The 70,880-nt window shown below is 45.5% G+C and overlaps 4 protein-coding genes across 6 annotated transcripts; 2 read left to right on the forward strand and 2 right to left on the reverse strand.

Moving 5' to 3' along the window:
* Nucleotides 1-5,066: 5,066 nt before the first annotated feature.
* LOC135395022 (cystinosin homolog) lies at nucleotides 5,067-51,495 on the reverse strand. Of its 2 annotated transcripts, none has more exons than XM_064626193.1 (10): nucleotides 51,373-51,495; nucleotides 12,368-12,511; nucleotides 10,504-10,582; nucleotides 10,278-10,445; nucleotides 10,064-10,195; nucleotides 9,458-9,557; nucleotides 8,224-8,343; nucleotides 6,545-6,724; nucleotides 6,372-6,489; nucleotides 5,067-6,125 (listed from the first exon to the last, which is right to left on the reverse strand). In XM_064626193.1, the coding sequence occupies exons 2-10, from the start codon at nucleotides 12,408-12,410 to the stop codon at nucleotides 5,950-5,952; spliced, it is 1,116 nt and encodes a 371-aa protein (XP_064482263.1). In that variant the 5' UTR covers nucleotides 12,411-12,511; nucleotides 51,373-51,495; the 3' UTR covers nucleotides 5,067-5,949. The 2 variants fall into 2 exon arrangements, with proteins under 2 accessions (XP_064482263.1, XP_064482264.1); XM_064626194.1 differs by lacking the exon at nucleotides 51,373-51,495 and adding an exon at nucleotides 27,147-27,327.
* Nucleotides 15,474-45,880, forward strand: LOC135395023 (uncharacterized). Of its 2 annotated transcripts, none has more exons than XM_064626195.1 (3): nucleotides 15,474-15,515; nucleotides 37,989-38,097; nucleotides 45,096-45,879. In XM_064626195.1, the coding sequence occupies exon 3, from the start codon at nucleotides 45,113-45,115 to the stop codon at nucleotides 45,482-45,484; it is 372 nt and encodes a 123-aa protein (XP_064482265.1). In that variant the 5' UTR covers nucleotides 15,474-15,515; nucleotides 37,989-38,097; nucleotides 45,096-45,112; the 3' UTR covers nucleotides 45,485-45,879. The 2 variants fall into 2 exon arrangements, with proteins under 2 accessions (XP_064482265.1, XP_064482266.1); XM_064626196.1 differs by lacking the exon at nucleotides 15,474-15,515 and adding an exon at nucleotides 33,922-33,946 and having other exon boundaries at nucleotides 45,096-45,880.
* Nucleotides 51,496-54,579: 3,084 nt separating the features above from the next.
* On the reverse strand, nucleotides 54,580-61,745 carry LOC135395025 (cystinosin homolog). The gene is made up of 9 exons (XM_064626197.1): nucleotides 61,638-61,745; nucleotides 60,169-60,247; nucleotides 58,582-58,752; nucleotides 57,665-57,796; nucleotides 56,826-56,925; nucleotides 56,657-56,776; nucleotides 55,489-55,668; nucleotides 55,314-55,431; nucleotides 54,580-54,957 (listed from the first exon to the last, which is right to left on the reverse strand). The coding sequence occupies exons 1-9, from the start codon at nucleotides 61,675-61,677 to the stop codon at nucleotides 54,794-54,796; spliced, it is 1,104 nt and encodes a 367-aa protein (XP_064482267.1). The 5' UTR covers nucleotides 61,678-61,745; the 3' UTR covers nucleotides 54,580-54,793.
* Nucleotides 61,746-66,596: 4,851 nt separating this feature from the next.
* On the forward strand, nucleotides 66,597-70,531 carry LOC135396260 (hemicentin-2-like). The gene is made up of 5 exons (XM_064627282.1): nucleotides 66,597-66,708; nucleotides 66,797-67,000; nucleotides 67,060-67,197; nucleotides 67,502-68,347; nucleotides 70,061-70,531. Exons 2-5 carry the CDS (start codon nucleotides 66,797-66,799, stop codon nucleotides 70,397-70,399), a joined length of 1,527 nt encoding a protein of 508 aa, XP_064483352.1. The 5' UTR covers nucleotides 66,597-66,708; the 3' UTR covers nucleotides 70,400-70,531.
* Nucleotides 70,532-70,880: the final 349 nt, after the last annotated feature.

Here is a 70,880-nt window from a genome sequence, read left to right on the forward strand (position 1 = left end):
GGGGTTAGGCTTACCTTTTTTTTAAGCCAAAAAATAAAAGTGCTCAGATCGAGCTAAAAATGCGCACAGATACTCAGCAGGAATCGCCCTTTAATTTTAGCCCAAAATTTGTGCAGAAATAGGACTTTCGATTTTTGACCTGAAAAAACCCCAAGGGGTTAGGCTTACCTTTTTTTTAAGCCAAAAAATAAAAGTGCTCAGATCGAGCTAAAAATGCGCACAGATACTCAGCAGGAATCGCCCTTTAATTTTAGCCCAAAATTTGTGCAGAAATAGGACTTTCGATTTTTGACCTGAAAAAACCCCAAGGGGTTAGGCTTACCTTTTTTTAAGCCAAAAAATAAAAGTGCTCAGATCGAGCTAAAAATGCGCACAGATACTCAGCAGGAATCGCCCTTTAATTTTAGCCCAAAATTTGTGCAGAAATAGGACTTTCGATTTTTGACCTGAAAAAACCCCAAGGGGTTAGGCTTACCTTTTTTTAAGCCAAAAAATAAAAGTGCTCAGATCGAGCTAAAAATGCGCACAGATACTCAGCAGGAATCGCCCTTTAATTTTAGCCCAAAATTTGTGCAGAAATAGGACTTTCGATTTTTGACCTGAAAAAACCCCAAGGGGTTAGGCTTACCTTTTTTTTAAGCCAAAAAATAAAAGTGCTCAGATCGAGCTAAAAATGCGCACAGATACTCAACAGGAATCGCCCTTTAATTTTAGCCCAAAATTTGTGCAGAAATAGGACTTTCGATTTTTGACCTGAAAAAACCCCAAGGGGTTAGGCTTACCTTTTTTTAAGCCAAAAAATAAAAGTGCTCAGATCGAGCTAAAAATGCGCACAGATACTCAGCAGGAATCGCCCTTTAATTTTAGCCCAAAATTTGTGCAGAAATAGGACTTTCGATTTTTGACCTGAAAAAACCCCAAGGGGTTAGGCTTACCTTTTTTTTAAGCCAAAAAATAAAAGTGCTCAGATCGAGCTAAAAATGCGCGCAGATACTCAGCAGGAATCGCCCTTTAATTTTAGCCCAAAATTTGTGCAGAAATAGGACTTTCGATTTTTGACCTGAAAAAACCCCAAGGGGTTAGGCTTACCTTTTTTTTAAGCCAAAAAATAAAAGTGCTCAGATCGAGCTAAAAATGCGCACAGATACTCAGCAGGAATCGCCCTTTAATTTTAGCCCAAAATTTGTGCAGAAATAGGACTTTCGATTTTTGACCTGAAAAAACCCCAAGGGGTTAGGCTTACCTTTTTTTTAAGCCAAAAAATAAAAGTGCTCAGATCGAGCTAAAAATGCGCGCAGATACTCAGCAGGAATCGCCCTTTAATTTTAGCTTGTGCAGAAATAGGACTTTCGATTTTTGACCTGAAAAAAACCCAAGGGGTTAGGCTTACCTTTTTTTTAAGCCAAAAAATAAAAGTGCTCAGATCGAGCTAAAAATGCGCACAGATACTCAGCAGGAATCCCCCTTTAATTTTAGCCCAAAATTTGTGCAGAAATAGGACTTTCGATTTTTGACCTGAAAAAACCCCAAGGGGTTAGGCTTACCTTTTTTTCCGGCCAAAAAATAAAAGTGCTCAGATCGAGCTAAAAATGCGCACAGATACTCAGCAGGAATCGCCCTTTAATTTTAGCCCAAAATTTGTGCAGAAATAGGACTTTCGATTTTTGACCTGAAAAAACCCCAAGGGGTTAGGCTTACCTTTTTTTTTTAAGCCAAAAAATAAAAGTGCTCAGATCGAGCTAAAAATGCGCACAGATACTCAGCAGGAATCGCCCTTTAATTTTAGCCCAAAATTTGTGCAGAAATAGGACTTTCGATTTTTGACCTGAAAAAACCCCAAGGGGTTAGGCTTACCTTTTTTTTAAGCCAAAAAATAAAAGTGCTCAGATCGAGCTAAAAATGCGCACAGATACTCAGCAGGAATCGCCCTTTAATTTTAGCCCAAAATTTGTGCAGAAATAGGACTTTCGATTTTTGACCTGAAAAAACCCCAAGGGGTTAGGCTTACCTTTTTTTTAAGCCAAAAAATAAAAGTGCTCAGATCGAGCTAAAAATGCGCACAGATACTCAGCAGGAATCGCCCTTTAATTTTAGCCCAAAATTTGTGCAGAAATAGGACTTTCGATTTTTGACCTGAAAAAACCCCAAGGGGTTAGGCTTACCTTTTTTTTAAGCCAAAAAATAAAAGTGCTCAGATCGAGCTAAAAATGCGCGCAGATACTCAGCAGGAATCGCCCTTTAATTTTAGCCCAAAATTTGTGCAGAAATAGGACTTTCGATTTTTGACCTGAAAAAACCCAAGGGGTTAGGCTTACCTTTTTTTTAAGCCAAAAAATAAAAGTGCTCAGATCGAGCTAAAAATGCGCACAGATACTCAGCAGGAATCGCCCTTTAATTTTAGCCCAAAATTTGTGCAGAAATAGGACTTTCGATTTTTGACCGGAAAAACCCCAAGGGGTTAGGCTTACCTTTTTTTTAAGCCAAAAAATAAAAGTGCTCAGATCGAGCTAAAAATGCGCGCAGATACTCAGCAGGAATCGCCCTTTAATTTTAGCCCAAAATTTGTGCAGAAATAGGACTTTCGATTTTTGACCTGAAAAAACCCCAAGGGGTTAGGCTTACCTTTTTTTTAAGCCAAAAAATAAAAGTGCTCAGATCGAGCTAAAAATGCGCACAGATACTCAGCAGGAATCGCCCTTTAATTTTAGCCCAAAATTTGTGCAGAAATAGGACTTTCGATTTTTGACCTGAAAAAACCCCAAGGGGTTAGGCTTACCTTTTTTTTAAGCCAAAAAATAAAAGTGCTCAGATCGAGCTAAAAATGCGCGCAGATACTCAGCAGGAATCGCCCTTTAATTTTAGCTTGTGCAGAAATAGGACTTTCGATTTTTGACCTGAAAAAAACCCAAGGGGTTAGGCTTACCTTTTTTTTAAGCCAAAAAATAAAAGTGCTCAGATCGAGCTAAAAATGCGCACAGATACTCAGCAGGAATCGCCCTTTAATTTTAGCCCAAAATTTGTGCAGAAATAGGACTTTCGATTTTTGACCTGAAAAAACCCCAAGGGCTTACCTTTTTTTCCGGCCAAAAAATAAAAGTGCTCAGATCGAGCTAAAAATGCGCACAGATACTCAGCAGGAATCGCCCTTTAATTTTAGCCCAAAATTTGTGCAGAAATAGGACTTTCGATTTTTGACCTGAAAAAACCCCAACGGGTTAGGCTTACCGTTTTCTTCATTTTTAGCCAAAAAATAAAAGTGCTCAGATCGATGTAAAATTGTGCTCAGCTAGACAACAGAACCTGCGCTTTATTTTTCACCCAAAACTGGGGTCGAAAGAAGACTTTCGATTTTTCACCCTAAAAAACACCAAGAGGTTAGGCTTACCGTTTTCTTCATTTTCAGCCAAAAAATAAAAGTGCTCAGATCGATGTAAAATTGTGCTCAGCTAGACAACAGAACCTGCGCTTTATTTTCCACCCAAAACTGGGGTCGAAAGAAGACTTTCGATTTTTCACCCTAAAAAACACCAAGAGGTTAGGCTTACCGTTTTCTTCATTTTTAGCCAAAAAATAAAAGTGCTCAGATCGATGTAAAATTGTGCTCAGCTAGACAACAGAACCTGCGCTTTATTTTCCACCCAAAACTGGGGTCGAAAGAAGACTTTCGATTTTCCACCCTAAAAAACACCAACAGGTTAGGCTTACCGTTTTCTTCATTTTTAGCCAAAAAATAAAAGTGCTCAGATCGATGTAAAATTGTGCTCAGCTAGACAACAGAACCTGCGCTTTATTTTCCACCCAAAACTGGGGTCGAAAGAAGACTTTCGATTTTTCACCCTAAAAAACACCAAGAGGTTAGGCTTACCGTTTTCTTCATTTTTAGCCAAAAAATAAAAGTGCTGAGATCGATGTAAAATTGTGCGCAGCTACACAACAGAACCTGTGGTTTAGAACCTCCATGTTCTAAATGGTCTAGCCCTTACGTAGGCCAAAGCTACAGGGCCACTGGGCAGACCTGAGGGGAAGTCTGTCGGCATCCGGTAAACGTTACACTGACAGGTGAGAGAGTCTCCCCCCTTGCTTCTCGGTTCTTCTTCTTATTATGGTGTTCTTGTTCGCCGTGTACCATCTTTCCTGCGTGGTTTCCCTTTTGTCGATCGCACCGGTGGTACGGTTGGAAGCCGCCACCATCTTGTGTTCAGCATGACCACCAAAGATGTTTTGTCCTTCATACACGCACGACAATAATAATCACGATGACATATTTTAAACACTCCTGCCACGCCCCACGTGCACGCTAAACATTTGCAACGTTGAATATCACGAACTATTGAAAAGTATCATCCAGGATGACATCCAAGCAACTTGTACACCATGCTGCTCGAGTAACTGCTCCACGCAATTATGGTGCCTAAATTGCTCATTCTGTTCCAAGTTTTCTCAGCACTCCCGCCAAAGGGCCTTACGACACTAGGCTGTGCAAGAATTTCTGGTGCAAATACGCGCGACGGATACCTGTTGGTAGGGGTACGTGTGACTCCCTTGAAGAAGAAATTCCTTCCTATCGTTGCTCGCCAGCCGCATATTCGTGACACGAAAGTGAGAAATAAGAAGAAAGAGGGGGAACGTGGTAGACAGAAGTTTTTCGAGCGAATGTCCTCCTCATCGATCGACCAAGTTCCCGGAGAAATGTGGCCGTACCATAAATTGGACGCTCGCTAACTTGCAAACAGTCTAGGATACATCCAAGAGTTTGCTATCGCTACATTTTTTTCGTCTTTCCTTCGGGCTGACGAAAGTTTTATGGACCCGGATGCAGCAGTTCTTCGATGATATAAATGGGAAGTCCTAGATATATAGAACGCCAACTTGGAGATTCGGTAGGTGGGTAAGACTCAAAGTGCAGGCTAACTGGTGAAACATGACGAAAAGTCACCGCGAGACAGCCTCTGTGTTTTTCCTCTGTCTCGGGGTTACTTTTCGGCAGGTTCGTTTCTTAAATCCGCGTTAGCACCGCGAAGCATCTGGAGCTATATGAGCGGTTTACAGCCGACAGACAGTTTGCGTCCGAGGCAGCTATGACAGGCTGCTTCTTTGTTTCTGTTTCTCTTCCGAAACTTTGTACTAAACAATTTTTAGCTTATGAGACAATTTAGCATCCGGCGATATTTCAACCGAAACCCCACCTATTGGACAACATCCAGTTGGACACAGCCGACGGTAATGCTGAGATGCAGGAACAAGAATAGGCACGAAGTTGGTCACTGTACGATGTGCATAACACATCTTTTCTGTCCCATCCTACCAACCGTCAAATGTGAGAACACACAGAAAAAAAAGAAAAAAAAAACAGATACGTAAACAGTTCTTACTCTGGAGGCAGTAGACACAATTGCAACACGGAAGAGTGAATCTGCACCGCACAGACAGTGATCGAACCTCCACCTTCCTAATTTGATTACAGTGCGTCGACCATTACGACTAATACAGCCATAAAATAGTAGACGAAAACTGGAAGCAGTGTGGGTTTGATCCTTGCACAACCACATTGTTCCTTGACTGGCTTCTGTTACAGTTTCCTCGATCAAGTGCAGGCCGTAAAAAAAAAATGACAATAGAAAAGTCGTCCATCCGATGCACGGCACTGTACACGTAGTACTTCGTTGCTCTCTCCACTCTATGTAGGTCGAATGATTTTAACACTACGGAAACTGTCGCGGTTTCCCAAAACAGCGGTTTCCGTCACGTCATAGTTCGAGGATAGCTCTTGAGCTGAATGAAGTGATTTGATGGAAGGATTGCCCCGAAGTACGAGCTTGTCACAGAGAGTAGCAAGCTTCGTCGGCTTCCAACTTCTCTTTGGTTGGGACGAAAACGACGCCGGTATACCGTGTGGTCGTCGGGAATTCGATTAGACGCAGTATGTAGCATCTGTAGAATAACAGGTCCTCAAGCGACTGCTTCGGAGCCTTGGGTGTCCTCGGAGTCTTGGACGTCTTCAAGAAGAGGACTTGGCTTGTGGCGAAAGAAGACATAGTGCTGAAGCACAAATATGATATCGAATACGATACTAACGGCGCCGAGCCCGAACTTGGTCACATTGCCGAAGAACGACGTCCAGTCGTCTGGAAGAGAGAGCGAACAAGAAAAAAGTTATCCCATACCATACCACACACACACAAAGAGAGAATACGAGGGAGAGAGGGAGAGAAAAAAAATAGAATAATAAAATAATGCAACGTTCAAGCCCTTACAACTCGCAAATATACTATTGCCTGCAAGCTAAAGCATATCAAACAAAATATATATTTTGAGAAAATGCGTCCATTCTACGTTGAGGATTGCCCAGGGCTGCATTCGATTCACCATACCGAAGTTGTAGGCGACGACAAACATCTGGAGCATGCTAAAAGTGCCGCCCGTAAAATCCAGGAATATGCCTTCGATGCTCCAGCCAACGGTGGACTTCCTCCGGAAGTTGAAGTATGCCTTGAAGAATGGCTCATGTGAGACGACACGCCAGTTGTCACTGTTATAAAAATACCTGCGGAATGTACTTGACGAAGGTGATTGCGAGTTTGATGCTGGACACGAAGTCGAGGAAGGTGAGCCACGGGTTGACGGAATTCAAGCCGGCCACGGTGACCAGTAGGAAGACCACGATGGTGAGCCAAAGGGCGCCAAGAATTAAGCGCACAGCCAACGACACCGTCTGGTCCCGACGCTGTAAGACCATACTTTACGAGGGTGTCCATCCTCCCAAGTATAACTATAGTGTTTCTCATTTTCGACATTTATTTGCCTGAAAATCCGGTGTGTGTTTACCGGCATCTATATCATTTCAATTCAATATTATCTTTTTCTTTCCTTTTCCTTATTTAATTTGGTTTCGAAAAAAGCGGAATTATTCGGCAGTAATCTTTTGAACTATAAAATAAATGCCCGAATTCCGGTATTTATACTGTGCTATCGAAAAAAAAAGCTTGAAACGGCCTTAATAGGATAGTGGCAGGACGCTAACACACACACAAAAAAGTCATATTACCTGTTGACACCGCAAGGATCACCACAAGAACCCTCGACAGCCCTCTATACAGTTCGGAGAGAGCAATGCTGCAGTCCCAACTGACCCGTATAAACAATAATCTTGGGTCCTTGTTCTAACCCTGTGCAGCACCGTCAATGTCTGCACTCATTCTATCTGTTCTTGACGTCTACTAGCCTGCTTGAACTCCTCTGACCTCAGAGCTTTTGCCATGAATGCGGAGATGTGATCTTCACAGCACTACATCTCCGGTGGCCGAGCGGATGATACACTCCCAATCAGTTACGACGCGTGTGTGATATCTCATTTGCGTGTGTCATGTGTGTGTGTATGTCTCATCTTTTTCATCGTTATCCCAATCATATATTAACCCACATGCGCTAAGGTATGGTACTGCAATTGGTGCGGCGAATTCCATGGTCATTCATGTAGTAGTTGTTGTTGTCACCATAAGGATAAACGCTTAGAACCTGTAATGCACACACGTGTACATCGTCATGCTTTCGTCTGTCATGGCGACACGCTCCTTCCTGTTAGCAACATGGGAGGCTCGAGAATGTGAGCTCAACATTTGCGCTGAAAATTGGCACACATAAGGACACCTAAGGCACACATCTGGAATGGAACATAAAACGGTCACTGATTGCGCTCCGTGTCCAACCCTTATGCAGAGGGCTAACCAGCCAACGTTCTTTTAAAGGCGTGAATTCATCCTTTCCTGAAAACTAAAAAAATATGAAACAGGTTCTTCATCCAAAGACGGCACCAAAGATGACCGCACCTGACACGTTTACAGAATGGGAGGTGACCATTGAAATTTTTAATTTTTTCGCCCTCAGGGGAGATAAAGATCGCTACCACTTTTCAGCAATACCGATAGACACCCTATAGAACGCGCAACGTAGTGCCATTTTCGAATTTTTGCGGTGTATGCCGATAAAAAAAAAAAAAAAAAAAGGAGACATTTTTCGGCAAATGCCGAAAGCGAGAAACCCTAAATATGACACGACGCCCTCTAAACTAAAAAAGGCCTCCTCATTGTCACGTATGGTGTCGTTTGCTTCGAACGCAGAAAGCCAACGTCTAAAAGCATGGTCTTGATTAGAGGGGTTGCTAGCGTAATGAACGAACAGGCCTTGTTCAGTGTAGATGACGATGATATCAAGAGAACGGCGTACTTCGTAGATGATGCACTGAATGGCCGTGAAAGAGGCAGCCAAGAAAGCGTGAACACTGAAGACGATGTCGTTCACCTCGACGGGGATCCCTCCGGCCTTATGCACCGACAGGTACTCCTCCTGAAACAGGCTCATCGTAAAACGGAGAAGTCAAAGTAACTTTCGCGCTAACAAACGGACGGAAGACGACACAACACAAGGACAGAAAAGCGCAGCGTCTCTGCGCTTTTCTATCCTGGTGTTCTGTCTTCTTCCCTCCATTTTTTCCCCTAAGTTAGCGCGAAAATAACTTCAACAACATGCAATACTAACTAGCCCAGAAAAAAAAAAAAAAAGCTCCGTTAGTAGAATGGAGGATCTCTTCCGAGCAACGTGCACGCAGATAACACACGTTTCGTCTCTCCATCGTGGCAACGCGGGAGCGGCCCTCGTCGCAGCGAGAGAAAACTTAATTTTGAAAGATTGGTCCATTAAGGATACTTTGTATGCAGAAAAAAATTGTGATTAATTAAATTTATTAATTAAAAAGGGCGTTATAGGATCAGACGCGGTGCAGAATCACAGCTTCCGCTCGAAGTGTTCGGTTGATTAGAGAATGGCGATCCTTTCTCTTTATGACTAGCAGCGAATGTTCCTGTAGAAAGCTACCTTGTGCGGCGGAACACGCTGCCTGGTTGTTCTCCGTGCACCAAAGTTGGGGCCTCAGTTCAGATGGGGTTAAAGTTAGACGCCTCTGTACTGACGTAGGCATTTGCACGATATATTTGCCACCAAATAGTAACAAAATATTTCGTCTACAAGCAGGTACAAGGTGTACTTGCTGGTTCTACAGCAGATAGGTGAACAACGACATCAAGTATTCAGAAGGAGCTAGCGTGCAATCTCACTGACAGTAATTGTATCGTACAACACAAGCTCGGCGGTATTTTCCACGTCCTATTTTATGCGCGTTTCCGCAGACCTAGATAAGCTCGTGAAACCTATAAGACTTTCTTGGGCGCTGCGAAAGAACCTTTATATTCATGAGAGCAGAAAACGATAACCAGACGCCCTATTTCTCTTCCGAGGAGGAGGAGGGGGCGGGGGGGGGGGCTATAAAGGTAATGCGATTCAAACCAGGCACGCATGGGCTGGATCCATATCTGATAGGTGTACTTATTCATACTCTGCATACTATGTACTTGATGAACGTTCAGTAGTACGAGTACTCTATATTGATTGTGATAAACAGTACCTGAACAGCACTGCTGAAGAACAGTCCAAGATTGAAAGCGGAGTAGGCCGCGAATCCCGTCACGTTCAAGGAGACGAAGTCCAGGTTCAGTCCCACCACACTGAATGCAATCCAATAAAGCTATTCACTGACACTGCAGGCTTCGACTGGGACTTGAAAACGAAAACTCACACAATGAAACGTATTTTAATAGAGCATCGTGTTTTACGTGTAAAACACGATAAAATTTATTTTTAAGCTCCGACCTGCATCCCCACCAGTTCTGGTAAAACCCGGAAAAACCCTAACACGGGTGCCACCCGTGTCTGTCACTTTTTTTTTTTTTTTTCATATTTCAACCCCGTTTTACATCTTCTAATATAAAACTCGATTCTTACGGGACATTACAATAACATTCCTTTTTATAAGTTAAATGGCCTCGTAAGGCTGTCGAAGAAACATACAAGGCCATTTAACTACTCGCAAAAAAATATTGGGTGTTCGCTGAGTACGCTTCACTGTAGTGCTTGCGTGCCTTGCAGACAAAGCACGCTCTACAGGACTGCCACGCTCCACGACCTCGATTCAAATTTGGGTCGGAATCTCGGTTAAACGGGCACGTGTTACCTCTTCCGTTTCCAGTTGATGTACATCTGAGGGTAAAACGAAACGGACCAGGCGATAAAGTAGATCCAGCCGAAGACCACATTGATGATGTTCAACCAGCGAATCTTGGACACATTCACGTCCACGAAGCGCCTGCACAAAAAAAAAAAAAAACGGTATTCCAAAGAGGCGTGGGTGAAGCGCCAATGGGCACGTGTGTTTATGTGCTGCTTACTCTATACGCATACAGGTGACAGCAACGGCTGCGTGTCCGACCCTATTGGCCGAGACATTGATCCACCGTGTCTCGTTTCCTGTCAGCCAGAAGGTGACGTTCTCGGGTGATGCCAGGATGTCGCCGCAGGGGTAGACGTGAACTGGGACGGTCCGTCCCGTCCCATCGCTGAAAATAAACAAAGAATAGCTTACCGTTCACCACTCACTGGGGTTCGTTAGTATACCTGAGGGAAACATTGAAGCCACCTTGTTCGCCGAGCAATATGTCCACTTTATGGGTAGACAGACGAACCTGCGCATCGCCTGCAAAATAGCCTATGGATGTATCTTCCGATATCGCTTCAGACGCTAGAGTTCGTGCGTTGCAAGTAAATGTGATTGATTGATTGATCGTTTGATTGAAAAAAGAAAAATATGGAGGGTATACAGGGTGCAAATGAAAGATGAAATTCACTGAAAAGGTTAGCCAGCTGTAGGACTCGAACCCACATCTTCTGGATTGCCGATCCAGGGCTCTACCAATTGAGCTAAGCTAACATGCCTTCTCAGCGACTTCCAGGGTGCGTCATCGGAAGGGACAAACCAGCCACTCTCTCTCACTCATCCTCCTTTCACTCCTACATTTTTGCTCACTCATACACACATTCATACGACGTAATCGACGCAGGCGGCCTTTTCAGTGACTTTCATCTTTCATCGTTAATTTCTTAGGCAAATTGAGGCGTTGTATGTATTTGTCCCTTCTATGTTGTTCCAGCCTCAGAACACCAGTTCTTTCATGTTATACAGGGTGGTTTTGTTTTCTTTTTGTTTTGTTTTTATAAAATTATTATTCGCAACAGGTTTTAAGGGGGAGAAAGCTATGAAAGCAGCATGGTTGCAGCTTTTGCAGTTGAGCCAGTTGGCAGCAATGTTCATGGACATCCTCTCGAAGGGATTAAGTAACTAATAGACGACTAAAATGCATTGCGCGCTGTTTCGGCTTCGGCTCATTTGCATGGCAAAATTAGGTCATGAATATTTCAACGTTAAGTGCTCCTTGCGGGATTAACAGAAAATAATGGCTCTCAACGAGGATTCTGCTATCTCACTTTTGCACGAAATCCTCCAATTAAAGAGTTCATTAATGAATTTATGCTGCTCTTTTAGTTTTAAAAAAATGCGAATAAAAAAAAACACCCTCCATATGATTTTTGTTGAACGTGACCATACTATAAAGAATTTGAAATTTTGAACTTTATTCCTAGTGTTTTTATGATAGTGGTACACTGTTGGTCAACCAAGGTACCGCATTTGCGACGTTATCAAAATGTGTGTGCGGGAATTCTCAAAATGTGAGCGATGCTACGAACGATTTTGACGACACAATGCGATCACGTGACCTCTCGTACGACAATAGGCGCGTTGCAAGAGCGCTCTCGAGATCTGCTTCGCGCTAAACTGCGGATCGCTATCTATTAGAACTTCCGAAATTTTAGCGCGTTCGACACAATTATGCAACGACGTTTAACGCATGCGCAGTGACGATCCCTTATTTCTCTGCTACACATGCCCAGAACCCAATCCGTGCTTTTGGGAAGCGGTGGTATTTTTCGAAAATAGCGTGCGTACCCAAATTCGCTCGAAAGTGAACTTGCGGCGGGAGACGTTGCCCAAAAAAAGACAGCGAGAGAGAGGAGGGGGAGGAGGAAGAGAAGTAGAACTAGCGCGCACCATTTAGTGTAACAAATTCTAAGATTATTTCTGGGGTCAAAACTATCGCGTTTTCAAATTACCAAACGGATACAGTGGCTACCGCTCGATGGTGCTCACGTTTTTTTTTTTTTTTTTTTTTTTTTGTGGGGAAACCCGTAATTCTCTGGCACTGCCTTCGTTTGCGTCTGCAATACGTCCCGGTCATTGGGCACGCCAAAATAGCCCCTATTCTCCCAATGAGAATTCGGTCATGCCTCTTGCAGGACCTCGTTGCAGATAAGGCCTTTTACCGCTCAAAGCAGAAAACCAGACGTTGTGCCAAATATGGCTATTGAAAGGCAAATAAACACTGCGAGCATTGGCGAAGAAACAAGAACGTTGAGTTAAACAGACCCGCACTGAGAGCGGCAAACAGAAGCAGCAACGTCAGCAACATCCCAAAGGGGTCGGTCCAAGGTCTCACTTCACAAGCTGGTTAATGAAGTCGCGCGATGCTCTTGTCCGCTGATTTTTCTCTCCTGACGATTGGACGTGGATCTGCACAGAAGTACACACATTCGAGAGCTCGGTACAGTAATTGAAACTTATTATAGAGAACAGAGAAGCAGGCGGGATTTTGACAAACAACGACACGAATCTTCAACTCTCACATAGCGATTGTTATCGTTATGTTTAAGGTTCGCGCTCTCCAAAGCCGCTTCGATAGCCTCGCGCGAGAGCTCGTGGGACGGAGGCAGTACCCTATATCACACTGCTTGTGGTAATGTTGACAGACAGAGTTGACATGTAGAAATTTTCTTTCTCGCGGAAAATAATTTCGCGTTCTGGATCAAAATTGGCTCAAAAGGGTGGGAAGTTATTCCTTTCATATGGATAAACGCAACAGTCTTGCCGTTCTTGTGACAACGTAAAAGACACATCTGAGAAACCTAACAAACGGCACATTGACATCTCTGGACTATCTATTACAAGGTGCACAATGTTATGAGAAGAAATCCTCATGCGTATAGGCTGCAAAGTAAAGCCGGCTTAGCCCTATTCACTTTCGTATCCGATTTTACCCGAAATGCAAATGATTCAGATAAAGAGATGCGTAGGCAGATCCGGAGATACGATCATATTTTACATTAATAATAATAATAATTGGGCGCAGATTATTTTACGTTTTTATCCTCGTACTGTTAGAAACCTGGATTATTACCTACGCATGCAAAACGGAATGTCGCAGTCATTTTCTTTCTCGCCATTCATTGTTTGCAGCTGAGGAAGAGAAAACATGCAGGCAGATTTGCAGATGAAGTAGAAGATAAGAGATAAGATAACTAACATCCGCGCGTATATAGTACGAACATAATCGGGGCTGGTTTAATACTTTTGTGCGGCCGCATCCGCACCGCCTTACAGATCTGTCTGCTATGTCGACATCCGCAACCAGACCGCGTCCACTCTAGCGTTATCCGCGCGGATTACGTACATAAAGTGATTATACAGTTTTTCTTCGTAAACTGCGCTGTAGTACCTATTTGCGGTACGGCCTGCTTGGGCCTAATATTGTTTTAACAGCCAGCCTTAATGAGCTTTCTTAAGTAACTCGGTTAATTAATAAAAGATGGGTCGGCGGTTTGAATTAGTAAGTTGTAGAGTATAGAGCCCCGTGGTTTCTAAACCGCAAAAATGAACACTGCAACCAGCTCACTGTGACAGATGGAAAAATGCAAAATCTCCTTGCGTCCTGCCAAGTTTGGTTTTAGGCGCAACTGCTTTATGTCCCTCTGTCCGCTGTGTTCAATCTAGCTGCCGTTCCGCGATGCGTGATGTACCCTCGCTCTGTAACGAAATGAATCAACTTGTCGTTCCCAGAACTTCCAGGCAACAAAGCAGAGCGAAATAATGAAGAAATAGAACGAAGCGCGATAGCGATACGTAATTTTTGTTATAGCACAGAAGAATGATGGGAAAAGTGTCGACTTCCGTGTCTACGCTAGCAGAAGAAGTACGCTATGAGTGCTGGTGGTGGATGTGCTTGGCTCTAGAAACATCTTGGGAAAGCGGTAAAGCGCGACTGCCAGAACTTGACTAATAGAGTGTGTTTTTCTGTGTGTGTATACATAAACTAATTTACTGACGGTAAGCACGCACGTAATGTAACATTGAGCAACTTCAATCGTGCGTCCCGTGTGTAAGTACCGATTTTCTGCTGCAGCTGAAAAAAATAATAATAAAAATAAAAAACGTGTTGAAATCAAAACGTCAAAAATTCGTTTTTGATGTTGTGGGTTTCATATTCTTCCATACATCCGTTCATATGTAGGAGAAGTACGCAGCATTACCGTCGCTGGCATTGTAGTCCTGAAGGGAATAGTCAGCCCTTCTAAACAGACTCCAATACTGCTTCAGAAGCGACTGGGAAAACCAATTTTAAACACCCAGCGATCACAAAGCACCTTGCCTATCGGAACCTGCAAGGCCCTTGACACGGAAGCGAGGACACTGACGTCATTTCTGCACCGGCGACCTATTGTGCCCTTTCCATAATGCAGCACAAAAGCTAGCTCCGGTTTCTGTTTTTTTGCGGATTTCGGACTTCATGACTCGACTCGACTTTTTAAACCACCGAATCATTTTCGTTATTTATGAAAACTGGCACTTAGTCGTCAAACAGTATTTCGCACACCGCGCAATATTAAGTCACATCGCAGGTAGGCGTATACACAACGCGAATTTCCGGGGCAAAATTAACCCGAATTTACGACAATCTCCGGCACGCTTCTCGCGAAGCACCGCGCATATAAATGTTACTCGTTAATGTTTTAGCTCATTCATAATATGGATTCTACTCATTACTTAAGGTAGATTATTGTGACAGAGGGTACGGGTCTATATCTTCTAGTCTATGTATCAAGTTTACCCCAGCTTCGTACAAACTACGGAGTCTTCTCGTTTAAATACTCTGCAGGGAAAAACTGGAATTACGCTTCCATTCGAAATACGCCGAACTCCATCCTTCTGTATCCTTAAAAGTATGATCTCTCAAATGTTATTCGCGGATTGTTAGTTTTTCTTTGTTCCTTATGCGTGTGTGTGTATATATATTTAGTGTTACTTTAGTTGCGCAGGAAAGCGTGGCTCTTGCTGCCGTAAATATGTCTATCAGATGGCCTTTACTGCAAATTGTAGGTCAGTACGCAGACAGAATACATTATTTACGCCAATTGACGAGTTCTCGTTACGCGTCGAAATAAACGCGATAAAAAAAATCCAACTCGACGGGCCCGTTCTCATTCCCAAAGAGAGAAAGAGTCGCTCAAAGGAAAGGATGACAATAGATTGAAAGCTCAATGAGGCTGCGAAGAGTTGGGGCTATGTGGTTACTACCGCGTCCCGCGCAACTGGAAATATTATCGGCTTCTCTTCCGATCAATTTTTGCTTCCCCAAGCGGACGCCGCCCTAGCGGTGAAAATTGAGCGCCCACAGCGCCACATATGCAGCCACGGCGCGGGCAGCGCCAGAAGCTGTGGGACTCGCTCGCTTCCACATCAGGTGAGAGACTTTCTTCCTTCTCTCCGTGATGCTCCGATGCTCTGACGGTGAAAAAAAGAAAAGAAAATAACGCGATTTAACGCTTTTCCAGCTGAGTGTAAACAAGAAAGCAAAAAAAAAAAGGTCTTTTTTTTTAGGATGAGAAACACTTTGTAGGGGGTATCTCTTGAGATTTCGGACACCGGTAAAGCACCTTACTGAACAGTGTCTCAAATGATGGGTGCTGTACGGTTGAACAAACATGCGGACAACAGAGATTACCCGCGAAAAGTAATTTTAGGTCCCATTTGTTAAATGTACGAAACCAAATTTTAGTGTCGAAACGCGGGTGAGTAGTAAACAAACTGTTGCCGAATTTACTTTTTTTTTAAGTTTGCGAGGAACAAGGCCCTTATGTTCCTTGGCGCGACGAATTTTTCGCGGATCTTCAAATCGGCCGTTTATAAAGATACCCGCGAGGACGTAGCCATAGGAAAGTTGTTTTCTTTTTCGGAATGAACGTCTGTGAAAACTTGGCTCATCCTCTAAGAGTTGTGCCTGTCAATTTCAGACGTCGCGATCCCGAATACTGAGTCTTCTAACCTCTGAGAATAGTGACACATTTACGTTGTTCCAAGTAACCAGATACATAGAAGACAAGAGGTCACAACAATTATCAGGGTGATGGGTTGGAGCAAACATAAATATGTTACTGGATGCGGTGTAACAACCGACAGGGAAGTACGTATTTTCGGCAGGATAACTGTCACTTGTACGCGAGTAGAATTTTTCGCGACTATTTCGCTGAAATTCGTAAATGTTAGTACGCACACTGTAAGACATTGCCGGAACATTCGCTGTTTATTGGCGACAAACGTGAGATTTGTAGATCTAACGATTTTACTTCATCCTATAAAAACATGGAATTTGGAGGAACGTGCGGTTCAATCACAGTCTGTATGTCGTTACGTTAAACCAGCAATGATGTCTCATTGAAGCATGGGTCGCGGACGTGGCTGGTTTGAACGATTCCACATGCCGACCCTGAACATTGACCGCGGTCCTTTTATCAATCATCTTACACGATAGTTCATTGACGTTACGTGAACTGACCATCAAGTGAACAAGATAACAGTAGTCGGACAATTTGGACCCTATATGAACAAACAACTACAACTTTATTTTTAAGGAACGGGGAGGACACTCTGCCCCATCGCTGGTGGTGACGTGAGGAATGGACAAAGTCTTTATCAGTTAAGGTATTTCAAATATTGACAAAGAAGGTGGAACATTCGCGTGGTTCTGTACTCAACGGTTGTTTTACATAGTCGTCTAGCGTAACAGAGGAAGCCATGAACGTGTCTTCTTCTATCGCTGCTAAGGGATGTGAAATGGCAAAAAGCATGAACACTTTGCATTCGAGGTGTGCTATGTTCGCTATAAATATGTGATTCGTGACGAGAAAAGCCCGAGGTTTTGGCGCGGATGTTAGACGGAAAGACACAAGCTCCCGAGTTCAGCTTGCCTAGGGTTTCTTCTTCTTCTTCTTTTTATCTTTTTTTTTATTTTATCAGTACGCGAACACAGCAGGAATCTCTTTTCCCTTCTTTGTGCTCTCCCGATCACGCGTAAAATGCTTCCATTCAGAACGAAATCCCGTAAGCAAATAGATTTCTAACGAACACAAACAGTCAATTTTTGTACAATGAAGGCATACGCATTTCCGTAAGGGGTAGCACAAAGGTACCTCGGTAGCGGTACCACAAAGTCCGGATACACGTTTCGCTGGGTTTTACTACCTCTAACAGGGAGAAAAGACGAGAGTCCTCTTCCTCTAGGAGTTCATTGTTCTTCCTCTTCTTCAAGCTGATTTCCAGGCGCCAAATGAGGGAATGCTGAGAGAAAACCGTTACATTTTTTTTTTCTTGTCCTTCTGTATAGAACAAAGTCTCGTTATCGGATAAGGCAACTGGTACGAGTTCAACACATTTCCACGGGAAAATTACCAGATACACTTTCGTGACTCGAGTTACAACCCAGGTTCTTTATGCCGGTTTCTGCTGCCAAGAAACATACGGAGAACTCAGAATTTAGAACTTGTTCTGTAGTTGCCATATCACATTCCTCCAAAGCAGAAAATAGTTTGAGTTTGATTTGCGATTTTCTGGCGCAAAGATATCTGGGATCATGCTGCGCCGTACTAATTATGTTGGTTTATTGAAGGCTAGCTGGTTTGATTCATTGCCCATAACGTTGTATCACTCGGTGTGTGTGTTCACCTCACGTATGTAGTGAGCAGTGTACGGTCAATTTTCAGTGGTTATTTTACCATAGGTAATGATGTCACTTTTACTGAGGTGCGGAACTTTGGGTACCTCCAGGCGAGGGAGTCACCAAATATTCCTGTGTTTCACATTGCGAAACTTCGGAGGTACAAAAGCAGAAAATAGGTACCAAGTTCGACCGTCAAATGGTAGCGAGACATTACAGAGGGCAAAGAAACACGGGGCTTATCGGTGGACAGTCTGTACTGCTTTTATGTATAACGATATGAATATGTAAATGTCTAACATCAATGACAATGATATTTTCGTGTGTGCCGGAACCAAACTTCAAATGATACGATAGCGAGATGATATGCGATAGCGTTTCAATTAGAATAACGGCAGTTAAAATTAAAGAAAGATTCCAGGGGTAGCATTCGCTCCCTTTTCATCCACTGCTATTGATCAAAGTATATGTCCATCTTCACTGTCTCCGCCCGTTTTTCGGGGCACCTGTCACGATTCAGGTGAGATGCAAAATCTCACGCGCCACATTAAAGAGTAAGAGGCCCAATTTTCTCAACAGGGATCAGATGCACCTGCGCTATTTCTCTACCACGTCTCTCAACCGAAAAGACGAGGCTGCCATTCAAAACACTACGCGGGTATTTTCGTTCAAATATTGCGGGCCATTTACATAAGTCTCTCCCTCTCGCTTTTTATTTATTTATTTATTTATTGTCCTTTCTCTCTTTTTTGAAATGTTCCGCCCTCGAAAGGTGAGCGAGACAGTATGGCATGTGGGAGCACGAAACAGGTTACGACACTTTCGAGGAAAATCCGAATCGATTTTCGATCCGAGTCGGGCTATACGAATGATTTTTTTTTTCCACCGCAAATACGTTTTTCGCTTGCCAACTCTAGCGCAAACAAAAAGAAATGCGTGTTAATCACTTTCGCCCAGTAAGTTGTAGCACTATAGTTGAGAGTTGTGAAACAGTTGAAGAATCGGTAGAAGGTTGCTCCGCAGATTATCTGTACTCGTCAAAACGTCTCCTAAAATCCCTCAGGCAGACTTGTACGTATTTAGAGTATCGTATTTAAGATACTGTATTTTAAATACTATTTGTGGTATCTTGGTACCTTACTCAATACTTTTTCGGGGGAGTATTTGTACTCTATTTCAAATACATTTTGTGGTATCTTCTACTCAATACTGTAACTACTTTTTGCACCGCCTCTAAGTTTTGTTTTGTTTTTTGGCATGCTTTCTGCCCGGGAATCTTCATTCCCGCGTTTGTCGAATATGTCTCGGGAACCGATAATAATATTTCAGTCAAATACAAGCTTTGCTTACCCAAGAAGAAGATGCTGTCGACCGGGCAGACATCAAACTCACGTGTATCAAACTCACGTTCACTTGTTGTTGTTGTTGTTTTTTTTTTTTTACGACGCCTACCGAAGTTCCTTAAGTGTATCTTAAATACTTTATGAAGTATTTGCTACTCTAGCTTAATTACTTTCACGTTGAAGTATCTATCTTAATTACAATTTTGCGGCAGTAGCTATCCTATTTTAAATATACATTTTGAGGTATCTTGTACATGTCTGCCCTCAGATGCCATTTACGTAAACGACCAGAAAGACGTTAAGTGTACGTCAAAAAGCGAGCACAACGCAAAGAGTGCGGTGAACACACCATGCGCACCTTTTCGATCATATATGCACTGGCACTAATTCAGTTCCCAACTGTGTACACGTAAAGCTAAACCTGTATTCGAAACACATAGCGGCTATTCTGGGATACTGATGTTATATCCAGAAAAAAACATTCTTTTATGACACGAGCCTAATTATATATGCGAAAAACAGCACCCGCTTTTCAAGGCCTAAATTTTTGTGCAGGACAAGTTCATCGCATTTTCCGGCCCCACTAACGCGCGTGCAGTGTAGCGAAGAGGCAGTCTGCGTTAATCTACCGTTTGCATACGTTCTTGAAAAAGGATGGTGGCTCCGTCGGTGAGGCCCTGGTAGGTGGAATAAAAAAATACAAATAGTGGACGGCTTTGATTACTTTGAAAATTCAACTGTGGACACAAACGGAGAGAGCGTACAGTCCCTTAGCGACAGAGCCAGAGGAGCAAAAGAAATAAAAAAAGAAGAAGAGAAAAAGCCGTCCGGGATAAATCCCCCAACGTCTTCTGACAAGTTGGAAAAAGCTTGAACAGTAATCGTGTTAACTGGACTCAAACAGAAGACGAGATGACAGCCGAGAAATTAAATTGGCACGAGGAGAAGTATCGAGCGAATTAATTGCACCAACCGAAGTCCAATTTTTGTAAAGGTCAAGCGGGCTAAGCGGTCAAGGCCGACTGCGAATTACGTTAATAGACGTTCATAGAAAGTGACATTGCCTCCAGAGGACACTACGAGATGTCCGCTCAATATTTTAACGTCCCTCGCGTGTGTCCGAGCAATGTGTACCGTGCCACAAAGTTGCTGGTGTCCGACTTGCAACCCTGATCCACCGAGGTAGGTAAAAAATAAAGTAAAAACGAGATAGTGGAACCCCATATCAAATTCCATATTTCTTCATTTTCATTTAGGGGAACTTCGACGTAACTTAATTAAGGGAGCGTCCTTTCCCTCCGCAGACAGCAGCAGCAACGTATCACTATACGGCAGTTGATGTCATCACTCATCAGTAACAACTCCAAACGATCCGGAACCAAACCCGGTAAAAAGAAGCGTTGTGGTTCGGGCTAATTATGCGCCCTCGTAATTAATTTTCTCCACCACGATGAATCGTCAGCCAACGACAGAAATAAATTACTCTCGGGAAGATTTGGTGAATTTGCTAATATAGTGGCTGGGTTTTATACGTTGCGAGACCCAGCACGGTTTCTGGGTTAATTTGCGTTTTTTAAGGTGCAGTTTTTTTTTAGCGTTTTTTACGCTGCATCCAAATCCCAGCAGATTAGCGATGGAGTATCCTGACGCCTAGTTTGTCGCGTCCTCGGCAGGGTTGGAACCTGCAACATGGAGACGAAATAAACCGCCGATCATTCAAGAAGGGAATTCATACATGCGGTTCATTATATAGGATTGTGCTGCATGTACGCCAGCATATTTGAGAGAGAGAGAGAAAAAAAAAGCATTAGTTTTCTACCTGTCGGCCGACGTACCGACCCCCGAGCGAGCTTCTGCGTTCAACTGTGACGTCACAGGTCAGAGCCATTCTTATTGGCTCTCGTAGACACGTGACGTTCCACCGCCTCGCATTTTACTGTCGTTATGTGACAGGTGTTATACGGTGAAGCCACACAGTCGTGCAGCACATAGTGACAGGCAAATTGGTCACCGTTTGACGTGAAACTTTGAATGCGCAGGTTCGCATGATGTCGATTGAAAGAACCGTCCTCTATTTATAGAGCAAACGAGGACGAGCACCTTTTCTAGACTATCTGGATGGAACGTTCTTTAAATAATTGCGAGTTGAGAGTGACATACTTTCGTTGCAAAACATCTGAAATTTTGATGGTGCAGTACCACCTGAAAGATGCCTTTTTACGAATTCATGAGCTACACAGCGCGTTTGTTCTCGACGGCTCTTTGTTCATTTACTGATGCACTCTGGAATGAACCCCCGCCCCGCCTGATGAGGTTTGCGTGTGTTCTCTGCGCAATTCCCGAGCGGACGGAAGCACGTCACACTACCCTTATTATTCGTAAGTCGCCCATGTGAACAAAAATGAGGCCAAAGTTTGGACAAGCTTTGCGGCCGGACATTACTGTGGGCACAAAACAAATCAAATATTGGTGCTCGTATAATTACCCTGGAGTTTTAACGAACCATATATTAGTGATAAAAACGGTAAAAATCTCACAGTGCAGTTCTTAGAAGTGATGAAAAGGGACGACACACGGCACAGTTAAGGACTGCACGTAAGGTTTTTACCGCTTTTATATCGTGAATTACAACCAACAAGGCCGGATTCTCAGGCTTACGAACCATATATCCCTTCAAGAGGCAGCTTGACGGGACACGGCTTGTTCTTCTTAATTTTTTTTAAATTTATAAATATAAAATTTTTATAATTTCTTTTAAATTTTTGCTCCTCTCATACAACAGAGTGCATCGGGTAACAGTGTGAGGCGCTGCCTCCGTCTTTAATCAAGAGAGGTGGGTTTGATTCCCTTTTCAACCTTGTTTCCTCGTTTCTATAGGAGGATCGGATACTTTCCGCCTGTGCAAGAGTTCAATCTAATCAGCCTAAGATAACCAGGAGAGAGTTCCTAATGTAGTGCCTACATAAGAGATGAGCAACCACCAAACCAGTGTTCCCTACTGACTTTCATTTACGCTGACTCATTCCAGGGCTGCATCTACCCATTTCCCTTGGACCCTGGTAGATGCCGTGTCAATGTCTCTCCTGTATGAAATTTGTGCGGCAGTCTGTTTGTCTGAACATGGCATTACATTACGCGTGATACGTATTAGAGCGATGCTAATTTGTAGTATTTGCAAATGTAGTTTCGTTTGTGGTAACTGTTTTTATAGAACGTGCAACGAAGAATCGAACGATATTCAAAGCGACTTGGAGTGGACACTGAATTTGTAGTTCAGTATTGACGTGAGTATGTAATACGTTATTGCAATGAGAACATGCAATACTCTGAATTTGTAACTCAAGCGCCGCGCCCTCTACACAGACAAACACACAACGTATATAGTAGTCCCATTTCATCTAAGTAGTCACGAACAGGGATGGCAACTGCGACTACTTTTCGCCGCAATCGCTGCTTTCTGGTCCACGTGGATTCTATAGACGCAGGGCGTTACCCGATAAGAGCTTATCCGCACCGGCACGTCACGTTCGGCTATTATATCCAATGCAGATAGAACATATAAGAACACGCATAAAGCTCCGAAGGAGATTCGATTCCGCTTAATTTCAAAGCGATTTAACGTCGTAGCGCAAAGTCATAATGCCAAATGCACAAATCACGCATTCGAAACGCGATCGAAATGGCATTGTTGCGAGGAGCAGTTGAAGAACCGTGGTGGTGTCTGTCACAAAATCGGACTTGGAATTAGGATCGATCCAATTGATTATGCCAGTAAAGCGCTTTCTTCGGCGTCCTTCCACTATAGAAAAAAAAAAAAAAGTTTGTTGGTCGAGGTCAAATTGTTTCTTCTGTTGTTAAGGTCAGTAGCCAGTGCGTGGCAAGGAGAGACATGGTCCAGTTGGAATTATTATTCCATCATCCGATTCTCTATTACCGTGAGCGCATTTTGCGTGTTGTTTGTTTCTGGACGTAGGTATCACTGAACGACTGAACTGAACGGACGGACTCAATGACGGTCACCTATAACCAACGGCCGCCGAATAGGTGGTGTTTTTCGTGTTTCCACAGACTCAGGGACTAGCTCGGGGGGACTCAGGGACTCGGAATAGCTGAGGAACTCTGGGACTAGGTCGCCTGCGTCCTATATGTTTCGCCTCTTCTATGATATCTGTCTTATCTCACTTATCTGTCTATCTGTTTGCGGCATGGTGGCTACGATTCGTTGCGTCCGTCAGCGAGTTGGCGATTCTGGAGGTTTAATCGCTAGCGCAGCTAACGGGCTAACGAGGGGCGGGGCACTCGCTAACTTCGACACGTGACAAGTATTCAGGTGACGTGTGAGCAGCTCCTTTCATTAACGGAACACTGGCGTAATCTCTGGCAGTCGTAACGAGCTAGCGAGCAAGCGATTCGTTAATAGAGAGTCTTAGCAGATAGGTGCGTTGATAAGGCGGCTTGCGTCGAACCGGAACCGATCAGTGGATAAGATTCTGAGTGACGCATAACTGCGATTGGTTCCGATAGGCACGATAACCTTACCAACGGTATACTAAAACTCACTAATAGTGAGTCACTCAGAATCTTATCCACTGATTGGTTCCGGTTCATACGGTTCGACGCAAGCCACCTTATCAACGGTCCGCTAAAACTCTTTAATGTCTTCAGTTTAGTCGCGTGCCTAGGCCTAATCGCGAAACACGTTAGCTGCACAAGAGAATCCAATCCTGAAGAATGTGCAATCCAGAAGATGTGGGTTCGATCCCTACAGCTGGCTAACCTTTTCAGTGACTTTCATCTTTCAACGTTAGCTGCGACACGCGACAAACTTCACGTGACTCGTGACGTCCTTGTTTTCGTTAACGTCACAGTGGCGCCTAATCTGCTGCTTGTCTAGCGATCTATCGAGCCTGTCTGCCTAACGAGTCGTCAACCCAGTCGTTAAGTAGGCAACTTCTTATGTTAGACGGACCATTTCCGCACCTAATCAACGAAGAAATGCACGCAATACAGGCAGAATTCACCAGCCAATGCAATGCAGGCAGAAGAAGCATCCCACATGTTCGGCACTTTGATTTGATTTGCGAGAAGCCGAGAAAGAAGAAGTGAAGGAGGAGGAAGGCGGCGGAAGCTGAGGGAGATGGAAGCCCCAACTCCCACAACAAAGAGAAACACCTGGAGGAGCAGAAGGAGCAGCAGTCTCCTCACCAGACCGCCGTTTGCTGACGCCCGTGACGTTATAGCACGTGAAGACATACCCTCCTATACTGTAAAAGTCGTTGATTTCGCGTCGAACATATTTTCGCGTTTTGGTGGAGGCTACTGCTGACGTGGGAACTTACATTCGCAAAAAACGCAACCTCATGTTTCTCGGTGACGTTAGTATATCTTCTCCGCGGGTATACTTAAATTCGCGAATTTATGGCGCTCGCGAAAAACGCGAAAAATCGTTCCGCGCGAAAAAAAAAAACTTTTACAGCATATACTATACGGAAGATGGCTTCTTCGCTTGGAAGATAAACCAATCGGCTGACCGTGCATCTCGAAGCCGAAGGCGTCAGGACCCAGACGAGATAGATTTCGTTGAGTTGTTTGGCCTGTCTAAGAGCGCGCTCCGCGCTGTACGCTTACCCAGTGCAGTGATGTCACGAGACTTAACTATAGCCGTTAATCAGGACTAGCGATTGTGCCCTCAACGTATTGTCGCTTGAGGTCGCCCGTTTCGTTAGCCTACGTAGAGCAACGAAATATTCTTTATCGCAACACTTCCGATAAACCAACGGTCTGCTATCATCGCCACCGTCGTTGAGAATAATTTTGTTTCATGTTAGCCGATCGAACCACTAGCGCCACAACCCGCGAAATATTGTAGCACAATTTACAAGAATTGCGAGGCAATATAAAGGCAGATTTCGTGGATCAAGATGAAAGTAACAGCCGACGAAATTAGGCATCCTTTGACGATTCTGGGAAGCGAACGACGGAGATCCCGAACGAGAGAAAATTGCTTCACCATCTGCACACGCTGCGAAAGCTGGATGAATTTCTTTTCCTGTCGACCAAGTGATCGCTGACAGCAATTCAATATAGCCGCCAGTGTTGTGCGCCCAATTCAAGGCTCGGGGAACGCGCAGCTCGATAATATTATTAGCATCACACAACGGTTCTGTCATCCGCAAAAATTAAAAGGAATCGATGCTTTGCCTCGATCGACGAGTTCCATGATTAAATCCCTTCCTCGAACAAATGGTCGTTGTGTCCATCCCCATGCGAACTCGGGTAACACAGACGTCTCCTTGTTCGCGGGGAACAATTCTTCGCGTATTATCGCGTGCACCTCGAAATAGAGAATTGAAGTTGTCCCGAATATGTCCGTGGATACGTAACCAGGGTTGCCAGATTTTGCCGCTTTCCGCAAAATTGGCTACTTTATGACTATAGGGTTCCGCGTTTTCGCTTCTTATTTTTGGCCGGATTCGGCCTATGTTTTTTTTTATATTTATTGATTTTTCACGAAATCGGTGTTTTTCGGTGTTTTCCTTGGCGTGTACATGGTTTACCCGACAGTTATCGGCGAATAGAAATCACAATGTAATTTCCGCACGACGCTTATTCAACATGGCGTTGTTCGCTGCGTTGGCGTTTTACGGCTAACGGAAAAGTAAACGAACATTTTTCACAACCATCGTATTTCTGTACGGTTGTCAACTACTTCCTGGGCATGTGCAGCAATTTATCCCTGTCATGTCCCTCTGTATTCGATGTTTTGCGATTAAAACCGAATGAGGGAAAATTTACCCGGCGTATTTTTTTCGGCGTTTTTCGATTAAAACCGAAAACGCGGAATGAATGTTGTGGCGCCGAAATTTGGGCAATGGCGACTTGGCTATTTTCTTGCTACTTTCGTGGATACTTCTTCGCACTACATTTGGGAACACCTAAATCGGGATAGTTTTCATTGTGCCAGCACCATAATGCATTTCATTCCCGTTTCCTTCACACTTTCGGTGTCTCTGAATCCCCCGCACTCTCGCTATATATCAAAGTTGCTGGGTACATGGCCAAATCCAGTCCACCAACGCCCTGCCCTAAAAGTACTTGTAAAGTTTTTGAACACAGTCGGACTTGGGCCCTCACTGTGAGGCGACTCAATATTCCATTTCACCGCCAGCAATGGGAAAGGGTATCGCCTCTTGCGATGAAACTCCCCACGGATCATCATTTAAAGGGACCATCGCGTCCGTCCCGGTCGATTCCGAAACTATAGCGCCGTTTCACTGACAATAACGGCGATAATCCGACGCGAATTGGTAGCGTTGTTCCTGTGCAGTTTCATGCAACACGTGGCAAGAGCAGACGACGCATATTGAGAGTATTCCGCGGTCCCCTCTCTGGAGACGTCACCCGCACAAGGCCAATCAGCGAGCGCCATTTGGCGCGGACGAGACCAATCAGAGAGCGACTGAAGCTCGGTAGCCTTTGCGACCGTTTGCGACCTACCGACGGGCGGGCCTGCGGGCGAACGGGAATACTATAGGGGACGTCGTCTGCTCTGTGATCGGCTCGCGGAATGTTGTTTCTGGTTAGCGTCGGACGTGTTTGTACAGCTACAGTAGCGTAATACCGTGCTTGACTCAACGTGGTCAAGTCAGAACTCACACTGGTAAGCGAAAGTCGGCGTATTTACCGAGGACTTTTTCACTTTGTATATCGCGGTGCGAACGCCAAGCATACGACCTCGGAGACAATGGCCTGCGCTGCGCTCCCATTCGTGGGCCTGGCTTACGTCATCATGGTATTAGCTGCGTTTGCTGTTTGTGTGCCGGGAGTTTTAGCACTCGTTAAAAGGTCCCTCATTCCATATGATACGATGCCTGCACACTACTGGCTACAGAATTGGCTACATGCGAGGGAAATTGGCTACTCTTGGCTACTTTCTCATGGTGCACGCGTTGGCGACTTTTCAGTATTTTGACCTGGCAGCCCTTTGAGTTTGAGTTTGAATGTAAAAAAAAAAAAAGGAAGGAATTGAATTCGTCACCTGACAAATTCTGCTACTCCTATAAAGGACTTGTAACGAGGCATGTAACAGGACAGAGAGACAGGTCTGGCTCTTAGAAGATCCACGGTAGGCACTGCTCCGTGCATTTATAGGCGCGGCACTTCGTAAAGGACGATGACCACAGCGATGGTGCTGGTCGCTAAAAACCCCTAAATGGATGAACCCCTCTAGAAGGAAAAGAAAAATGAAAAGATAAAAAGACAAGACAAAAACAGGCAGCACTGTTTGTGACACGCCAGTATAGGTTTAGTGCGTTGCTGGACGTCCATTGAATAGAAGCAACAACTTGCAAATGCCAAACTAAATGAACTCTATTCGCACGCATACACTGGCAGCTCCACATAGACATATTTATTCGGAGGTCCACCTGGAATTCCTGCGCCTGATAATGGCGAAAGGAGGTTGGAAACTCTTTCGTGAGTTCCCACCAATCACTTTTCGAGGCAATGCTGCCCACAAAAGCAATATTTCGGTGCGAGACACGTCATCGTGCGGGGTGACTGAACAAGAAGTGTCACGTCCGGCCGGTTGCGCTTCGTGCCGTTCACGCTGGAATGCACTAACGAGCACTGTCCAAAGTGGTACTCACCAAAAAGCCCTCTTTTCTACACCCAACTGTTTCTCTCTCTCTCTCTCTCTTGAGTGCCGCGCAGTACAAGCAATAGTAATAATATAATCAGTATCAGTATAATATAGTCAGTGCCGCGCAGTACAAGCAATAGTAATAACATAATCAGTATCAGTATAATATAGTCAGTGCCGCGCAGTACAAGCAATAGTAATAATATAATCAGTATCAGTATAATATAATCAGTGCCGCGCAGTACAAGCAATAGTAATACATAATATAATCAGTATTTATTGCTGCTCAGACTGCAATTTCAGACTAAGTATATTCCTTCCTGGAGTGCCAAATACTGTTACCGTAATATTACCGCGTTATTTAATAAAAAGTAACAAGTACGTACTTGACTTCCGCTTTCCATGTACTTTCTGATAGTTGATGCGCATTTTTCGTTTCACGCTATTTTTATAGATTTATTATTTACTTTTGTCAGTATGTTAGCACCGCGAAGCACCTATGGCTATGAGTGGGACAGGAGGAAAGAAAGGTCGCTAGACAGGGGCGTCCTGGGTCGACTTCGGGGGAAACGCATCTGCGGTATGTTGTGCATACGCCGGCAACGCACTCTCCGTATATGCCGAGCACCCAGTTAGGGTTAATTCAATTTTTCAGAAACTCAATATCAAGTACCCAAGTACGATACCCAAGCACCTGAAATGACACACCCAATGAAACTGCGCGTCGTCACTGTATATTCCCATTACCCAAATCGTCTTCTGGGTTTTGGGGGCTACACGCTATTTTTGTGCTATTATAGCGTGGGTACAGACACTCGCCCCAAGGCAAACTTGCGTCACGCGGCGCGAAATGTCGCGAGAAAGCCGCAGAAAATAATGAAATCGTAAAAAAATATTAAAACATAATTCGGCGACAATACGTATTATAGGGACCAAAAGCTGTTTCAAATTAAACGAATTTCAAATGGAGCTTTAATTCCTAAATGAATTTCGCGCACAGAGTTAGCACTGTTGCTATCGCTCGATAGTAATTATATAATTGGTGGCTCTAAGTCGCGAGATAGCTATAACGTCCGTCGCGGAAGACGGTGTGTCTAAGCAACCTGTACCCAGACTTGTACGTATTTGGAGTATTGTATTTAAAATACTGTATTTTAAATACAATTTGTGGCATTTTGGTACTCTACTCAATACTTTTTGTTTAGTGTATTTGTACTCTATTTAAAATACATTTTATGGTATTTTCTACTCAATACTCTAATTACATATTTTGGATCTCCCTCTCAAACTTTCTGTGTCTTGTCTTTCCATTATCTTGCTTGTTCAGTGGAAATTCCCTGAGTGTCTCGGACTTGACCCGGACATTGGCCCTTCTTGGAAGTCTCCATTTAGAGGTCTTGCCCCGTGTGTACTAATCCTTGGCGAGTGAGGGTTCTAATACGTGTGCCCTGACGTGGTGACGCCGAATTCTGACCTCGCCGAGCAGGCACCTGCTAGAAGTTTGCTTTGTATGGGTCACATATACTTAGTGGAGTTATGTGGTATCTCGTTTTCATCTTTTTGGAACTTATGTTTAGATGACTCCTATCACACAGCGGCGGCTTGCTTAGTGCGCGGGGTTTAGATGATTCATGTCACATAGGCATGTTCGGCTGGAGTTTCGGGGGGCGACAGCAGCGCTGCTTTTCTCCCCTGGTGGGCCAGTCTCTCAACTCTGCTAAGTACACTCGTATTCGCTTCGGCTACAGTCGCACGTGTTGGTTCAAGTTTTTCGCTTAATCACTACCGTTCGTGCCACAAGCGTTCGTAGGAACAACATTAGTACCTTTATTCTCACTATAAGGGGGGATACACTCTTAAGTGGCTTGTGGGTATCATTCCCAATGGCGTGATTGCGTTTGTTTCTGAGCCCTATGGGGGACGGCACTCAGATTCCCTCACAACAAGGCAGTCTGGTTTTCTCACACATGTTCTGCCTGGTAATGAGCGACAAGGGTTTCCCCGCTATAAAAACTATAATGGGGGAACAGGGAGCTGTTCTCCTGATGCCACCATTCAACACTGGGGGAGGTCAGCTTTCTGTAGAGGACATGAACTCTACACTTGTCATAGCACAAGAATCCATGTAGAGCGTGTAATTCAGAGGTTGAAACTGTATAATGTCTTGAACAACGGCGCACCGCTTGCCCTAATTCCCCACATGGGTAAAGTAATGAAAGTGTGTGGGGCCCTTGTCAACCTCCAGGCACCGATTATAAAATCGTAGCTATGTTAAATGTCCTACTGCTCTGCAAATGTTACCAAGGCCTGCTAAACTTCCATGGAAGTGGGGTGCCGAGAGACGTGAAATAAAACATTGAGAACATACTGACTTGTGACATATACAGGGTCCGCCAAGATAAACTCCCGGGTTTGTAGTGCTGATAAAATGAATTATGCGGGACACTCAGAGCCAAATCGCATATCAGAGGATGAATAATGCTCTAGAATTTCATCTCATAGCCTTGCTTTTGTTTAATTTGCCGTGGATAATTCGAAAAAAGGAAAAACCGCGGCTCTTTTAACATTTCCTATTGCCTATACGGCGCTAAGCCTATAAAACTACCAGCGGGGCAAGACTGCTATCATGCCGCTAATCCCGCTGCATCCTGCATATTCACATTACAAAACCCTTCCTATGTTGCGTATTGCTTTACGAGTAGCGTCCCTTTCTTGACATTTGCTGGAGAGAAGAAAAAAAAAACGTTTTGTTTGTTTGTCTGTAAGAAAAAAAAAACAAGGAGAAATTGAACTCTTCTCCCGATTTGTTCTGCTACTCCTAACAAAATTCTCACCCCACCCTACCCCCAAAAACTACTTCTCAGGTGCTCTACTCGCAAGTTCGCCATTCACTATCCACATGTTCACTAGAGAAAAAAAAACTAGAAAAAAACGTCAATCCCGCGCACTTCAGAGAACGAGTAAGAGAGACGAAGCATATCCCAGCCGTACGAAGTACTGTGTGGCTATGCCAAACAGCACACCGTGTACTTAGCAGAGTTGCACAAAACTGCCACAGGCGTCTCTGAAAGCAATGCGCACTCGCGCCCTCTGGCCAGCCGTACAGGCCTATAGCGGCGACTAGCCGCATTGACCAGTGACCGGTGACTTTTTGCGTTCAAGGATAAACAGTATCTTAATTGTATTTCAAATACTTTTTGAAGTATTTTGTACTCTATCTTAATTACTTTAATTTTCATGTATTTATACTCTATCTTAATTACATTCTAACGTCAGTATTTATTATCTTATCTTAAATACATTTTTGAGTATCTTGTACATGTCTGCCTGTACCTTGCCGTCACGCTGCTGGCGTCCTCGGCCAAGTTCAAATCCGCAAAGTTGATATCAGTAGATAGATCGGTGCTTGGAGCGAAAGGTGCTTGCAAAAGGGGGGGGGGGGGTCCTATTCTCTTCGTTCGTCCACCGTACGCCCCGTGTATTGGGTACGCTATAAATGAGTCTCCTTTCCACGACGAAACATCCGGGACAAACAAGTTAGCATCTGGTGGTTTGTTTGTTTTAAAAGTAGGGTACCGTTATGGTGATTCTATTCTTGGGGCCTTGACGGGCAACGAAGAATGGCGACCACCACGGGCGGGGAAAGGGTACCGAGAGCTCACGAGGAAGTTCTTTTCTTTTTTTTTGGTTGTTAGTACCGCCAAGCAACACTGTGGCTTTGCGAGGGGGAGGGACAGATTTATTAGAGGACAAAAAAAGACTGAAAAGTCAGCCAAACGGTGTATCGGCTCGCTATTCCATATGTCAGAAATAGAAAAAAAAAAAGGAAATGAGAGAAGGATGAGGGAGGCGAAACGAAGCACTGATTAGAGTCAGGTGCATGAGGGCGAGATGTGAGGGTGGTGGCACTGAGGGGTGAGATGACGCAAGACTTGAGCTCACAAGCAGCTGTGCATGAGACTTGTTGTCGCGTCTTGTGACGAACCAGTGTGCAAAGTGCCGTACTGGGCCGAGTAGAGTTGCCAGAGGAAAGTCTGTGCACAGCAGCTGGAGAAAGCGTCGTTTGAGGGCGGCTCGTAGGGGGGATCGAGAGCTCTAGACAATAGGAAAGGGTGCGGGAACATAGAGCTTCTTATCCTTACTCGTGAAAGCCTTTCTATAACAAAGAAAGCGCGTCACCGAACCCGGATACACCAACGTTGCTTTTTTATAGACTGCCTCAAATGAGAAAGTTACGAACTCAGTTCGAAAACTTCAAATGAGGTATTCGGCTAAAATCGGTGTAAAACTCCGACTTCGTAGAGGCACGCGTTGCTATAGTGAAGCCTTAGTCTGCCCATACGTTTCATCCTGTCATAATCTATTTACCTGGCGTTTTGTTTGTTTGTTTGCTCGTTTGATGAATAATGTAGGATGCGGCGGAACAAGTGGAAAAGGTCCCTTTAGTTTGAGAAATAACACAACCAGGTGGACAGGACAGACTTTGTTTGTTATTTGTTTTTCAATACAGCCTAGTTTCTGGAATACAGCCAATATTTTACCACTCAAAAACATTATTTTACGCCTGGTCGTAATATTGTGTACGGACGTACAATTTCCACAGCAGGGGTTTTGCATTATCTTGGCATTTCCTGGTTTTCCGGCGTTCCGCCCGATATAATCCCGAATTAATTGTAGTCTGCATGGATCGGACTTTTCCCTCAAATTACCATTTCAATCTACAATTCTGTACCGATGCGACGTTGATCAAAAGCTTCTTTAACCCAATAACAGCCGAATAGGTAAATTCACCCGGAAGATTAGAGACGAATAGCACTCGATTTATATACTTCCTGATTTTGCGCATTTGACACCAACAAAGCCGAAGCGAGCGCACTTGTAATCTTGACCCATCGATTTATAACGAAAGAAGGAGAAATTACCTCTGTAGATGGCGTCACAGTCAAGTCGCGCGACCCGACTTATTCCAGCACGCCATTGGCTTAATTACGGCATGTTGATCGAATTTCCGCGAATGTCCAGCTGTTCCATACACGCGCATTTCTAGATTACATAGAAGGAACGCGAACACAGACCCTCTTTTCGACGGGCACGACCATCTAGATAAGAATCCATGTAGAGTTTGCCTTTTCTTTGTGATTACTTTTTACTACACAGGTCCCAATATCGATCTCCGTTTGCATTTCGAGTTTGTGATCGAGGATACAGAGAGTTAAAATCGATCCTGCACAGGAACGTGCTCTTAAAATGATTTTCTCGCTTCGATTTCCTTGTCCCGTTTATCAGAATATATATCGAAGGTAAACGAAAGATAACTCCTAAGCTGCGGAGAGCATTTACTAATCACCAGTGTTGTATATACCCATTGTATCGCGATGCCGATACACGTCCACTTGAGTGAAAAGTATAGCGAAATACCGATATCGATACTTCTTTTTTTTAAGGTGACGAAGTATACCGCTACCGTTACTAAAACAAAAGTAACGCAATACTTTATGCGATACGTTTACTGAAAATACGAAGAAGTTGCATGAAATCCGCAACATCGAAACGCTTACGTGAACATTCCGCTGGGATTATAACGAATTAGACAGACAGTTTTGCAACAAAAAGCGGAACAATTAAAGTTTAGACACTTTGGTTGACTTCTATCAATAGTTTGTTCTGAAACTTTTCGTCTGTCATCCTATTGCGCTTTCCTGTAAGCGTGTCTGCACAGACACAGAACGGACGTTCCGCTGAAGCACTATAGAGGGAACCGCTATGTTCATTGTTTTGAAGACGGCGTGCACGTTCGGAAAGGTGTCCTTGTCACTGTCTGCGCTATGTGGGCGAGTGACAATGAATAAAGGTAAGAAATACCAGGAAAGGTAATCAACGGGTGAGGGCACTATAAAAGTATCGGTATCGATAACGATACGGTCATTGCGTTAACATAAATTTGTATCGATAATTCTTTTCCGATACCGTCTTAAAAGAGTATCCCGATCCGCACTTCGCTATCGAAAAATGTGTTGATTACGGTAACAACACCGCTAATCACCCCTAAGCTGCAGCGAACGCGGTTGGTTCGCTCTCTGTTAATAACTTATTAACGTTGCGCGGACGACCTTTCGTGCGTGCTCATAGGCGTCAAACAGTTGTCATTGTCAGACATGCAGGTGCACGCCGCGACGTTCGACCGCCAGGCGCTACAGGTAAGACAATTCGCGCTACGCTAATTTTCGCCCGTTTTCAATTGAGTTGCAAGTCCGAAAAATAGCCCTCACATCCACTTGACAGGTTTATCGCCTGCTTGTTCTAGTAAACACGTAACAGTCAGTTTTCGGCGTCGGCAGTTTCGGCGTCGATGGTTCAACGAACGCGCAAAACGTAAAGAGAGCTTCGCGCTACCCCTTACGTAGCAAAGGTCTCTCGACCCGTATGTCAGGTCGGCGTTGCTATTTGAATTTTCTAAGATTGTTTGTTCATGTCGCACATATATCCATTCGCGTTGTAGTAGTTCAAGTCCTGTCAGCTCGTTAGCGCAGGACGAAAAAGAAGAAGAAAAAAAAAAAAACACTTCATGTGATGCTGAACCGTCGACCACATCTCTCTCCTGTAAGCAGCGACAAGATTGTCCTTAATTCGGCGAAGACTCTGTTACTATACGCACGTGCCATCACTGATGACTCCCCAATCACCTAATGGGCTGGAAGTCGTTAGGGCTCGGACAAAACACATCCTCGTGATCGAGCGCGTTCGTTTCGTTCGCTATACGGGCCAATCTTGCTGGCGTTCACTTGTTACGAACTTTCTTTCCTGGTCATTTATGTATTTATCTTTTAACTGTGTCACCGAAATGACGTAATAATAGGGAACTTTAGAAGAGAGGGGGGATTTTAGCGAAGCCTAATAAACGGGCAGTACAGAGGCGACGCGAGAGTTTTAGAACCCAATCTTAAACGTAAGCACCTTGCGGAGGCATCAAGCGGTTCTTTTTTTTTTTTTTTTTTTTGTGTGTGTGTGTACGTAGTATGCCCTTATTGTTCGCGAGGCCTTGATTTGAGGGGATTTTAAGGGTCCGCGAAAATATGTAGCAAGATTTGACACTTGCGAAAACTATATGCTGGAATCGGAAAGTTCATCTTCCCAGTTTGTCTGTGGTACAGGTTACTGGTAAGCATTTCAACTGCCTTGCAGCACAAGCAATGCGCGTGCTGCATGCCAGTTGAAATGCTTACCAGTGGCACGCAACACACATACACAGAAAGTTGCAGAAGTGTTGCGGTGCAATGTTGTGTGTTGCAGCAACCGTCACCGCAACATCATTTTCTCAATGTTGAAACTATGCTGCTGGAAACATTGTCAGTTTGCTTCTGCAACAATGTTTATAATGCAACTGTGACGGAACATTGCAGCTAGGTTGCTGATACAATGTAGTGGCAGTGTCACAGGAACATTGCTGACGCTCGATATATGAAAAGGGACAGCAGAATAATCAGAAAGGAGAAAAATGACGCAGACAAGCATATCGGCGGCGTTTATTACTTTCTTGTGTGCAGTGCAATGCACTGCACATGTATAAAATGTCGAATTCTATACTGTATATAGGATATGAGAGTGTGATTACCGGTCAGTATTGTTCCTGGAATGCTGGTGCAACGTGTCAATGCAGTGTTCCTGCAATGTTGTTTCTATAACGTTGCTGCAATATAACGAGGGCGGACATTAGCAATGTAACATCAGTATGATATGGCAACATTGCTGCAATAGATGTTTTGTTTTGTTTGATGTAGTAATGTTGCTTGTATCAAATTACCGGGCTCGGTGGCTCAATGGGTGGTTCGCAACTTCCTGTCAAAATGACGTAAGGGAAGTTGCAATGTCACGTGGATTTACGCTTCCGGTCCGAAGTTCTGCTGGAGTCTTATAGAGTAAGTGCGATTTTCAACCTAAAAATAAGCTAATGTTCCGGGCGTAAATGCACTAATTCTGCGGAAAAGGGACATATAATGTATCGCGTACCCCTGGATCCCCCGCCTTTGGAAAAATGTTGTCAACGTAAACGAAAATTGAACTAAAGGGTGTAGGCACTTGTCACCAAATGCCGTGCTGTGTACTTATCACGTTGAATTGTGCGTGGCTGTGATAAGATTATCAACTCATAATATGAATAGAATATTACTAAAGCCACAGCTTCTTCCCAGACTAAAAGAAAACGATTACATGCGTACTATCGTCAGAGTGCCGAAGATTGCAGCGTAAAATACTGCCTGCACATTTTGTTGTGCCATATCTGAAATGTTGTCTGTTATCTTTGTTATTTGAAGCGTCAAATTGACCGCATTGTAAGAGTGCATTTCCCGCAGCAAAAGATTGCGATTTTGAAGCGCACGCCGAACGAAACCGAAACATGCACGATGTGTTACGAAATATTATGTTTGTCGCAAGAAAAGTACGTGCGAAGTATTTGTTACAGTACCTTACTTCTTTGGGGTGCAGGCATTCCCAGGAAAACTCATCTTGGTTGTCTTTTAAGCCAGATGGTATAAGTTTTGCTTTGCTCCAATTGAGCGCAATTTCGGACCGGAAGTTCGAAGACCCAGCATGCGTAGCGCCACTTCTCAACTTGAAAACCACCCATTGGTACTGTGTTCGCGTACTGATCCAAAGGTTGCGGCATTGGAACCCGGCAGAGGGCACCAGCAACTTGGTGCATGGCAGGGTATAGTTGCTTTCACACGCCGTATTCTTCCTTACCGGTTTCACACCATTTTGTACCTCTATAGAGTCTATACGTCTTCACCAGCTCCCGTTGGCTCAGTGGTTAGCGTGCTGGTCATGTCAGGTACCCGGGTTCGAATCCCGGTGCCGGCTGTGGGGTTTTTCCTGGGTTTTCCTCAGACGCTTTCAGACATATATGTCGGCACAGTTCCCTTAGAAGTCGGCCCAGGACTCACATTCCCTGTCAGTCGTGACATTGCCCACCTCTGTGAGGCCGACAAGCCCTTTCACCAGCACCACCACCTTTTCCAACGTCCGGTATCCCCTATACGATAAATCCAGCCTTTCAACGCGTGAACCCCGCGTGATTCCTCGTATCCAGTCCAATCCAATCCAATCCAAGTCGTCGTCTAGTGATGGGCAATAGTCATCCGAACAGTATCGATAGTACGTAAGTTCGACACAGTCTAAAAACCGCTTGCTGCAAAAATGTACAAGTCACTGCTCCCCGTTGTATTATCAATATAATCGAGTACATTTAGTATTGAAATTTTTGAAATAGTTTCGAACCGTTGGCACGAAAAAACCGATTACATAAAACAGAGGAGCTGCATTCCAGAAAACGGATGGGAACCATGCAGAAAAATTAATTTTGTGGATTCTTGAGCGCTATGCGTGTGGTTAAACATTATTCGGAGCAGTCGCATACGCTGTCTCACGGTAGTTTATATTACTGTTGCAGTAATACGGATAGTGACAATTAAGAACACATGTTCCGTTTCACAAATTCCTCCTAAGGAATGCCCACTTTATACCCGTGCAGATGAAAAATAGCGATATTTCATATTTCCTAAGTTTCATATTTTATTTCCGATGATCATATATCTTCCTCTTTTTTCCAAGAGGCAACTATCAATACTCAATACTCTGGTGGAGCGAAACGCGACCGTCGAGCTGCATGCGAAAAACGAGAATTCAGAAGGTTTTGTTTCCAACGGAAATGTGGAAACTTTTAAATTTCGAGTGACTACACTATACCGACAGCTTGCAGGAGCGAAATGCGAATTCAGACGGTTTCGTTTTGAAAAGAAACCTGCCAAAATTTTTAATTCTGAGTGAATAAACTATTGATAGTTTGCAGGAGCGAAACGCAAATTCGGAAGGTTTTGTTTTCAAAAGGAACATGCTAAAATTTTTAATTCTGAGTGAATAAACTGTTGATAGTTTGCAGGAGAAAACGAATTCAGATGGTGTGCTGAATTAGCGTTGATGTGCTGAATATATCGCACCTATATATCGCTATCGCTATACTATCGCAATATTATCGAAATTCCGATTCACTCGATAGTTGGACAATCAATAGTCAAAAACTATCGATAATATCGAATGCTTCGGTAGTATCGCCCATCACTATAGTCTTTCCTCTGAGCTCTGAGGGTTCTGCACCCTACTCCTCCGACCCACATAATAATAAACATAAACATATTCCTAAAAGTATCTTATGTTCCGTCAAAACGATTCTATCTTTTGCAGCTACTAGACGGTGGAGCAGGTCAAATTGGGCTGAGCTCCGGGACCGAGACGAGTGGCAACCAGACGGCAACCGACTTGGGGCTCGTCCACGTCGACCCCTCCGGATCCGGTACGTAGAAAACGGCCGGATACTCTTTCTCCAGGGTTACACTTTTGTATTTCACTGGAAGTTTCGTGTATATATAGATGCGGGGAAAATGAACTACATGACGAGTGTCCGGCTGTTTTTGTCACACATTAAAACGTAATCCATCAAGTTTTGGCCCCTTCAATGCTTGGCATTTTCACTGTTTTGGCGCACTGTGGCCCTCGTGGCCTATGCGCTATTAAGCTCGAATCATCATCAATACTCGACAAAAGAAAGCTGTACTGACAGTGAAAATGTGAAGTACTGATTGGCTGCGAATTCAATTAATGGAAATATTTTACGCTCAGATATCGCGAGAAAGAACGCGTTTGTCGTTTCAAGGGCTTTTAGGTCAAAAGACGGCGATGATCATAAGCAGCTGTGTGAGGAATCAACTCAACACGAGTAACGTCAAACTCAGTTACAAACGTCACTGCCCGTCATTTACGGCACCACCACTTTTTCTTCTCTCTCTCTCTCTTTTTCTTATTAGATGCTCTTCTTTATATATATATATATATATATATATATACGTGAAGAAAATGTATAAATAAGGTGTAATAATGGGCTATTATACCTCTTTTATAGCTTCTGCTTCTCCTTTAGAGGGTATAGAAGAGGTACATATTTCCGATTTATACCTCCAACCCTTCTCAAGGGTATAACAGAGGTATAAAGGAGTGCTAACGTAACGCATTTATACCTCATCACCACGCGTTTACAACCGGTACCAGGTATAGATAACCGAATCTGGATCCACGTCGTGAGTTTATGGCTACATATTATATGATTAAATCTAGGCGTCCTCACCCTTAGAGTCGATTACCAGGCGAAGGCTGCCCCACAATTTGCCAAGTCGCCAGCGGTGTTGCCCTGTAAATGTTTATCTCGCGATACACACTTGGTAACTACGCACTGCCAAACTCTCGGAACGGCCTTGCTCCTTGAAAGTTTTTTTTGTTTATAATTCTATACTTTTTTTCGTGGGGAGTAATGTGCACGAGCTTTGCTATACTTCTCACCCATATGCGTTTGCGTGTGTCTGCAGTACGTGTGTGTGTATGTGATTTTTATTTATATATATATATATTTTTTTTTTGCTTTTCTTCCCTTCAAGTGTGATTTTTCTAGTTCCCTCCTGTAAAAATTTGTCGCGAACTGGATTAGAGTATAGCTTTGCAGCGGTATAGTTTGTGTACCAAAATTCTAGACCTCCACTAGGGTATAAAAACCTTTTCGGAAGGTATAAATTTATACCCTAAAAGGTACGAGTTATTGCACGGGCGACTTATACCCCAAAAGGTACGCATTTTTATAACAGTAATGCATTCAGATTTCGTCTACTAAGGCATATTTTTACGTGTTCAACATATTCTTGAGAAGGGATAAAACTACGTATATTACTTGGCATAAACACGTTCATTAGTTCCATCCCTCTGGCACTAGCAAAAAATTCGAACCTATAACGACGATATTTATTCTGTCAGCCGCACCGAGAAAGATCAGCCACGCAATGAGGGGTAGATCCTGTGTCGATGAAACGCTCATAATCGTGAAAATAAAGTTGTTTGACTAACCATTTCCAAATTGGAAGCCGTTTATTGAATTTCGAGTCATTCTGTATACCACGTGTAGCATATGTGTCCTTCTATTCCATCCTTATACAGAACGTACCAATCCTTGAAAGTGCAGCTCACTGTAATGAGGGACGTCCGAACGTCCTGCAAGGTGGCGTCACCACTTCGCACTTGCTTCTATACTTCTTCTTCCTCACTCTATCTGGTCTTCATCCACCAAGTTATGGAAATAGTTTCCTGTCTAGCTCTTCGCAATTCAACGAAACCAGACGAACTGGAGTCCCGAGATAAAGGACCAAGGCGCTGCGATTTGAGGAGACGCGACTTCTTGGGCAAAACAAAGACGAGATGGGAGACGGCATCGTCGCTTTCAAAGCAACGCCTCAATGACTGTAGTCTTGGCCAGACGCCAAACAGTCTACAAAGTCGTTTCTATATGCTCAATACAGTAGTCGTCTTCTGTCTACGATGGAAGTTGTAACAGGCGATGACACGATTTTCGTTCTCCTAACTCCATCGGAACAAATCTTGAAGCCGCGGTAGACGGTGGATCAGGGGGGTGGCGATTTCTTTTTGCCTGCGCTGCCTGCACTTCCTGAACTAGTTCGAGGAACGAAACCCTCGCTTGCTCTTTTTGACATACACCTGGGGTGTGCTTAAGGTGCAGCACTTGAATGCACTTGAAAAAAAAAATGCACCTACAGTGTCAGAACGCGCAAGTCTGGTAGGTGGAAACGCTCCAGCCCTTGAGCTGTTGACTCATTTGGCTCGCAGTATGACGGCCGTGACACATCCCCATGTTTTCCCGTGTCGCGTGGTTCAAAGGCGCTCAAAGGCTGCGTGTCAGCCACGTGGAATACAATGACAGCGCATTTCTCCACGTTCAGATCCCTGAGAGACACCCCTGTTCTGGGGTTGCTACGAACAGTCAGAACAGCTATCCGAGCAGTAAAACGACCTGTCCGAGAGAAAGTCTCTAGTCCTCGAGATTATGGATGGCAGAGTATCGACCGTAATGAGTCCTTGCAGGATCACCATATGTTCGACGCTATCGTACGTCTTAGCGACGTCAAGTGTCGCAAGAAGCGAGATTCTCCCCAACATCGCGGACTGTGCGCGGCGTGTGCCATCCAGACAGAGCAGCTACAGGGCGGAACGTTGACAATCAGAAGGATGCTATGCCCAGATCATCTTCATCATCCCGTTCGATAGACAACCCCCGTCAGTGCCTGGTGCTGAGCTATAGCAAGGACTCGCGCAACACCCTCTGTCGTAACTGGAGAGAAATTGGAAGGGATTGGAGCAATGATTCCAAGTTATTCCACTTGCAACACTCTCAAGTTATAAACTCATACCTTACGTGCAGCCAAAGAGCCTTAGGAGTATTTTTTCCTCCTCAAACTACGAGGATCACGAGGTCGTGGGTTCGGTGTGGAAGCGTTTCTTATGAAAGCGTTCATATCGACAACATGTATTGGCTTTGTCAAAGTGAAAGTCCCAGTGACATACGGATGGGCTCCCTCTAGCATTTCGAACGGACTAGGCTACAACTAGCTGAGTGGCAACTCCTGAACGAGAACGCATAATATGTCACGGATTAATGTATGTGCGTGGCCAAGCAACTGTCCAAAGCTGCACTGCAAACAGGATAACCTCCAAACCCACTTCCAAGTGGACATCCGGCATCTTCGAGGAGCACAGACGATGTCTGCCAACGACTGCCGAAATGGCCAGCCACAAGCGCGGCTCTCTCCCTGTGAAGTATTCGACGAATTCCCGTTCTAACTGAATGTAATACGTACTTCTATTCCATACCACCATATACACTACTACGCATTCCATACATTCCGCGCATCACCATCACCACCAATGGGGTAGAGTATCGACCCTGGCGATGAAACTCCCCATTCATCATCTGACAATAAAGTTGTTTGTTGTATACGCAGCGAGCTACCCAAACTTAATTGATAGTTGCATACCGCCAAAGGAATAAAGTGACGCCTGTCGTAAACAGCGGGCTTCAGCAGTGACTGGACCGTGTATTTTAGCGAAACACAGCACCTCAACCCTATGCTTACAGCTTCTCATCAGCGTGCCAAGCAGAATGCATTGATGCCTGGCTCCGCAATCTCGCGGTTAAAACAGAACGGACAGAAAGGCGTTGTAATACCGTATCGCGAAATGTTCATTACGTATTGATAATCGCTAAGCGAGGCCCACAACATTGGATATGCGCTCGCTCACGTAATTCATATTTCGTAAAAAAAAAAAGGTATTTTTCACCAACGTTATCTCGATGGGGGTGAAATGACATAAGATAAAGTGACGATAATCTTGTCTGATTTAAGTTGGAGATGGGCTAAGTAACCTGGTCCTGCGACCACGTCATATTGGAAGACATTTCGAGAACTTTGCTACCAGTTTTTGCTTCCCCCCAGAGGTGTCGGCAAAATTAACCGATCACGATCATCATGAAACTCTTATCAAATAAGAGAATTGAACCTGCACTGCGAAAGACTGTATTCACTGCGAAAACAATAGGTTCACCCACCATATACGTGTAAAATTACTCCCAATTATTTTATGTACGACGAACGGCTATTTAAACAAAATTAAAAAAGGGGGAACGTCACGTTATGCTATGTGTTATGCAACTGTTTTGAAGAAGAGGAAGAAGAAGATTCTTGCGCTTGTTGAGTGGCAGTGCAGTCATCCATCGCTAAAGCTATTCGTTATCGTTCCTGGGTCCTTTCATACACTTCTGGTGCCGAGAAGCGTAGCCTCACTAATTAACAAACAACACCAACAACAACTTTACAAACAATAACTTTATCACTAATTGACGGAAGCAATGGGAAAATGGCTATGGCTGTTTTCAGCTATGGTTCCATTGTTTTCAACCAGAAGAGCAGAAGACGCGGGATGCGCATGCGCACAGCGATCGCGTGAAAATGGCGGATTGCCAACGGGCTATGTGCCACTTTGAGGTAAAGAAGAAGAATGTCTTCCACCCGTGCATCGAGTAGTCGCGGGTCAGCAATGTCACACCTACTACTGCTTCTGCTACCCATCCGCTGCTCGGCCGAAACAATTGCGTCTTGGTATCAACAGGGCTACCTGACCACCGTCCCCGAGTACATCATGACCGCTGTCCGTCCCCTCAACCTGGTCAACACTTCCGTCCAATTCAGCTGCTCTACGGCGTCTTACACCCAAGTGAGCGTCCAGTGGGACGTCCCGAATACCGCTACGATCAAGATCGAACAGAGATATAGCGTCGCCGGTCGTGAGAACCAAGTTGCCATTCGAGAATCCCTCATCTCTTTCACTTCACCGCAGCCGAGGCGCGGTCTCATTAGTTGCAGAGTGTTGAGCGCTTCGGGCGACCTGGTCCACGTCTCCCAGCGGGAGTACGAGTTCAGAGAGCACCTCTCGGAACGTGACTGTGGCTGCGAACGCTGCGCTCTGGACGCGGACGGTCTCTCGTGCCTCTGCAAGGACGCGGACGAACGAAGAGACCGTTTCCACGGGTTCTGCTACGTCGGTAAGGCCCTGAAGGATGGATGTGTCCTCGGTCACGAGTGCAGCGCGGGCGACCCTCTGAGCGACTGTCTGCGAGGTGTCTGCAATTGCCCTTTGCCGTACGTGGAGAATGGTCGTCGGTGTAACAGTGCGGCCAGGCTCTCGTCTGTGTGCGGGAAGGATAGCTTCTGCGTGACGCCGGGGTCGGAGTGTCACCAGGGGAAGTGCAGGTGCCGTCGGGGTTGGGTACCGGCACGCGGTTCCTGCGTCCGGGTACAAGAGGATCGCTTCCCTCTGGCCAATGCTCAAGCACCTACCATCTCCTTTATTGTGGTCGTGGTTGTGCTGTCCTTTGTGGTGGCTTTTAGCGGTTATAATTATTTCGCCCGATGGTTGCGTAGGCAGTAGTGGCTTCTCTATACAGTGTTTGGCAGGTGTTACGCGATGAAAATAAGCGTGTACGGCCTATGAACTATTTTGAGACAAATCAGCTACGTATAGGATCTTTTCTAACACGCAACAACCGAAGAATGCTGACAGCACTTCCGTATTTTTCGGACAGTAAGCAGTACCGCTCTTATAGTCTTAGCGAGTGAAAAGCGACGGGCTTCGCTTATAACCAGAGGATTTCATTCATGACGCGAACCTTTGGCGCGAAAACTCTTCACTATAAACACTCCCCCATAACGCTGATGACGCAATTGTTCGCTTCCTCGAAAGCTTACGAGTACGTGGTCTGAATTCAGTCTTCCCGTCTAACATCAGCACGAAGACGAGAATGTATAGCTGAGAAAGAAATGAAGCGCTCGTACATGGCGTGACAACAATGAATTGCACGTCACGAGGTTAGGATGCTCTGCAAGTGATGCTCAAATTCGTGTGCCGAACCTCGCGTGGTCGATTGCGAGAACACGACGAGCGCCCTGCATGGAGGGTGGAAGAGGATATTCGAGAGAGAGGGGGGAGTTCTTGATGAAGACTTGGCACATTTGCGGTTTGAAGACTTCTCTCATTGAGGGCAATTTTGCCATCTATCGAGGGATTCCCAAAACCACCCCCTCGTTCCTTCCTCCATCATGCATTGTCGCTTCTTTTCAGTCCTTGTTGTCACGCTCCACGGATATTCCATTCGTGAAAGAACCATTTGCTAATATCTGGATACTCTGGGCTATAACATTCAAGCTGATACCGTTTACACGGGCACATTTTTTAGATTAACTCCGACCAAATCGGTATCCGCTCCAAGCTATCCAACTCAGCAAAGATACAAAGCTTACGTAAGCTTTAGTGGCTGAACGAGCAGTTAAGAGATGCAGCAATAATCTAAAAGATTGCAGCGAGAGCCGATGGCGGAGAGTTCTCGTTAAAACATATGGCCCAAAATGCTGACCGAATTAATTTGACTGCACGTCCAATTCTTCGCGCGCGTATTCCAGCTAATGCTTACGTCCACTCCAAAACTGTTCGTACAGCTTGGGACAAAAGTTTACGGAACACGCGAGCCACGTACTTTTTCTTCGGTGCGACACCCTAGCGGCTGCCGGAAGCGGGTGAGTTCACTGTTTCAAAGGGGTGGACGGATGCGCTGTTAGCGACACACAGTGGTGGTTCCGGTGTCGCTTATGCGTGCCTGGGAAGTACAAGTTACCGCTATGTGTCGCTAACAGCGCACCCTTCCACCCCTCCGCAACAGTGAACTCACTCGCTTCCGGCAGCCGCTAGGGTGTCGCACCGGAGAAAAAGTACGTCGCTCGCGTGTTCCGTAAACTTTTGTCCCAACCTGTACTCCTATTTGACCCGCAGAATTACGAGGATTCGCTGAATAAAATACTGTTTACAGCCCTTTATGCTCTGCTTAATGACAGCCTTTGTTCTCTGCAGCCAATGGCAGCGCGGGCATGTCGACGAATCCGACACGACCCCTGGTGGTACGTGATGAAGAGATTGTGATCGTGGTGTTGGTGCTCATCGTCTGGCTGGCCGTCATCCTTCTCTTCTTCAACAAGTGGGGCAAGATCCGCATGTTGGAGCCCTACCAGCCTCAGTACCAGGCACACTTCTCCAGGGCAGCGTCCCTCGGTCCCACAGCACCGCAGATCCTGGTCGACCGGTCCGCCAGCATTCCCAGGCGGATTCGACAAAACTCCGTCTTCGTCGCCAGTCACACGACACAGCCGCTTTCCAGGCGGACGAAGAGCGCCGAGGACATCAACTCTCTCGTCGTTCACATTGAACAGCAGTCGGGCTCCAGCAGGTCCACCGCGCTCTGATATCGCTTCCAAGAGTTTTAAAAGCGGCTCTTCTACAATGGGGGCTAGATTCGGTTCTCACTTTGCGTTTCCGCCTTCTTTGCAAGGAGGGGGATTATTGTTGCTAAAATTATGATGAAGCCACGATGAAGTCGAGGCGTTTCCCTTATGCGGGCCTCACGGGAACATAGGGGGTATATGACGCAAGGGAAGCCATACCTTCTCCGACACAAGGTCGATTTATTTATTTATTTATTTATTTATTTTTTTAATCCTCGACTCGTAGTTACAACGAGGTTCGTCTCACAGGCATCAACCTGCGCATTTGGGTCTCTCTCTCTCTCTCTTTTTTTTTTCTATAATCAAATTCAAACTCAACTCGGATATCTCGTTTCGTTTCGTTCCATTTGCTCGAATATTTTATAACTAGGGCCTGACTTTTTCGGGTTTTATTTTTGGCCAAATTCGGGGGGTAAATATCGGGTGATATTTTTCATTTGAAAATTCGGGTGTATTCGGGTTAAATCTCGTTACGGCATATTCTGTCGTCAGGAATTCGGGTGTATTCGGGTGATTTTTTTTTATTCAATAAAAATTTGTCTTAACATGGAACTAATGTTTAGCAATGTTATCAAACTTTATTTTAATGCACACTTATGAGTGTGCCACGCGACCCGGATGTTTTCGGGTAGATTCGGGTTAAACCCGAATTTTACAGACTTCGTTCGGGGGGGGGGGGTAAATATCGGGCGGATACGGGTTTAACCCTAAAAAGTCAGGCCCTATTTATAACGTGTCATTGGAAGCTACTTTTATGCACCTATGATGACCTTCGAGACCGAGAGGGTGATGACCTTCTTCGAGAGGGTGCGTGGCAAAGATGTGTTCCTTGAAGCGCGCCACAATCTTTGCCCCAACAATACTGAGACAAGGGCACGATACTCGCTCCAATGTTGATACGTAAGAGCTCGTTCTCGAAGGGAAATTAAATTGCGCGGAGTTTCGCGAAAATATTTTTCACGATGGCTTCCGATATAGACTGCTGCTCGCTGAATGACAGCGACGGTGGCGGCTCGCTTTGTTTCCCTCACGACTTTCCTCCTCTGTCTCGATACTGAAAGAGAGAAACATCAATCAACTCACACCGGAAGTGACGCCTCTTTTCAAAGAAGACGACCGATTCTCGAGGAAAGTGGTCTCTATTTTATTTTCTTCTCTAAATCGTCGCCTTTTCATTCTTCGAGAATGCTCTGGATGAAAAAGCGAGAAAGAAAAGCTATTCCCATCCGTGCTCGTTTCCGCGGTGCATGTTAGAATATATCCACCATCAACGAAAAATTAGAAGAAATTACTTTATATTTCCGCGTACGTCGCACGTAATTATATATTTGATCGTTTTACGTTGCTTCATCGATGTCGTGTTATACGTGCCATCCGAGTGCGCGATAAGGCGGACGATCGCACACAAAAATTCTGTTCCGTTCCGTGACCAATGAGCTACGCCTCACTTCTTTTTTTTTTTTTTTAAGAACAAAATTGCTCCCACGTTCCGTGATGATTCTCCAACTGTAAATTCCCAATTCGGTTCGTTTTCGGAAAATTGCTCGGGTGGAAAACCACGCGACTCGAAAATGGTACTGTTGGCGAAAAAGTGTGCCTCGTTACAGAGGACGGCCACTTTGGGCTAATCCTGGAATTTCGAAACTAATCTTGAAACGGGGCAAAAAAAAACGAACCTAGTCCCCAATATGAGCTCCGACTTCATGGTTGCTGCCTGTATATAGACGGGCCTCGCGAGCATCGTGCAATGCGCGCCTCAAGATTTTTCCGGACGACGTTTTCCTTTCAGAAACTGGAAAGTATAAACGCCCAAAAAAAAAAAGCTTCCTCTATGCACTTGCCTATTGACCACCACTTTGAATGGCCTTAAAGGAAAGGGTGCTAACGCTACCTATTTTTGGCTGTTGAGCAGCTGTTGTACATCTCCGACCAAGTATCGCACGCCAAATGTCACCCGCTTTCTATCTTGGGAACAATTAACTCGATTGCCAAAAGAGATTCCAGGTGCTCCACATACATTCCTCTATGTCTTTCCTCGTGCAAGCTGACAACTTTGTAGAATAATCGATGAGGCAAAAATAAAGTTTCCTATACAAAAACTTTGGGAAAATTCACTCGGTGTGTGGTTCAGCCAGATGGTCGAGACTGCATGTGGCGACGCCGCACTTTGCCGCCTTGGCTATTTTCTGGCTACTTTTGTGGATACTTCTTCGCACTACATTCGAGACTCCGGTTTACCTAAATCGGGGTAGTTTTCATCGTGCACCACATAATGCCAAAGCACGCGTTCATTCCTGCTTCCCTCGACGATCGACCTTTCTCTCAGTCGGTACGATGCCCTTCGGATTGTTTTGTTAGTGTGCTGGTGCTTTAGCACTCGTGAAAGAGTCCTTCGATAACGATAACGATAAACGATGCTTTATTGCAACTTCCAGATAACGAATACAATCAGGGGGAAGCCAAAAAGCAGCACGAGGCTGCTTGACAAGGGCATTACCTACCCCTTTAATATAATCATCGCGACGGCATCCAGCGAATGAACAAAATCATCTATGTAGTGTGAAATGTGGAACGCTATTTTAAAACTAACCTTTAAACTACCTAATCTTTAAACACAACCTTTAAAACTAGCACAACCATGACAAAATACTACAATGTGTGCAGTTCGGTATGTACAATACTGCACAATACTCACTATATGATGCCCGCACACCGCTGGCTACAAAATTGGCTACTTTCTTCGGCTACTTTTGGCTACTTTTGCCTACTTTGGGCTACTAATTGGCTACTTTTTTCGGCGACTTTCTCATGGCGTGTTTTCAGGATCTCGACCTGACAATCCCGAGGGAAGGTAGCCTCAGCTGACACACAAAACATACTACCAGTAATCACGAGTCTACATTCGAAACAAGATAAAAGCGGTGCAACCGTTGCCAGGTGAAAGGGAGATGTCAACGGCGAAGTTGACGAAATAATGAAGCGAGCGACGATCAGGGACTTTCCTAGCAGCTCCCAAAATAGCAGCCACAAAGCCCTCAACGGAGTTCCAACACCTCTCTGTGATGAAACTCCTGTGTGACATCCACATCTTAGCGGCTCTATACCAGCTCAGGCCACACTCAACTTATACCAGGCGAAATCATATACCAAAACAACTCATACGAGGACAAATCATACCAAGGCAACTCATCATACCAAGACAACTCACGCCAGTTCAACTCTTACCACACTTAGATCCTTTTCCCCGCAGTGGCTGTGCTGTGTCAGGCTTTCCTGATGGAGATCCCGTGCCCTCGAACAGGCTTCCCGCTTTGGTATCACAACTTGCAGCTACTCCTCTCTGGCGATCCTCGGATCCAGATCCGCACCGACCGGCTCGTCATCCTGTCGGCTCTTGAACGCGATGCCGGCGAGTACCGTTGCGAATACGGTGCCGTTCGCGTCGTTGCCCCGATTCAGATACAGGACACGCAGCCAGTCCAGGTTGTTCACAAGGGCGAGACGGCAGTCATCGATTGCAACGTGTCCAGCCAAGAAACGCCCATCGTATCGTGGCAAGTTGGCAACCAATTTCCCCTCAAGATAAACGCCTCGTGGACAAATAACCTTAGAATCGACGACGTGAGCGATGTGCATAGAAACGTGTACACTTGCCGCGCAATGTACCGTGACTGTCCAGAATCCGCCGTCGAGGTCTTCACGATGCTCTTCGTCGAGTCCATCATCACGAGTCTGCTCCCCGGGGCGGGACTCCGCATCGATCCTGACGATGAACTCGTCATGAGCTGTAACCAGACGGCCCACTTCACCGGCTGCGTGTGATGGAAGGGTGATACCCTACTTGAACCCAACAGTAGGGTAATCATTACGGACGACAGCACGACGGTTTTGATCAATTCACCGATGGATATAGGACGCTGACAACTACACTTGTAGCTCTAGGACGTCCAACGATTCTGCAGTGATTCAGGTGCGCTACAAGGTTTACTGCGAACTAGACCTGGATGAGTCCACGGAGCCCTCTTACTGAATTGATAGCCATGCCAAGCTGGCGGTTGTTACCAGCGGCATACCGCAGCCTGCTATATAGTGTGGTCATAGATGTTGTACTGGTCCATAGTCCATAGCTTATCCGTCCGGTGATCACGATCATGTAGCCTCGATCGATCATTAAAAAAGTAACTCTGTGTAACCCGGCACGTATTGCGTGAGGTCACGCCATTCGCAGCACGCTATTCGCAAAGTACTCCTGTGGCGTACAGTGCTCGGATGTAAATGGAAATTCATTCGCAGGGTGTAAAGTTAGGCGCGTTTGTTCTAGAGATTGCTTTTTAGCGGCGAGTAGCCGGTTACCCGAACAGCTAGCTGCTCTTCTCTGGGGCACGGAACAACCACTTGGCAATGTGGAAGTGTCCAAGGGGATAGCTACAGTCACTATATAAGACTGTAGGGATAGCCATTGACCCATGTGAAAGCCTACTGAATATCTACGTTAGCTCACAAAATATGCTGACCAAGACAGATCTCCGGGTGGGTTCCGAGGTTGAAACCCCACCGAAATGGTACCCTTGGTAGCGCACTTGGGAGAGGGGCAACGAGGGTGAAATCCTCTTCCCCATTTAAGGTTCCCGCGTAGAACCCCTCCAAAAATATTGTTGTGGCTACACTACTGCTCCGAGGTATAGGTTGCGCAATCCGGTTACAGGAAAATGCGAACGAAACAAAGCGAAAGTACATCTGTTAATTGCAGGACGTATGTTCTATTTCATTGGGGTCATCGTAACGTTACGGACTTTCGGTTCGATTTGGTTTCGGGTTCGGTATGTGCGTTCGGTAAATTCTATCGTTCTCAGCAGGTCGGCTGTTCGTTCGTCACATATAGTATACGTACAAATTATATAAATGTACTGAACCTTGAAAGTAATACTTTCTATCCATCTGAAAAATAAATGCGCTTGAACTTCGCGTTCAGTCGCTCTCACTTCTTTCGACCGGACAGCTTCGTATGGCGGGCGCAAATTCATTAATTTATTGTTATTATTATTATTATTGTTATTATTATATACGGGATGATGCCCTCTGGGAAAAAATGAAAGTCTGGAGTTCGTGCATGGAACGGCCACACAGCCCTCCATGTAAACCCAGTGTTCTCCATTGGGATATGGTACACACAACGTTCAAAAGCAGCTATAATACGAACAGATGGGACTCCGTTGAAAAACGGGTTGGAAGTTGGAAGAAAACCACGAATGTTGTGTCGGGCTTCCGTCACGTGCTCGGATGACCCAATAAAACGGCCCTCACAATCAGAAAGAAAGGGTTATCCGAACAATCTGGACAAGGACACGGGTCGAAAGAAGATACGGGCTGTTCTGTTCCGTTGTTTGTTGTTGTCAAGGCATTTCTGACCAAAGCAGCCGGCGCAGGGCGGGAAACATCAGCAAGACTTTCCCGTCTTTCTTACCATGGGGCAAGTTCACACTGCGGCGTAAGGTATTTCGCAATGCCAGCGACACGTTTAGTTTCGATTCTGATTTCTGCAATTTTCAACATGCTCGCCGAACGTTATTGGATTTGTCGTATATTGACAAAAAAGAAAAAAATCCACACACGGAGGTTTGCCTGCAGGAAGACTGCAGACGTTCCAAAAATTGTAATAAAACTTTCACGGGGCCGTTCATGGAGGGCGGTGATGCTGCAATAATAACTTATGAATAGACTGTTACCAAAACTGAGTTAGAATTGACAATCTATGCTGAATTTTCGGCGTGCTTGCTGCAGCCTACCAACGTCTCAGGTGCTACTTTGTTCCGAGAATATAGGAGGCTTTCAAAGGACAGTTTACTCACCGACAATGAGCTGTCTACCACTGTAACATCGCAACAGACAGCTGCTACATCATGCGGTACGCAGACGATCATCTGGTCAGCTTCCACTTCCACTAAACGCCACGAGACGGCGACTACAATCTACAATCTCGTGACTATGACTCTACAATCTAACAGTTAATTTGTCTCCAACAGGCTAGGTGGCGCCACGCCACTGTCGTTCCTGTATTCTCTCCGCTCCGTTCCCGAGAGGGTGCGCCGCTGCGCCTGCGCCGGCCGCTAGTTTCGGGCGGCACATAGGGCTGATTAACCTACCCAACACCAATTGCATGTTTGTTCCTCATATTCCGATGGATGTATCTAGAATTAATTATGAATTTGTGGGTGATAAAGTCAGACATCTGTGCTGCGCGTGTCAGGCACGTGCCTATACAGAAAACATTTCGAAAAAGTGAAACACCTTTAACACAATCTACGACAAAACACTGGTAATAAAGAGTGTAGCAAATATAAGTTTATTACTCAATAAGCACACCGGCACAGGACTTGCTACTGTGACTACTATCCTCATATCCCTAATTTCCTTTTCTCAGATATATTCCGCGCCGCAAGATAACAAACGTCAACAACAGACGGTCGTCGAGGCAGTACCCTTTGGGGTGCTGTTCCTGGGAAGATTTTTCCCCCTAAAAATGTCTCGATCATGCTTTGTGGCGCGTTCCTGGCAAAACGGTAGTGTCTCACAGACCTGATTTTTTTTAAATTTCGGAGACTGCCTTCTTGATCGGTTGTGATGTCTGTAAAAGTCATCTTGTGAAATCGGTCCTTGGAAGATTTATTGAGTGAGCACTCGAGCACTTTGTGGCTTGAACACACAAGATTTGCAGATCCACACGCACATTACTCCTGTAGCTGTAGTAGCATACTCTGTATATCCCAAAGACCATTGGTGCTTCTTTCGTGCTTGTGGTTGGCACTTCACCAGATCACAAGTGTTTGACAAGACAAGTGCTACATACGATCGAGACAGGAAAGAAAACTTTCTAGTGATGTAAATGCAACCTGAGGGATATTATTCCAATCTTCTATAGTGCGGACAAAAAAAATGAATTTTTAAATCTACTTGTACGAGCATATATTGGCATTAAACTGTATTTATGACGGTGCCGGGTACTTCTAGACTGTATGCTGGACACATACTGGTCAGGGTTGAGCCCTAGTCTACGGGTATATACAACATAGAGGAATTTTAACCGCGCGCATTTCCTTCTATGAGCTAGAGATTCCAAACCGACATCGCGAAGCATTTGTGTTGGCGAGCTACGCCTGTTGCATCTATTAAAAATCAATCTCGCTGCAAGGCGCTGAATCCTCTCAAGTTCACCTATGTCTTTCTGTGTATTGGGATCCCATACCACGGCAGCGTATTCAACCGATGGTCGAACAATAGATTTATAAGCTTTCTTCGCAATAATCCCAGCTTCCTACGGGCCACTGTGCATATATTTGCGATATGTTTGGACCAGGATAATTTATCTGTAATGGTTACGCCGAGATACTTATATTGACTTACTTCTGTTATGGCAGTATCACCTATGTTATATGTGAACACGAAAGAATTCTTTCTTGCCGTTATGCTCATAAAAACTGAGTCATGGAAACTTTAGCTGAGTGAACGCATGCTTTTGCGTGGGTGTACTATAAGAAGACCTGACTGAGCAACTATATAGCACAGTTCGAAGCATATAGTGCGTAAGAGAAAACCTGCAAGATGTGCCAATATATCTTGTTCATACATTGAAAAACTTCCTCTGTTTGTAGATGGGTAGAAATCCAGCGAACCGGTAGAGATGTAGGAAGGGAGTTGCCTCAGGACAGAAGCCGCCGATATTTCGAACAGAGACTGTTCTTCTTCTGGGCACCGTCCTCATCATAAACACGTCACACCTAACCCTTTAAATACCATGCCAATGATGAGGACGGTGCCCAGAAGAAGAACGGTCTCTGTTCGAAATATCGGCGGCTTCTGTCCTGAGGCAACTCCCTTCCTTCCTCTGTTTGTAGTTTCCCCAGATGCATTGTCCAAAAAAATGTTTTCGTCGTCAGTTATCCTACCTGAGATGGATGTGTAATCCACCACCTCTTCAATTTCCTTCGAAAGTAAGTCCCCGACCCCGAGGGAACGGCTGTCACCTTCGTCATAGCTTGATGAACTCGGCGTTTTGATAAACTGGCTGACCGTTACACGAGTTTCAGTGCGCTCTTCAGGTCTAGCGCATTTGGTATATGCTCTTCCGTATCCGCATTACAGAGAAGAAGTGTTCTATACAGTCTTGTCCCATTCTTCCCGTCAGAAGAAACACATCTTAAAAGTTGATCTTGAAATGAACGAAAATTGATTTTGAGAATAATATCCGCCTTAACACGTCCCCCTGCCAAGTCAGAAATACAAACGAAGTATATAGGCTCAAAACTCCGTAGCTATTTCACGCGGCAGCAATTTGGCAACATTAAGTATACTGCCGGAGACACCCACGTGCTAGTAAATGATTAACGTCAAATCTGTTTATTACACGGTGAACATTGTAAAGACACAGGAGCACGGATGTGCATCCAAGTTATACCCCCAGGGGCGGATCCAGACACTTCAAATACTCAAAGTATTTTTCTCTGTAGGTACCACATTTGAAAGAGTTGCAAAAGCCACACTTTTTTAAAGAGGCAACTTTATTGTACCCGGGGTTTTACAAGCTCTTTTAGAATACATAAGATGAATGAAATGTCTTTTTAAACCAAAAGTTGCTTTAGTTCTTTCAGACTACAAATGACATGGGTGTCAGGCGGAAAAGCAGTTGAAGTCAATAGGAGACAGGACACGCCGAAGTGCGAGACAAGCAGGAAGGCCCCTGATTGGCCGGCTGGAATGCGTAACGACGCAATTTCATTTGCATTGTGTCCAGTGCTCTGTGATCTGTCTGAAACTTCTCAAACCATGGATTCTATGGGGAGCTGTTACTGCCACGCCTCCCTCCAACTTTTGCCCTGTCTTGGATCGGATGAAGTGGATTGTGGGGGACCGTATATCAAATTCTTGAGCGATGGGTACGGAGAGTTCTAATAAGAGATGAGACGTTGTCTATATACAGTAGCTTTGATTGCAGCTATCACTCAATCTTTGGAGACGATGACGCAAACGAAAATCTCGAGTCGTAAGGTTTTTTTACTCCGACTTGGCCAATTTTGGAATATTTTATGTCCGGATTACACCTTGACACCGAACTCAATCCTTGCATTTCCGAACTGTTCGGGTGAAATCCGGACAGGTGGCAACCCTAGTTCCAACCCCGGCTGTCTTTTCATCAACCAGTGTTCTGTAATCGTATCGGTATAGTAGGTAGTGACCGTAGCGTCTCGGGTTCGTGACAGTGATATTTTACACGCGTCACGTTGAAGATGACAGCGCTTCTGCATAAGGCGTTGGGTGCGACTTTTTTTTATGACTGCTGAAGAAGACGTAGTGTTGTAGCATGAACAAGACGTCGAAGCCGATACTGACGACTCCGAGGCCGAACTTGGTCACGTTGCCGAACAATGAGGTCCAATCATCTGTGGAACAAGTGTTCAGCAGAGTCATAAATCGGAGCTGAGTCATTCCTCGCAAGGTGATCCAGCGACGCTGCTCGACCATCGCCGATTGTTGAATTGAATGTTGAACTGATGTTGAATTGAAAAATTTCTTTCTTTTTTTTCTCTCTCTCTGTCTTCCAGATACCTTATCTACTCACTCGTGAGAGATAAAGACGGTTCACTAATGGTCTAACGCATCTATCTTGTACTAATCTTTTTTATCGTGAAGACTTCATACAGGTTTTATGTGTATAGTGTTATGCCCACTGGCCCATTCTGCAATTTTTAGTCTGTACGTAAGCCTCATCAGTGTTCCGCACAAAAGCTGGTCTTACCGAAGTTGTAGGCGATGACAAACATCTGCAACATGCTGAATACCCCTCCGGTAAAATCGAGAAGGATATTGCCGATACTCCAGCCAATGGTGGACTTTCGCCGGAAGTTGAAGAATGCCTCGAGGTAAGATTTTTATGAGACCAACACGAAATATGGGTCAATGTTACGAAATACCTGCGGAATATACTTGATGAGGGTTATGGCCAACTTGACGCCGGAGACGAAGTTCAAGAAGGTGAACCACGGGGTGTAAGGGTTGACTCCGGCAACGGTGACCAGGAGGAAGATAAGCGCTGCCAGCCACAGTGCCCCCAAGAGGATACGGGCAGCCAGGGAGATTGTTTGGTTCTGTCGCTGCGTGCGTCAAAGTAGCGATTCACTCAAGGCCTCAGATTGTGCAGAGAATATACCAGGGTTGGTTGCCGAAAATCATACCGTTTCCGAACTTTTTTCACTCAACTTTTTGTTTTTGTTTCCCGAAGATTTTCCGCAGCGGTTTCGGAAGTACCGTGTTTACCCAATGCCACCTAGATAACAAAAGGCCAGAGCACTCCTTCGATAACGTCACGCACCCGACCATAGTAGGGCCATAGACGACCCTCTGTTTACAAACATGTGACGTCACGACAAGACCGGTTCGAGGTTATATTTTGCTGTGGTGGGCAACGGAAGCGGGAAAAATGCGTCGCCTGATAGGCTGATAAAGCTTATAGTGCCCTCCAGCATGCTTGGCGCGGCGGCAAAACGTAATCGATGACGTCGGTGACTGCGGTGACGACGAGATTAGCGTGACGCCATTCCCTAATAGGAGGAGAAGAGCGCCGTTCAGACGCTCGCACCGCCCCACGGCATCCCTTTTCTCAAGGCCGTGCTCTGATTGGTGTTGTAGGGAATGACGTCATCGCCTTTTCCCAGAGAAGGAATGCTGGTATACGCTCAACATCCGGCGTCCGCTCTTGTCATGTATTCCATCGGATAGAAGTCAAACTGCGCCACCATTTCGCATGGGATTTAATTTCGACACCGTGATCAGTGGTCGACGAGGAATAAACTGACACCATAGTTTCGAGATCGACCGGAACGGATGCAACAGTTTCTTTAAGTGTTTCGGGTACTGCCACCTGTATGATGGGGGGGCGCAATACTTGCCCGATAATTGCAATACTGTTAATGTACACGTCAAGCGTCCTGGAACAGCTGGTCGCACCAGTGCGACCTACGTTTCCAATTTTTCTTTCTATATTCTATTCTGCTAATGTTCTTAGACTGTTGGTGCGCTAAACTCGAGCTTGGTCCATCACGAATGGCCGCGTTTTTGATGAGTAAATACCCCGAGACTTACCTCGTATATGAGGCACTGAATGGCAGTGATGACGGTGGCCAGGGTAGCGTGAAGGCTGAATACGATGTCGTTGACCTGCACGGGAATTGCTCCTGACGGGTGCGACGACAAGTATTCCTCCTGCGAATAGGCTGCTGAAATTGGCACGCGGGTCCTTCTAGCAGTGTACCTGAACTACGGTGCTGAAGAAGATGCCTAGGTTGAAGGTGGAGTAGGCCACGAACCCAGTGACGTTCAGAAAGACGAAGTCGAAGTCAAGTCCTACCACACTGCAGGTTTTCAGAATCCATATATGTAATTTTCTAGGAGAATATTCGTGGGTGGACGGTTTGGAATCATTGCTAGTTTTAAAGGGACAGCGGAAGCCACTGCTTCGTTTGCACAGGAACCGTAGCTCGCGCGTTGCCTGTTCTAGGAAGCCCTGGCAGTAGGCGATGAAAGCTATATCATCCTCTCCTCGTGTACGTCACATTGCGCATGGTTCAGTTTTTTGGGGGCGTTTTTTTTCTCGAAATTCACTGTTCCGCGGCTGTGGACTTCCCTGTGGACTTGGGAAAGGCCACGTGTTTCTCAGAGCCAATAGCGATCGACCTTCCTCTGACATCATCTCTGCAAGTACATCGCGTAGCGGAATAATTATCTTTTTACTGATCACTGCGACTAAAGGCGCTAAAACCGCACACACACACAAGGAAGAGACAACAGAAATAGCTATTAACAGCTGCTACGCTGTGTAAAAAAATACGCAATGTATTATAGCAACAGGCCCGTCCTGTTGAAAATTCCCGTTTGACTTCATATAGGATTATGGTACCGGATCTTGTATATATGGGATCTCATGCGCAAACGGGATCCCTGATTACCTTTTGTGTCAAAACCCCCTTAAGGTATAATGGATGAGAAATTTTCAATGGTCACTATAAGAAAGGCGCCTGAGCAAATGACGTAGCGTAGCTGCAAAAATGACGCTGCATTGTTTTCTAACTGTGAAATAATCTATAGAGAAACCTTTTCCTTTTCCAGTTGAGGTAGATCTGGGGGTAGAAAGAGACAGACCAGGCGACGAAGTAGACCCAACCAAAGATAGCACTCAGGACGTTCAACCAGCGAACCTTGAACACGTTCACCGTCACAAAATGCCTGCGCAGGAAATGTCAACTTTACACTGTATCTGATGTCGTAACAAGAAATAAGTCACGTGCAGCAGCATTTCATCAATTGGATTTTTTTTCTTTAAATCGAGGAACCGCGTGAGAACTAAAAGAAGAAACCCCGAGGGACGGCTTTTTGAAAATTCTTCCAAGTATGTTAAAACGAAGTATGTTCCATTAAAGGGTAACGAAGTTGCAAAAGTTTCTCCTCTTGTCCTAATGAGAGATACCGTTACCTTGACACCAACACAAAAAGTACGGGATTCATTCACCCGTTGCGTCTTTATGTTGCGTGATTTATGAGCGAAAGAAATCCTTAAAAGGAGCGCGCTCTCATTGGTCTCCGCAAATGATTTGTCCAATCATCGCGGGAGATCGTTTGAGGACCAATCAGATGCCTCTCCGCACTTGTTGAGAAGGAGCAGGAGAGAGTAAATTGACCAATCATTGTGCAGAGTCTTGATTTGTGGAAAGCGCGCGTGGGGCCTTTTTGTGTTCTCGCGTTTTCAACAAATCAGGGGGAAGGACGATGCCATTCGTGATGATGGTTGACTTTAGCTGCGTGCTATGCGGTGAAGATCACGAACGGAAGAACCCCGTTCCTTTTGTGTTGGTGTCAAGGTAACACTTTAGTGCCCTTTTGAACGTAACAACTGCGAGGCATATTCGTAGCGTGCTGGTAGTATATAAAGGACACGTGTCCTCCCGTTAACATTACCACACTTGTTTCAACACTTGTATATACTTTCAACTGTTAAACACTCCCTCGCTCACTCAGTGTCCGCGCTGTTGACGGAGATGACAGCGTGTCCGGCTCTCGTAGCTGAAACGTTGATCCAACGCGTCTCGTTCTCCTTCAACCAGAACGTCAGGTTTCCGGGCGATGCCAGGACGTCTTCGCCTTCGTACGGGCGCACATCCACTCTCTCCTTGGATGAACTCTCACTAAAAGCACGGCATCCATCAGGGATGTCCCAATGATGCAAAAACGGACATACGCATGATATTATGGCCAGGATGCTCATTTCATTCACATTCTTGCTATAGAGGAGATGCGATCGCAGAGTACTGTGCAGTTGGTGCACTGCGGTATACGAACTCCTTTCAAAGTACATATATGCCAGTGACGGATTTACAGTGGTGGGGGCCCCGGGGCACTGTGCTGTGGGGGCTCCCCACACTGGGCTCGTGTGAATGTGTTATTCGGGGTCGATATGCGTGGACGGAGGACAGATATTTACCTAGTTTCCGTTTCAGGGATGCGTTTCAGGCATGCAAAACAGATTTCCCTTGGACAAGACCTTTACTGGTGGGGGCCCCTTTGTGGTGGGGGCCCCGGGGCAAGTGCCCCATCTGCCCTCCCCTAAATCCGGCACTGATATATGCACTTGCAAAGAGCAAGTGTGTATTGTTGCCCATATGCTTCCCAATTCATCGAGAAAAATTCTACCTTTGCGCAGCAAATCTTAAAATCTATAATGAAATAAAGTTGAAATCCGGGCGCGTTGGTGATCCATTCTAAAAACAAAGGACGAGACAAACAAAGCACAGCGCTGTGTTTGTCTCGTCCTTTGTGCCTTTCGTTGTCCCCTTGCACTGGGGTTTTTTTATCGCTCTTAAAATCGATATTTAAAAAATCGGGTTTTAATGCGAATGTGCTGCTTGTGTGACAAGAACGTTGAGGAAAGTCAAGCAGGAGGATGCGCAGATGACAACCCGCCGGCGTTCGGATACCCATTTCTCTGTCAAATATCAAGCAGGGCCGTGCGCCCCTCCTCACATCCCCTGGTGCCAGCAACTGTCGGGGCTTCGGTCGGTCGAGCCCCTGAAAAGGCCCGGGCCCCTCGGCTCCATCCCTGGCTGGCCCTGGCAACAAGTTTCACTTTAGCGACTCCTTGGGATCTCATCAGTCATCACGAAGTTGCTGATATTTGTCTGGAGCATCATAGCGGAAACGATATATCTACCGTTGTTAGGGAGCTTTAACGAACCACAGACGCCTCTCGACTTGGACTGCCTATCACAAACAGGCAATCACGCAGTGGGTTGAGCAGTGAAGGGATACGTTTAACGGACGGACGAGTCACGGTAGCTGAAACGGATTCCTTCTTCGAGTATAATGGCGACTGTCAACAACGAGAGGCCGTTTCGGAAATGAGCGGCATAAAGCGCTTAAAGGCTTAGTAACGCTGCCAAATACTACCCAAGACTGTCCGAGCGCGCCCAGAAGCTGAAGATTTCATTGGCTCCAAAATGGGAGAAATTTTCCCCAGTCTTTTTATGTTTCTTTTTAGGCCGACAAAAGTAACCCACTTATATTGAACTTTTCTTTTTACTTACAGATGTGGATCGTATACTTACGTGAGGGAGACGGAGAATCCGCTACGCTCAGTGACCAAGATGTCCACCACGTTGGTGGACACCTGTATCTGTGCATCACCTGCAATGCAGTCGAACCGGCGTATTTAAGACGGCTCTCGAATGATGTATAACATTCTCCAGAAAGGGACAGATTCACGTCACCAAAATAATAGAGTTTTCGTGCATCGTACGGCTCTCGTCAAAGTTGATTTGAACACCGCTCCAGCCTACGAACAGAGCCACCCTGGCAGCTCCTATATAGCAGAAAACAATGCCTTCATAACGAGGGTCACCCCCTCTAACTGGAATGAGATGACCTAAACACCCTCCGCCGTTATTTCTACTACGCACCACAAGGGTTCGCAGGCCGGAATGGCGTTCAAGCTAACTCTGATACAAGCTGTACGTAAGGTATAGCTTAGCGGTTCTGCGCAATCCGCGCTTTATTTTTTGTTTGCGCGTGCCCAGAACCACTAACTCTAACGGGGCTCTATTCGTGACAGCGTTATCGAGATCTAAAAACAGGATCAAGGCACTTTGCCTCCAGTCTGTCAGGGGTCACACATGATATCGGCATCTGAGGTTTTAACGGTATATTACCACTGTCACACGACAAAACTGAATGGCATTCCCAGCGAATGACATTCGCACCGAACGCCATCTGCTTCGAACTACACGAAGAAACAGAATGTCATTCGCAAATTACATCCGACTGTCGATGATTCAGACACAAGGGCCGAACATATAGCGCTATTATACAAGTACATTAGTCATATTCTTATTTCTGTTCCTCGACAGTACCGAAACGTTAGACTATTCGACAAAATCGTTGCGTTTTCGACGACCCTCTGTTGCCTAAGTATGACAAGCCAAGCCAAGTGTCAGTCATACTTCCTTCCTTCCTGTCAAAAGTGATTCGATTCGTGACAAAAAATGTAGTGCAACTTTTTTCATTCGTGTTTAATTTCTCTGAATGGTTTATCGTTGTTTGTTTCGCTACCTTTCTCTACTGACGAGGGTACGCGGACGGTGCGAGAGGGAACAGCGAACGAGTTCCTCGAACATATTGGCATGTACAGGGTGGGTGCAGATAAAGTAGCGCAGCCCACATGGACTTCCGGTGGCGCGCAATGACGCATTTATCCGTTGAAAACGAACAAAAATAGATTTATCTACACCCACCCTGTATTGCCATTTGGCTTCACAGCGTGACATGTACGAATGTCATTCAGTGCGAATCTCATTCACTGGGAATGACATTCAATTTGCCATGTGACAGGGGGTATAGAAAGAACATTTGTATGACCCGTATAATATTATTAAGCACTATCGGCATTACAAGATGCACGGCTGGACAGCGACGCCCTTCGTGTTCAATGTTCAGCATCTTGAACGCTCCCCGTAAAAAGGGACTCCCACAAAATGACGTTCAATTTGAGAAACTGATCAAAAATCGATCAAGTACGCACCTGCACACAAGATGAGGAGGAGCAGCAGCAGAGCCAACATACTCCGCTCACTGAGAGAACAACACAGAGAGAGACAATGCGCGATAAAGTGATAGGGGCACCTCGCTATCAACGGTGACTGTTAGAGCGCGATAAAAACGTTTTTTTTTTTCTAAGTGCTCCTAGTGCGACGCCCCTCTGGTGGTAAGAGTGCATGGTGAATTGGGATGTTGACTGCCCCAGGGCGGTTCTTGCGTGGAACTTGAGCCTCGTCGAACGGTGCGGAAGCTCACTCTCTCTCTCGTGCATCACAAAATTTCACTCTATACTCCTTGGAGCACTGCCAAACGCGTACGAAATGTGATAGCATGTAACCATGTAACGTTGTAGTCGTGATGAAGAAAAGACAGCTCCCGTCCAAAGGCGGTTGTCTCAGGGATGGCGTCTACGGGGATGAGAGGGGGGACAAAGCCAAAAAGTCTTTCGGGAAGCAAAAATACGGGGGGGGGGGGGGGGCAAATTTCCCACTTGTCGCCCCGGAGGCCAAAAGTAGACGCCGGTACCCCCTCTGTATATGTTTAATTGCCTCGTCCACTATAACGTTGTAGTGCGGACTCAATTGAGGCTGTGACACTGATACTGATACCTTTATTGTGTCTCAGTTGAGTGTACAAAAAATAAAAAAATAAAATACAAGACCACGAGAATACGAGACCAGGCCAGATAGGATAGCCACAGCGTCCAGCCCAACCTGCCGAAAACCGTTATTCACAACTTTTTTAGCCGAACTGAACCGAATCGAAACTATAGGTGCCATCTTGTAGCTGAACCGTTTGAGTGTGAGAAACAACGCCGCTAAATTCGGTAACCGGTTCAAATAACGGTTCACCGACTGTGGGAAAATTTTAAATTATGCCACGTAGAGTGTGACTGATGTATGCCACACTTTAAGAGAGAGAGAGAGAAAGAAAGGACTTGTAGCATCACGTAGGACTAAATTTACTCTGTGAGAGCAAATTTGATCCCTTTGGAGACTAAATGAATTCTTTCTGGACTAAATGAATGTCACAGGGTGTGTACTGCATTTCACGCTTTGTCCTTACAGTCCTTATGTACATAATCTATGTGCATGAATGAAAATATTCCTAATTAAATCGTGAACCGTGATATATCGAGTTAGACAAAATCAAGTTTCCAAAAAAAGGGACCACTGTTGTTTACTCTGTGGGCAAAAAAAATCGCGTAATTATATGGCCTCGTTCTATGAAATTCACAAAGAGCACATATTTACGTTGCACTCACAGCACCGTTTGCGGTAGCTGTTTCACGTCATGGGGAGTAAATTTCGGTGTTAGTGGGATATTTATTAGAACAGGGAGCAAAAAAAAAAAAGCAAAAAACGGAGGAGACGGCAGTCAAACGGGATGTCGTCTTGTTGTCGGAATAAAAATGGAAGTAATTGTAATCTAAGGAACTACAACAGTTTTTCTTTCTCACGGGTGATGGTGATGCTAATTTTGAGCAGATGGTCTTTGCCATTGGTTGGTTCAGGTTGCAAATCTCATTAAATCGTGAAGCCTCTTCACCAGTTGGGGTTAGAACTGAGGGGGAGAACTGAAACTCGATACACGTACGTACAATACATGGCGCAACTTGAATGAATCAGATATGGCTTGGCTTATCATACACGGCAGCAACTTGAATGAATCAGGTGCTTGCCTTATCATGTTTTCGGAACCCCTATCGTAAAGAGCTACAGGTGGTGGGCTGATGTAGAGGGAAGGGGTGGCCAGCCTGCTCTGGAGTAGCGGCGCGGTGCATCCAGGGGAGGGAGAAGTGTGAAAAAGGGAGGTTAGGGGTGATTCGGGTAGCCCAAAACCACAGAAAACATGCGAGAATCCCTCAGTAATCGTCATTGGGATGCTCCCCTGTACCTATACGGTCTAACCACAAAGATTATTGGTGAAGTTAGCCCATCCCGTATAAAGGCCTTCCAATTACTGAGCCAATTACGTCGTTTATTCGTCGCTCTCTCATGCTTCTCAGTCTACGATTCGTCTGTGCTTTCCTGACATTCCCTCGTAAACACTGCACCGTATACCTTCTTCTCTTCTGTTTGTATGCGCATAACTATAGCACATGCTTATACTATAGCCCTGATTGTTGAAGCTTCCGCTGCTGCAACTTCTCTCGAGTTTCGGCTCCTTTCCCATTTCTGTCCCCCTTTCATTCGCCAAGTTTTGCTTTCCTGGGTACCTGGCCACGATGGCATTCCCCCAAATGAGGCTACATGACGCCCTCGCAGTGGCGGCTCTTCCATCGGCCCAGCTCGCTGTCTTTTCCCCAAATTATTTAGCTCGCGTATAAGCGCTTTGATTTCCTCTCCGTAGGTCGCCTTCGGCTGGTGAGCTTCTTTCTCGCCCTGAGAGGTCTCACCTAGCTCCGGATGGAGATCCTCCTGACGCTCTTCCTTTGCGGCGTCCTTTTCCGACTCCTCCTCCGTGCTCCTTCTCCCCGTTGCCCGCACTGTCCTCTCAACGAAACCATTGACCACTTCTTCCTCTCGTATGCGTGTTCTCCTTACGTGTTCCCCCGGGGCACCTTCATCGCCATTCCTTTTCGTGTTCATAGCATCCCCATCAATTCTCCCTTTGTTCCGTCCTTTGGCTCTCCTCCCTTCTTTACTGTTTACTCCCATTATTTCGTCTCTTCATACATCGCCACTCATGTGCTATGCGCCACTCTTTTGAAGCAGCAGAGGAAGAACGTCATACGAGGCAGGGCCGTTTATCGGGAGTTTGGCTATACTGATATCTTAGCTGACAGCTTAGTTGATATTTAGCTGATAATGTTTACCATTAGCTGATAATGCTACCCTATGTTTTGCTGATTTGTTACTGCCTCACTTCGTAGTGGTATCAGGCGGCCTATGTAACAACTACCGCAGGGGGGATCGTGTGTCCTGGACAGACTTCAGAGAACTGTGTCGACATTTATCTTAGAGCCCCATTCGTACGCAGGAGTTTTAGCTGATATTTTAACTGATATCTTAGCTGATATTTTAACTGATATTTGAGCTGATATCTAGCTGACATTTTAGCAGCTAGCTAGCTCATATTTTAGCTGCTATTTTAACTGATATCTTAGCTGCCATCTTAGCTGATATTTTAACTAAGATCTTAACTGATATCTAGGTGATATCTTAGCTGATAGCTTAGTTGATATTTAGCTGATATCTTAGCTGATAATGTTTACCGTTAGCTGATAATGCTACCCTATGTTTAGCTGATTTGTTACTGCCTCACTTCGTAGTGGTATCAGGCGGCCTATGTCACAACTACCGCAGGGGGGATCGTGCGTCCTGGACCGACTTCACAGAGAACTGTGTCAACATTTATCTTAGAGCCCCATTCGCACGCAGGAGTTTTAGCTGATATCTAGCTGATATTTTAGCTATTTTAACTGATATTTTAGCTGATGTTCTAGCTGATATTTTAACTGATATCTTAGATGATATTTTAGCTGTTATTTTAACTGATATCTTAGCTGGTGTTTTAACTGATATCTTAGCTGATGTTTTAGCTGATATTTTAACTGATATCTTAGTTGATATCTTAGCTGATATTTTAACTAAGATCTTAACTGATATCTAGGTGATATCTTAGCTGATATCTAGGTGATATCTTAGCTGATATTTTAGCTGATAGCTTAGTTGATATTTAGCTGATATCTTAGCTGATAATGTTTACCATTAGCTGATAATGCTACCTTATGTTTAGCTGATTTGTTACTGCCTCACTTCGTAGTGGTATCAGGCGGCCTATGTCACAACTACCGCAGGGGGGATCGTGCGTCCTGGACCGACTTCACAGAGAACTGTGTCGACATTTATCTTAGAGCCCCATTCGCGCGCAGGAGTCTTAGCTGATATCGAGCTGATATGTTAACCGATATCTCAGCTGATATTTTAACTGATATCTCAGCTGATATCTCAGCTGATGTTTTAACTGATATTTTAACTAAGATCTTAGCTGATATCTAGGTGATCTATAGACCTCTACCCGAGAAACGTCATCATGACGTTGGTAGACAGACTGAGACCGAAACAAATCGGAAAGTGAGGGCTGGGTTCCACGAGTGGGCACTTGTTCGCTGCCTCCTACTGAAAGAAAAGAAGGACCGAAGGTCGCGTCCCTTTCAGGGACGATCATAATCCCCTCAAGACCGTGGCTTTCGGGCGCGACCTTGTTCGCCTCTAGCTTCGAACGTAGTTCAACTCTACCAAATTGGTGGCGCTATCTAACACTTTGACGTCATTTGTTTACAAACAGGGAGAGGTCTATTGGGAGGAACCTGTCCCAAATCGCGCTATTTGACGTCACACGATATGGGCGACGTCAAGGCCAGTGGTACCATTTCGCATCAGAGCTATAGCATTGAAACATCCCATTTCGCCATTTTGGAGCAGAGGAACTGCCTTGGGATCCCCGCGAGTCGCCTTTCGTGCCGGTCAAGTGGGCGGAGCAATGACGGCTCCCCATCCCCGGGCGGCAAAAGATCACAAAATGGCCAAACTGTTCTCATAAATGGCACTGATACGAGGTGTACAAGAGAGCACAAATATAGGTGCATTTCTACACTTACAACCCTAGTGTTTTTGTATATCATGAGCCCTGGCTGGCCAACCTCCCTTTTTACAGATCAAGGCCAATGCACGAGGAGGAAGAAGATAAAAAAAAAAAAACACCTTGCGTCGTACCAACCTTCCGCCGTCGTTTCTAGTACCATATAGTTTCTAGTATCCCAACTGCTACTTGCGCGTGCCTCCCTACCATTCATCTAGGATGTCGTGCTCTAGCCGACTGACTCGCCGCTAGCCCCTTTAAGCACTACCACACGCACTGCGACACCATCACCTGCCCTGGCCAATCGCCTTTTGTGGCTAGCGGCCACAGCGCTCCTGGCTGAAGAAGAAGAACTATGGTGTTGGTTACCGAAATGTGACGTTTTGCCTACGTCATATAGGCTGTTCTGTACGTCGCAGTACACCACAGTCGACAACCTACACGTATCTTTTGTGCTAAATTTTTTGGTAAGTTACAAGAGGGATGTCCATCTACTCAAATTTGAGACAGTGTGCACCGACTGCCAGCACATCGTCCTTCTCAACTCTCGCGCAGATGATGTTCTTGGAGCTGCTGTTTGGAGCCCTAGTGACCGCTGTGAAGGCGTCCGACTACCAACGCGTATCTGAAGGAGATTCCTTCGAGCTCACCTGCGTTCTAACCAGGGACCAGGTGACGCAATGGCAGAAGGACGGATGGCGCGTCAACGCTTCGCCCAAATACGTTACGTTCGACAGAATCATCAACGCGGCCACAAAGGTATGTTTTGTGAGGCTAGCCCTCTCCGACTTGCTGCGGATAACGAGGTGAGCACGCAGGTGAGCACGCTGCGCGTCGCATCTGCTGACCTGACCCATAGCGGCGATTATCGCTGCTCCAATGACTCAAGGCGATCGCAGAGGTTGCACGTCGTCCCAAGAACTGCCGCAACGAGCCATACGCCTTGCTATGTTCTGGTGAGATGTGGCTTATCATTGGTTATCGTGCAATTCTCTGACGGTATGAAGTTGCGTAACATGATCTCGAGGAGATAAGCGTCTTGTACATCCCTCGGATATGAAAGCCTCCTCAAACATAAACGTCATTGTGTTCCCGTGAAGCTCCCTTTGTCCTGAAGAAAGAAGAGCATATGCCCTAACGACGATACTCTTTTTGTTAACTTCCCCTCTAACACTCGCTTAAATAATCACAGTGATAAACAACCATCTGTTCATAATTGTACAGAAGGCAGTATACTGAGGAAATTGGACACACTCGCAGACCGTGTCCGAGACTCTGGAGATCCCGTGCCCTCGAACAGGCTTCCCGCTTTGGTATCACAACGGGCAGCTACTCCTCTCTGGCAATCCTCGGATCCAGATCCGCACCGACCGGCTCGTCATCCTGTCGGCTCTTGAACGCGATGCCGGCGAGTACCGTTGTGAATACGGTGCCGTTCGCGTCGTTGCCCCGATTCAGATACAGGACACGCAGCCAGTCCAGGTTGTTCACAAGGGCGAGACGGCAGTCATCGATTGCAACGTGTCCAGCCAAGAAACGCCCATCGTATCGTGGCAAGTTGGCAACCAATTTCCCCTCAAGATAAACGCCTCGGGGACAAATAACCTTAGAATCGACAACGTGAGCGATGTGCATAGAAACGTGTACACTTGCCGCGCAATGCACCGTGACTGTCCAGAATCCGCCGTCGAGGTCTCCACGATGTTGTTCGTCGAGTCCATCATCACAAACGAGGCTGCCCCCGGGGCGGGACTCCGCATCGAGCCTGACGATGAACAACTCGTCATGAGTTGTAACCAGACGGCCAACTTCACCGGCTTCGTGTGGTGGAAGGGTCATACGCTACTTGAACCCAACAGTAGGGTAATCATTACGGACGACAGCACGACGGTTTTGATCAATTCACCGATGGCGAAGGACGCTGACAACTACACTTGTAGCTCCAGGACGTCCAACGATTCTGCAGTGATTCAAGTGCGCTACAAGGTTTACTGCGAACTAGACCTGGATGAGTCCACGGAGCCCTCTTATTGGATTGAGGGTAGCCAAGCCAAGCTGGCGGTTGTCACCACTGGCGTACCGCAGCCTTCCATAGTATGGTTTAAGGTATGATCATAACTATCTTGTACAATTCCATAGCTTTATCCGTCCGGCGATGGTGGTGATGTCAACAAGTATATTTCACAAAAAAGCCAATGAGTGCAAGCGCCAGGGGTTTAACCTGGACCCTCCTGATTACCGGCCCCGGAGATTCCTTTACTCGTGGAATCAGGGAGCCTCGAGTAATCGGGACAGACAAGTCTCCTTCATAATCACCCTGACATGTTTTCTCACTTGCCTGGGCTCTTTGAGGTGTGATGTGTCTGTCTCTAGATGGACGTGGACTCGGCTCGTTTGCCTCTCTGGGTTCGTTTGCATAAAGGTTGAGTTCCAGTCTGAGACCCAATCGCAATAGCCATGACAGTGCATTGAGTGCATTCTCAGGAGCCGCGCCTGCCTAGTGTACGACCTGTCTGTCCCGATTACCTGAGGCTCCCCAATAGACGATTTCAGAAAATCCCAGTGCTCCTTGCGCACGCATTGCATCCTGGGAGCTTGCTGAGTGGGGGACACGTCGTGGACAATGGACCGGTAGGGGAGAAATCGAAAGAGTTTGGAAGCCACCCGTTTCTTTCGTATTAGTAAGCTCCCACACCTCATAGCGGCGCTCCAGGATTTTCTGAAGTCTTCTATTCACGAGAAGGCCATGCCAATGTGGTAGCATCCCTAGCCGGTGTTGAGCTCAAAATAGCCTGTTCGAGGACGGTAGCAATGTGGCGGAGGTAAACTTTGCTAGTTCCCTAAGAGTGTGTCGCATATTATCGTGTGTATCGAATATTTCGATATACACAGTGTCGTGTATATCGAATATTTCTAGCGCACGTCAAAGTATCTGCAGTCCCTCCCCTGCGCAACTTGCAGCATGTATATCCACATCATGGGCGTAGGCGGAGTTCAACACTCCCGAAATCGTACCTTTGGGAGAGGGAAACATCTCCTTCTGTGGCGTCACTGGGGGGTGAAGCGACGGAAGGGGCGACGCGCCGCACCAATAGATCAGCTTCCTCCCGTTCTCTACGGCACGAGGACTCCAAAAAAAACAACATGCGGAGCTTTCTGCGAGGCACATTACTTTTTTTCGTCTGAGTATGGTGTAATGTTTATTTACAAAAAGGTATTTGTTAACGGGGGCATGGGGTGGGGTGGGGTGGGGTGCGGGGTGACGCAGAGAGCTCCGCACCGGGTGACGCGTACCCTAGCGACGCCACTGATCTCCTCCCCAATGTAAAGTCCCCATAAAAACGCCTCTCGAGATATTTTTCTGGCTACCAAGCTGAGCCACACAAATATAGGGTGACTCACCTTAGGTGTGTACTGGCACACATTGTCCTATAGACTCTACGTATTTGTTGTGGTTGTGTTCGTCTCTAGATGGATCCCGCCTCGGCTCGTTTGCCTATATGACGATGATGATTGTGTAGCCTCGTTAAGGAAAGAGCTCGGTGTAAGCCGGCACGTACTACATGAGGTCACGCAGTTTGCAGCCACATACTAGCGCAGTCAAATTGTGCCATAAACTGCCTCATTTTCGAATCGTGGTCTACCCGTAAATGCCGAAATTAGAGTTTTAGCAGACCGTTGATAACGTGGCTAGCGTCTCATCGCATCAACCGGAACCAATCAGTGGATAAGATTCTGAGTCGTGCACGAGTGCGATTGGTTCCGATAGAGACGATAACTTTATCAACGGTATACTAAAACTCACTATTATCTGCACAGGATAACGTTTCCCTGAACGAAGGAGAACGGGTTCGATTGGTGGACCATCAGAACCTGAGCAACGGCATGATCCTGGTGCACAGCGTCGTGAAGGCCGACCGGGGCATTTACACGTGCCATGCCAGCAACGGCGAGGACGAAGACCGGATGAACGTCAAGGTCCGCGTGCGGAATCGCTACGCGGCGGTCTACCCCTTTGCTGGCATCTGCGTCGAGTTGGCCATTTTGCTGACTATCATCTTTGTCTCGGAGTTCCTCAACCGAAAACGAGAGGAGGATCCACCAGAGGAGAAGAAGACTCGTCGTAAGGAACGCCACAAGGACCGCGCGGGGCAGTAGAGCTGTGCACAATACCAGTGGGCTCGATAAGATATATTTATTTTTTTGTATGTCGCCTATACGGAAACAAAGGCGCCCCTGCGGAGTCCCGGCGCGGTTCATCTTTAAATAAATCTCGATCCAGTGCTATAACGTTTCAGTAGATGCGGGAAATGCGCTGCAGCTTCGATTCTGCTCCTGCGGTGTACAGTACTCGAATATAGAGGGAAATTCATTCAAAGTTAGGCGCTACAAGTTTGTTAAAGCAACAGTGCGCGTGGGGAGGTGGATTGGCAGCGTGGCAATCGCGCAACAACGGGGCTACAGACAGACAGAGCGCTGACGATCGAGGTGCGCAAGATTGTCAAACATGGCGTTTGTTCGGGTGATCTTTTCTTTTTTTTTTTACAACCTAAACAACGGGAATTAGCCGCGGCAGGCTATATTGCCATACAGGAACACTTAGGCCTCCACCGCCAATCGAATCGAACTGCTCGAAAAA

The sequence above is a fragment of the Ornithodoros turicata genome, chromosome 5, assembly GCF_037126465.1.
Source record: "Ornithodoros turicata isolate Travis chromosome 5, ASM3712646v1, whole genome shotgun sequence".
Classification (NCBI taxonomy): Eukaryota; Metazoa; Arthropoda; class Arachnida; order Ixodida; family Argasidae; genus Ornithodoros; species Ornithodoros turicata.

Excerpts from the sequence above, each read along its gene's own strand:
- LOC135395022 (XM_064626193.1), bottom strand. The coding sequence starts at position 12,410 with ATGTTGCTGACGTTGCTGCTTCTGTTTGCCGCTCTCAGTGCGG. Across the intron at positions 10,583-12,367 it reads GTTTGCCGCTCTCAGTGCGG|GCGATGCGCAGGTTCGTCTG; the intron begins GTCTGTTTAACT and ends GCTATTTTGCAG. Across the intron at positions 8,344-9,457 it reads TCTTCAGCAGTGCTGTTCAG|GAGGAGTACCTGTCGGTGCA; the intron begins GTACTGTTTATC and ends AGCCTGTTTCAG.
- LOC135395023 (XM_064626195.1), top strand. The coding sequence starts at position 45,113 with ATGTCGACGAATCCGACACGACCCCTGGTGGTACGTGATGAAGAGATT.
- LOC135395025 (XM_064626197.1), bottom strand. The coding sequence starts at position 61,677 with ATGTTGGCTCTGCTGCTGCTCCTCCTCATCTTGTGTGCAG. Across the intron at positions 56,777-56,825 it reads TCTTCAGCACCGTAGTTCAG|GAGGAATACTTGTCGTCGCA; the intron begins GTACACTGCTAG and ends GCCTATTCGCAG. Across the intron at positions 55,669-56,656 it reads TTCAGTGCCTCATATACGAG|CGACAGAACCAAACAATCTC; the intron begins GTAAGTCTCGGG and ends TGACGCACGCAG.
- LOC135396260 (XM_064627282.1), top strand. The coding sequence starts at position 66,797 with ATGATGTTCTTGGAGCTGCTGTTTGGAGCCCTAGTGACCGCTGTGAAG. Across the intron at positions 67,001-67,059 it reads TCATCAACGCGGCCACAAAG|GTGAGCACGCTGCGCGTCGC; the intron begins GTATGTTTTGTG and ends GTGAGCACGCAG. Across the intron at positions 68,348-70,060 it reads CTTCCATAGTATGGTTTAAG|GATAACGTTTCCCTGAACGA; the intron begins GTATGATCATAA and ends TTATCTGCACAG.